Below are 72,089 nucleotides of genomic sequence, written 5' to 3' on the forward strand. Positions count from 1 at the left end.
ACCTATCACAGCGACCACATTTGTTTTATTTTGACTTTTCTGGCAGTAAATCTCCTGCCTCTTTTCTTCTCCTCAAACATTGTTTCAGTTTGAGGAGAAGAAGAGACTCGGGAGAATTGCTGCCAGAAGAATACAGTGAAAAAAAATACAGTTACACTAAAACATTCTCTGTATAGATAGATTTCTATCTATCTATACAATCTATCTATCCATCTATCTTTTTTTCTATCTATCTACCTTTCTTTCTTTTATTCTATTAGAATAGGCAGGTAGGGAGTATATAATTATATATATATCCACATATATATAATATATATAGCAATAGCGGTTTATTTTTTTGTTAGCGGTAGTGTAGATATATATAGCAGTTAGTTTGTGTGTTTTATAAAAAAAAAAAAAAAAATAATAATTTGTTTAGTTAGTGTTAGTGTTAGTTACGTTATGGCGAGGAAGTTGTTTAGCGCCGAGGAGGCATACGCCATGCTGTGGTCTGAGTCGGAGACCGCATCAGAGATGGCGTCCGAGATGGAACCTGTTTTAGGTAGTGACGATGACAGTGTCACTTCAGGTTCATCTTCAGGGGACGTTGTCCCTGATGCAGTCGAAACTGCAGAACATGAAAGCGCAGGGCCAAGTAGCGCTGTAGCACGGGTCCCTCCAGTCCAGGCTCTTGTATGGGCACCTGCCCCATCTTTTGGGCCTAGAATCCACGGATTTACGGCCACTCCTGGCATAACCGTGGACAATACAAATTTTGTCCAAATGGATTACTTCCATTTATTTATAACGGACGACATCCTAAATCAGATTGTCCACGAAACAAATTTATATGCCACGCAATATATAAGGCAGAAACCTTCATCCACCCATGCCAGAGATTGGACGCCCACCAATTTGCAGGAATTAAAAAAAAATTTGGGGCTCACCCTAAATATGGGTATTGTCAAAAAGCCCTCCATTAGGTCTTACTGGTCAACAAGACCCGCCCAAGCCACCCCAGTATATTCTGCAGTAATGCCCAGGTCTCGTTATGAGACAATAATGAGGTTCCTCCACTTCAATGACAACGCACAGGCCCCCCCAAGTACCGATGCAAACCGGGATCGGTTGTTCAAAATAAGACCGCTAATAAATTCCCTGAATAATTTATTTCTGCAACTCTACACCCCTGAGCAGAATGTAAGTGTGGACGAATCCCTCCTCAACTTCCATGGAAGACTTAGCTTTCGCCAATATCTACCTTCCAAAAGGGCAAGATATGGCGTTAAGCTCTACAAATTGTGTGAAAGCGGGTCAGGATATACCACCGCCTTCAGGATTTATGAAGGGCGGGACCGCACAATAAATGTTCCTGGATGCCCCCCTGATCTTTCCACCAGCAGTAAGATTGTGTGGGAGATAATGCAGCCTCTGCTTCACAAGGGGTACCACCTGTACTGTGATGATTTTTATTCGAGTGTGCCCCTGTTTAGGCATTTGCATGCTGCAAGGACTGGGGCATGTGGTACCATGCGCAAAAACCGAATTGGTTTTCCACAGCAATTAGTGGGGAAGCGCATGGTAAAGGGGGACTCCTGTGCTTATGCATCTGAAGAATTGCTGGCGGTCAAGTTCAGGGATCGCAAAGATGTGTATGTGCTAAGCACGATTCATACTGCAGGAACAGTGGCAGTGAGGGAAAGAGGGGCAACATCGGACAAGCACAAACCAGTGAGCGTGTCCGAATATAACAAGTACATGGGGGGGGTGGATTTAAGCGACCAGGTTTTACAGCCCTATTTAGTAAAACGCAAAACTAAAACCTGGTACAAAAAAGTGGCCATTTATTTGTTACAGGTGGCCATCCACAACTCATTTGTGCTCTACAAAAAAAACAGAGGAAGAGACACATACCTGGATTTCCAGGAGAAAATTATTGAAGGCCTCATTTTTGATGTTCAGGACACCCGAGAATGCCCCCAGTCTGAGGATGTCACGCGACTGACTGAAAGACACTTCATCAGTCGGATTCCCCCAACAGCAACCAGAAGCAACCCCCAGAAAAAGTGCCGCGTCTGCAGAAAAGACGGGCACCGCAAAGATTCCCGATATTTCTGTCCCTCATGTCCCTCGCAACCAGGCCTGTGCATTGAGCCATGTTTTAAAAAATACCACACTGTTCTGAATTATTAGATTTTAGTTAATTTGTTGAAAATATATTTGCCCTACATTACGTTTTTATTTTTCCCCTGATTTTACTCCAAGGGTGAGGAAGGGAATGGGTGGGGGGTGGATGTCATGTTTGATGTTTTCTAAAGTTCATCTGCTGGAGAGCTCCATTTGCATTAACCTGAAATTTCTTATTTTAGAAAACCCCAAAAAATAAATTCCCATTATACCCCTAGATGAATATTTTGGGATTTCTGCTTCAAGAGCAGATATTTTGGAAGTGTTATAGAAACTCTGTTGAGTTTTGTAAAACCAGCTTTGAAAAAAAGCGATTTGTGAAATAATCTTCTTCTATCCTCCGCCCTCCTACATCTCTATGTGATAAATAAGGCCACATATTTGGTATCCCCGTGCACGGGAGAAGTGGCAGAATGTGAACGGAGATTAATTTTGACCGTGGTCTAAGCCGTGTGTGAAAAATGCTGGTATAAACTGACGCATTTGCTAAAAAATTGCTAATTTTATTTTGATCCATCTTATTCAAGAAACTTTCAGAAGAAAACTGGACTGTCTAAAAATATGATAAACCCCTTGAAGGAAACCTTGTGGGGTCTACTTGTGTGAATGAAGTCGTTTATGGGGTGTTTCTAATGTTTCAGCAGCATTACGCCCCCCAGAAAACAGTATGCGGCTATAAAATCAAGTGCAGAATTCCTGGACCGAAAAGGCCAAAAAGCCTCCTTTTATGCCAAGCCCTGGCACATGCCCGTGAATAAAGCACACATATTTGGTATCCCCATGCAAGGGAGAAGTGGAAGAATGTGAAATGCGATGAATTTTGTCCGTGGTCCATTTTGTGTGTGAAAAAGCTAGCATAAACTGACGCATTTGTTAAAAAAAAAAGGTAATTTTATTTTGTTCCATCTTATTCAAGAAACTTTCAGAAGAAAACTGGACTGTCTAAAAATATGATAAACCCCTTGAAGGAAACCTTGTGGGGTCTACTTGTGTGAATGAAGTAATTTATGGGGTGTTTCTAATGTTTCAGCAGCATTAGGCCCCCCAGAAAACAGTATGCGGCTCTAAAATCAAATGCAAAATTCCTGGACCGAAAAGGCCAAAAAGCCTCCTTTTATGCCAAGCCCTGGCACATGCCCGCACAGCGAATAAGGCACACATATTTGGTATCCCCATGCACGGGAGAAGTGGAAGAACGTGAAAGGAGATGAATTTTGGCCGTGGTCTATACCGTGTGTGAAAAATACTAGCCTAAACTGACGCATTTGCTAAAAAAGTGCTGATTTTATTTTGTTCCATCTTATTCAAGAAACTTTCAGAAGAAAACTGGACTTGCTAAAAATATGATAAACCCCTTGAAGGAAACCTTGTGGGGTCTACTTGTGCGAATGAAGTCATTTATGGGGTGTTTCTAATGTTTCAGCAGCATTAGGCCCCCCAGAAAACAGTATGCGGCTATAAAATCAAGTGCAGAATTCCTGGACCGAAAAGGCCAAAAAGCCTCCTTTTATGCCAAGCCCTGGCACATGCCCGTGAATAAAGCACACATATTTGGTATCCCCATGCAAGGGAGAAGTGGAAGAATGTGAAATGCGATGAATTTTGTCCGTGGTCCATTTTGTGTGTGAAAAAGCTAGCATAAACTGACGCATTTGTTAAAAAAAAAAGGTAATTTTATTTTGTTCCATCTTATTCAAGAAACTTTCAGAAGAAAACTGGACTGTCTAAAAATATGATAAACCCCTTGAAGGAAACCTTGTGGGGTCTACTTGTGTGAATGAAGTAATTTATGGGGTGTTTCTAATGTTTCAGCAGCATTAGGCCCCCCAGAAAACAGTATGCGGCTCTAAAATCAAATGCAAAATTCCTGGACCGAAAAGGCCAAAAAGCCTCCTTTTATGCCAAGCCCTGGCACATGCCCGCACAGCGAATAAGGCACACATATTTGGTATCCCCATGCACGGGAGAAGTGGAAGAACGTGAAAGGAGATGAATTTTGGCCGTGGTCTATACCGTGTGTGAAAAATACTAGCCTAAACTGACGCATTTGCTAAAAAAGTGCTGATTTTATTTTGTTCCATCTTATTCAAGAAACTTTCAGAAGAAAACTGGACTTGCTAAAAATATGATAAACCCCTTGAAGGAAACCTTGTGGGGTCTACTTGTGCGAATGAAGTCATTTATGGGGTGTTTCTAATGTTTCAGCAGCATTAGGCCCCCCAGAAAACAGTATGCGGCTCTAAAATCAAATGCAAAATTCCTGGACCGAAAAGGCCAAAAAGCCTCCTTTTATGCCAAGCCCTGGCACATGCCCGCACAGCGAATAAGGCACACATATTTGGTATCCCCATGCACGGGAGAAGTGGAAGAACGTGAAAGGAGATGAATTTTGGCCGTGGTCTATACCGTGTGTGAAAAATACTAGCCTAAACTGACGCATTTGCTAAAAAAGTGCTGATTTTATTTTGTTCCATCTTATTCAAGAAACTTTCAGAAGAAAACTGGACTTGCTAAAAATATGATAAACCCCTTGAAGGAAACCTTGTGGGGTCTACTTGTGTGAATGAAGTCATTTATGGGGTGTTTCTAATGTTTCAGCAGCATTAGGCCCCCCAGAAAACAGTATACGGCTCTAAAATCAAATGCAAAATTCCTGGACCGAAAAGGCCAAAAAGCCTCCTTTTATGCCAAGCCCTGGCACATGCCCGCACAGTGAATAAGGCTCACATATTTGGTATCCCCATGCACGGGAGAAGTGGAAGAATGTGAAAGGAGATTAATTTTGGCCGTGGTTCATACCGTGTGTGAAAAATGCTAGCATAAACCGACGCAATTGTTAAATTCTTGCATTTTTTTCCAATTTTGCCCACTTTAGAGAAAAAAAAAAAAATGATATATACTGACAAATGCCACTAAAACAAAGCCCTATCTGTCCTTTAAAAAGAGTGTAAAATTCAAAGATGAACTTTATTCACCTGCTGAGTTATAGTCATCTAAAGAAGCGCATAGCAAAATTGTGAAATTTGCTCTGGTCATTTAGCTGTAAAACAGCCTAGTCCTTAACCGGTTAAGACGTTTTTTGTTGAGGCTGGGTTCACACACCCTATTTACAGACGTAATTCGGGCATCTTAGCCTCGATTTACGTCCGAAAATACGGCTCCAAAGCGTCGGCAAACATCTGCCCATTCATTTGAAAGGGTTTTACGATGTTCTGTGCCGACGGTCATTTTTTTTACGCGCCGCTGTCAAAAGACGGCGCGTAAAAAAGACACCCGCGTCAAAGAAGTGCATGTCACTTCTTGGGATGTAATTGGAGCCGTTTTCCATTGACTCCATGGACAAACAGCTCCAATTAAGTCCGTAATGGACGCTGCGAAAAACGCCTGCACTTGCCATTACGTCTGAAATTCAGGAGCGGTTTTCTCCTGAAAACAGCTCCGTAATTTCAGCCGTAACGGAGGCTGCCGTGTGAACATACCCTTAGAAGCAAGCAATAAAAGTTCCTACTGAATGACAAAAAGCAGAGATCTTGAAAACTGTGAGGAATTAATACAGAAAGTATATTGGAAAATAGTATTACTTTTAGTTATACAAAACATAACATTAATTTGCTGAAAGTGGACAATCCCTTTAACTTATATATTTTTTAACGTTACTTTAAGTTTAAAAAAAAGGGAAAATAACTGTCAATAACCTAATGGTGCCCTCACTAAGTAGTGACAGACAGGCTGTTTTCAGCGCTCCGTCACTTATGTCTGATAGTTAAAGAGGGTCTGTCACCAGATTTTGCAACCCCTATCTGCTATTGCAGCAGATCGGCGCTGAAATGTAGATTACATTAACGTTTTTATTTTTTAAAAACAAGCATTTTTGGCCAAGTTATGACCATTTTTATATTTATGTAAATGAGGCTTTCTAAAGTACAACTGGGCGTGTTTAAAGTAAAAGTCCAACTGGGCGTGTATTATGTGCGTACATCGGGGCGTTTTTACTACTTTTACTAGCTGGGCGATCTGATGAGAAGTATCATCCACTTCTCTTCACAACGCCCAGCTTCTGGCAGTGCAGACACAGCCGTGTTCTCGAGAGATCACGCTGTGACGTCACTCACTTCCTGCCCCAGGTCCTGCATCGTGTCGGCCACATCGGCACCAGAGGCTACAGTTGATTCTGCAGCAGCATCAGCGTTTGCAGGTAAGTAGCTACATCGACTTACCTGCAAACGCTGATGCTGCTGCAGAATCAACTGTAGCCTCTGGTGCCGATGTGTCCTCGCTCGTCCGACACGAATTAGGACCTGGGGCAGGAAGTGAGTGACATCACAGCGTGATCTCTCGAGAACACGCTGTGTGTCTGTGCACTGCCAGAAGCTGGGCGTTAACGAACAGAAGTGGATGATGCTGATTCGTCAGCATCACACACTCCCATTCCCAACGCCCAGCTAGTAAAAGAAGTAAAAACGCCCCGATGTACGCACATAATACACGCCCAGTTGTACTTTTACTTTAAACACGCCCAGTTGGACTTTAGAAAGCCTCATTTGCATAAATATAAAAATGGTCATAACTTGGCCAAAAATGCTCTTTTTTTAAAAATAAAAACGTTACTGTAATCTACATTGCAGCGCCTATCTGCTGCAATAGCAGATAGGGGTTGCAAAATCTGGTGACAGAGCCTCTTTAAGTGATTTTGGAGAACGTACATATTACACGTATTGCTTGCATCGCGCTGGAAGGAGTCCGGCGTATTCATGAGCCCCCGCCGATGATTAACAGCTTTCTCCCTACGCACAGTAAGGCTATGTTCACCCAGGTTGGATATGCTGCGTAAAAGAACGCAGCGTATCCGCCCTGTGTACCGCAGGGAATTCCGGCCAAAAAACCGCACCAAATTGTGGTGCAGTTTTCAGGCCGGAATGTGCTCTGCAGAAAACTACACAGAAAAAAAAGGATACTTACCATGGCGACGCGTCCCTCCGACGTCCTGACGAGAGACGCTCTGCAGCCCTGGGAAGACGTTTCATCCCATGAGACCGCAGCATCCTGTGATTGGCTGCAGCGGTCACATGGGATGAAAGAAACGTCATCCCAGGAGGCCGGTCTGGAGGAAGAAACACAGAATTCTGGATAATTCTAAGATTTTTTTTTATGAGTTGCGTTTTATGCAGCGGAATTGCTGCGATTACACTGCAAAAAAACGCAGCATTTGCAATTTGTTGCGGGATTTACCTCCCCATTGAATTAAATGGGGAAATCCTGCAAGCATTTACGCAAATACAATTGACATGCTGTGGATTAAAAAATTGCACGTCAATTTCCAAGCGTTTTTTCTGCTTATCATTTACGCAGCGTGTGGATGAGATTTGTTCAAATCTCATCCACTCTGCTGCTATTGTATTATGCTGCGGATTTTCCGCAACTAAATACGTCGCGAAAAATTAGCAGTATATACGCTACATGTGAACTGACCCTACTAGGGAGAAAGCTGTCAATAGGTATTTTATACATAATTCACACAATCAGGAAACTACCCATGCGGAATAATTAACACGCTACAGACTTTTAATATCAGCAGCATGTTTATTATTGCTGCGGATTCTGCGTTGAGTGGATAAGCTCCATTGAATTACAATGGGGCTAACCTGCTTGCTGCTAGTTGCAGATTCTGAGTATATTCAGACTGTGCGGTCAAATCGCAGTTAATTACCGGTAAATGTCCAGTTTAAATGCCTTTTTGTAAAGGGTGCCTGTACACATAGCGGTTTTTGCACGAACTGTCGCGATGCGGTTTTCGGCTGATACCGCTACATGTACGGGAAGCCAACCTTATCACACGACCACGTTTACCACCTCCGCAGCGCCCCTCCCCCGTATACACGACGTGGGCTCTTTGATTGTTCAACCGGTTCGCACCAGCTTTTAGCGGATTGACGTCAATGAAGCACGACTCCGCTGTAACGCCCCTTTCTTGGTAGTGAGCTTCGCAGTGATTGGTCAGTCAGCCGGACGCGTCACAATCGATATATAATGCAGGCTTTGTGACGCAGGCAGCCCGGCGTAGCCGAGAGTCGTGCGTGAGCCGCGTCCCATGCTGTTTACTGGTCACGGAGGAGAAGTCTGTGAGAGGAGGTCGGGGCCGCATCCAGCCCGTCACAGGAGCTTACAACACCGCGCCCTAGTTACGGGAGACAGCAGACTGCTGTATGCTCCATCATCACCCGCCCCACGTCTCCTCCACCGATTCTTCCTAGGGACCGGCTGTATGATTAAGATACTATCTTCAATGAGTAAGCATAGCCCTGTAAGTATCGGGAGATGGTCATGGGGAGCATCTCCGCTCCTCTTATACGTATCTGGTTGTCGCTGTGTTCCGGGGGGTTGTCCCCCGCTTTATGTCGTTGCCTCCTAGTTTCATTGTGCTCCGTCTCCATTGCTGGTTGTAAATCCTCCTATGCTCTAGCACATATGGCTGGCTGTCTCCTCCACCCAGGATGGCCGCCATATCTGGAGTGCACTCCAGCCGTTTTTGCTGCTGTTTTCTTGTATTGTCACCCGTTTAATGCCTACGGTTTCCGCACGTAATACAGAATGTGATTATAATCCAGATTGTAGGCAGTGTAATCTGACACTTGTTTTATGTACGTGAATCTATTACACGACCTGTCTGATGGATAATAAATGACGGCTGCTATGGGCCAAGTAGTAGGACATGTCAGGACTTGTCTGACCGATCACGTATGCCGCTACACGGATTGCTGATCTGTTACTAGGTGGTGGTGGAGCTGTTCAGCAGTGGATTATAGGGTCCGGTCAGTTGGTGAATTACTTCAGTATTGTATAGCAGATTAGACCGTGTAAATCTTAGATCTCTTTGTGATCCAGTGCGAAGTAGTGTCTGACAGGACTGCAACACCGATCATCCTGCTGAACAACCCAAAATGCTGCCTAACAATTCAAGTCCCATCTCTTCTCCCCTTGCGCGTGTCTGTCTTGGATTTATTTTTTCATTGCGATTTGAGGTGAGGGTCAACGCATTTCTGTGGCTTTAACAGTTGTCTTTACAGTTTATATAAACCGCTAACCCTTAGGCTACGTAATAACTTGGCGTATGTTTACCTTTAAAATCCATTTTCAGTTGGCGCATAGTGTGAAACCGCATCACAAGTTCAGTAGCTTTGTAAATTGCATTACATATCTTGCATTAATCCTGGTTTATACCAGCCTGTGATATACTCCAGAGCTGCATTCACAATGCTGAGGCTTTAGTGCTGAAATCTCCCAGCATACTTTGCTGGCTCAGTATCTGTAAAAAGTCTGCTTTGTTTATCATTCTGACTGTGTATACGCGCCTCTCCATAGTAAAAGCATGTTTACACGGGCCAAGTATATCTTCAACTAAAGTGGTTATCCAGGCTCTGAAGATGTCTTCTTGGTGGCTACAAATGACACTAATTAAAGGGGACCAAAAATTGCATTGCATTAATATTTTTATGTAAAAAAATCACAAATACTTTAATTAAAAATTCGGTACTAGATGGTGCCGTTCAGTCCCGGTGAACTGTCCCCGGGCATCCTGGAGCTTTTCTAAGGATGACTCGCTGACACGGCCCCACGTCACTGAGGGCTTGCGTCCTGTGCTGTTTGTGTCGGCGTGTTATCAATGGCATGACCGCAAGGGGCTGTCTCACTGCCTATTGCTGGAGTCCCCGAGCAGAGCATCAGCTAGCGCTTTGCTCGGGACACCAGAACTGCTGCTGACATTTGGTTAGTGACTTCAGGGGTTTCCTATAGCTGGAGTTCCCGAGCAAAGCATCAGCTGTTACTATTACGCTGGGTTCACACGACCTATTTTCAGACGTAAATGAGGCGTATTATGCCTCGTTTTACGTCTGAAAATACGGCTCCAATACGTCGGCAAACATCTGCCCATTCATTTCAATGCGTTTGCCGACGTACTGTGCAGACGACCTGTTATTTACGCATCGTCGTTTGACAGCTGTCAAACGATGCCGCGTAAAATGACTGCCTCGTCAAAGAAGTGCAGGACACTTTGGACGTAATTTGAGCCGTTTTTCATTGAATTCAATGAAGAGCAGCTCAAGATTACGGGTGTCAATGATGTCCCACAAAATGCGAGGCGGAGCATTTGTCTGAAACGACACAGCTGTTTTCTCCTGAAAACAGTCTGTAATTTCAGACGTAAAAGCCAGTTATCGTGTGCACATACCCTTACTGTCCCATAGTAAAAAATTAGAAAAATATCCACGGCACTCACCATTCAGTAGAGTTTTCATTTAATGTTGTGACAGGCACACAAAGGCAGTATAGATGTGGCGCACGCTTTGTCAAGGCCTCCGGAGGCCTTGACAAAGTGTGGGTACACACAAGATGGCCATAGGCTTGTGCTCCGCATCTATACTGCCTTTGTTTGCCTGCCACAACATTAAATTAAAATTCTACTGAATGGTGAGTGCTGTGGATTTTTTCTACTCTTTGCTATTATACCTGTGCTTGTCTAATCACATTGAACATTTGCGCATTTGTCACTGTCCATATATGGGCAGTACAGGATTCCCTCAGCAGAGTATCAGCTGATACCCTGCCTGTGGTCCTCCCCGGACAGTGACGTCGGCAGCAGTATGTTAGTCCCCGGGCAGATCATCAGTTGATGCTCGGCTTGGGGACACTACTACTACTACCACCGACGTCACTGTCCGACTTCAGGGGTTTCCTATGGCTGGAGACCCCCGAGCAGAGTATCCGCTGATGCTCTGCCTGCGGACTCCAATGCTGATGCTAACGTCATTGTCCATATACATTCAGTATACAAAGAGCGCTTGACAAAAGCTGCATGGAGCAGCTGAAACGTTGCAATCTTTTTTCACTGATGGGTGTAGGGATGCATCGGAACTTCGATACTGTGCATCCCCGAACGGTTCGATACCGTTTAGTGTATTTCGATACTAAGCTGTGCGTAAGTATAGTAACACATGAATGTATGAGAGCGGGGCAGCGGCTGTGTAATATAGCCATTGCCCCGCTCCTGAGTCCTGACAAGTGCGTGCCGTCAGGATGATGCGATGCGGCCAGCACCGCACTATTGAGCGTCGGCACTGAAGACCGAACATGGCGGGCGCACTCCAAAACATCCCCATGTTCTGTCTTCAGTTCCTGAACCGCCGCTCATTAGAGCAGCGCTGGCCGGATCACCTCACGCTGACCGCGCACACTTACTGTCAGGAGCGGGGCAATGGCTTTATTACACAGCCGCAGCCCCGCTCTATAACGGTGGAGATCAGAGAAACCTCATTCCAACGCTATTCCCCTGAATGCTGCGATCAAAGCTGACTGCAGCATTCAGGAGAAAATTAGATGGGGGGGGGGTGCCCCTGGATCGCGTCACAGGGAATTCCGGTGACTCGATCGATAGCCATACCATATATGGCCAGACAGCCCACGGTCTATTGAAGGACCCCATGGCTGTCTTACCTCAGTATGCCCTAACAGGAAATATGGTATGTCCTAACAACTGCCTGTGTACTATACGTACACAGGCTAATGTACTGGCATATATCTGATTTATGCCAGTACATTAAAGTTTAAAAACAAAGTAATAATAAATACACACTATAAACATTAAAATAAGTCTCAATACATAAAACCTGCACATATATGATATTGGCGCGGCCGTAATAACCTGCACAACAATTATTTTTTTCGTCATTTATAGTGTACGCTGTAAAAAAAACAAAACCTTTTCACTTATTAACCCCTTCCCACTTTAGCCACTTTTGACCTTCCTGACCGAGCCTCATTTTTCAAATCTGACATGTGTCACTTTATGTGGTAATAACTCCGGAATGCTTTCACCTATCCAAGCGATTCTGAGATTGTTTTCTCGTGACACATTGGACTTTAAGTTACTGGCAAAATTTGCTCGATATGTTCAGTATTTAATTGTGAAAAACACCAAAATTTAGCGGAAAATTAGCATTTTTCTCAATTTAAATGTATCTGCTTGTAAGACAGGCAGTTATACCACACAAAATTGTTGCTAATTAACATCCCCCATATGTCTACTTTAGATTGGCATCGTTTTTTGAACATCCTTTTTATTTTTCTATGACCTCACAAGGCTTAGAACTTTAGCAGCAATTTCTCACATTTTCAAGAAAATTTCAAAAGGCCATTTTTACAGGGGCCAGTTCAGTTGTGAAGTGGTTTTGAGGGCCTTATATATATTAGAAACCCCCAAAAAGTCACCCCATTTTAAAAACTTCACCCCTCAAAGTATTCAAAACAGCATTTAGAAAATGTCTTAACCCTTTACACATGTCACAGGAATTAAAGCAAAGTAGAGGTGAAATTTACAAATTTCATATTTTTTTGCAGAAATAAATTTTTAGTACATTTTTCTTTATAACACAGAAGGTTTTACCAGAGAAATACAACTCAATATTTGTTGCCCAGTTTCTGCAGTTTTAGGAAATATCCCACATGTGGCCGTAGCGTGCTACTGGAATGAAGCACCTGCCTCAGAAGAAAAGGAACACCTAGTGGATTTTGGGGCCTTATTTTTGTTAGAATAAATTTTAGGCACCATGTCAGGTTTGAAGGGCTCTTGCGGTGCCAAAACAGTGAAAATCCCCCAAAAGTGACCCCATCTGGGAAACTAGACACCTCAAGGAAATTATCTAGTGGTACAGTGAGCATTTTGACCGCACAGGTTTTTTACAGAAATTATTGGAAGTAGGCCGTGAAAATTAATTTTTTTTTTTATTTTTTTTTTCTCATTTCCACAAGGACTAAAGGAGAAAAAGCACCGTAAAATTTGTAAAGCAATTTCTCCCGAGTAAAACAATACCCCACATGTGGTAATAAACGGTTGTTTGGAGACACGGCAGGGCTGAGAAGGGAAAGATACAATACTTTTATTGTTTTCAAACTTTTATTATTTGCACTTTTTTTTACACTTTTTTTTTATACTTTTCTTACACTTTTTCTCAAGTCCCACTAGGGGACTTGAAGGTCCAACGGTCAGATTTTTTTTTTTCTAATACATTGCACTACCTATGTAGTGCAATGTATTAGATCTGTCAGTCATTCACTGACAGCAAGCCGATTAGGCTTCACCTCCCGGCGGGGCCTAAATCGGCTTCCGTAATAGCAGAGCAGGAGACCATTGTGTCTCCTTTTGCCATAACAGCAGTCGCCAGTCCTGATTGCCTGTCAGGGCTGGCGATCTGCTAGTAACCGCTACGATGCAGCAATCGCTTTCGATTGCTGCATCGAAGGGGTTAATGGCAGGGATCGGAGCTAGCTCTGGTTCCTGCCGTTACAGGTGGATGTCAGCTGTACAGTACAGCTGACTTCCACCTCTGATGACGCCGGATCAGCTCCTGACCCGGCGCCATCTTGCCGGCAGCTACGGAAGCCGATCAGGCTCTGCCGCCGGGCGGATCTTGACCGGCTTCGGTGCTAGGCAGACCGGGAGGCCAGTATTAGGCCTCCGGTTGCCATTGCAGCCACCGGAACCCCAGCAATTTCATTACTGGGGTTCCGATGAGCTGCAAACACCTTAAGTGCAGCGATCGCGTTTGAGCGCTGCACTTAAGGGGTTAATGGCGGGGATCGAAGCTAATTTCGGTCCCCGCCGTTATAGCCGGATGTCAGCTGTAAGATACAGCTGAGATCCGGTGATGATGGCACCGGCTCAGCTTCTGAGCCGGTCCCAAACATTCGGCATACATGTACGGCAAGATGCGGGAAGTCAATGCTTTCCATGACGTACATGTACGGCAAATGTCGGGAAGGGGTTAAAGAAGCTCGGTCACCACATAAGTGCCCTAGCTTCTACATAAGGAGATGGGCGCTGTAATGTAGATGACAGCAGTGCCTTTTATTTAGAAAACAATCTATTTTTACCACTTAATGAGCGATACTCAGCTTTATGCTAATTTTCTTAATGCCCAAGTGGGCGTGTTTTTACTTTAGACCAAGTGGGCGTTGTACGGAGGAGTGTATGACGCTGACCAATCGGTGTCATGCACTTCTCTACATTTATTTATACTGCACTAGCGATATAGCTATATCGTTATGAGCAGCTACATATACACACACTATAACGTTACTGCAGTGTCCTGATAATGAATAGACATTACCTCCAGCCAGGACGTCATGTGTATTCAGAATCCTGACACGTCTGAATCTTTTCTGTGAGATTTCCAGCAAGGCAAACGTAATCTCGCTAGATTACGATGTAAACGAGATTACATTTGCCTTGTTGGAAATCTCACAGAAAAATTCAGACGTGTCAGGATTCTGAATACACATGACGTCCTGGCTGGAGGTAATGTATATTCATTATCAGGACACTTCAGTAACGTTAGTGTGTGTATATGTGGCTGCTCATAACGATATAACTATATCGCTAGTGCAGTGTTAATGAATGGAGAGAAGTGCATGATGCTGATTGGTCAGCGTCATACACTCCCCTGTACAACGCCCACTTGGTCTAACATAAAAACACGCCCACTTGGGCATTAAGAAACTCATTAGCATAAAGCTAAAAATCGCTCAAAGTGGTAAAAATAGATTGTTTTTCTAAATAAAAAGCATTACTGTCACCTACATTATAGCGCCGATCTCCTTATATAGGAGACAGGGCACTTATAATGTGGTGACAGAGCCTCATTAATGTAAGGCACGAGGTGTGATGAATTAAACCTCCATGTGCCTCACATTAATAGTAATTAACCCCGTCATGTACCTTATATATTAACACATTATGATTGAGAAGCATAATGGGGTTTATTGCTATTAATGTGAGGCACATTTCATCATAAAACCTCACGCCTCATCACAAAATGGAAGATCTTTTTTTATTACTGTTGGCAAAGTATCGTTTTGGTATCGAAATCGCAATACTACATGAAGTATCGGTATCGAAGTCCAAATTCTGCTATCGTGACATCCCTAGATGGGTGAATAAATCTACTTTGATACAACTTTTGGAGTGCTGCCTTTACTTCCTATTTCACATACAGTCAGTGATGTCGGCAGCAGCACGTGAATCCCCAGGCAGAGCATCAGCTGATGCTCTGCTTGGGGACTTCCAATACTGCTGCTGACGTCACTGCCCATATATGGAGTGATGTCAGCAGCAGTACTGGAGTCCCCGAGCAGCATCAGCTGATGCTCGGCTCGGGAACTCCAGCTATATGAAACCGCTCAAGTCGGGAGCAGTCTTGGAGTACAGAGCAAGGTGCTAGCTGATTCTCTGATCCGGGACTCCAGCAATAGGCAGTGTGACAGCTCCTTGCGAACATGCCATTGATAACATGCCGAAATGAACAGCACAGGAAGAAAGCTCTGTCACGTGGGGCCGTATCGGCGCATCATCCTTCGAAAAGCTCGAGGATTTCTGGGAACAGTTCACCGGGATTGAACATCACCATTTAGTACTGAATTTTTTTTATCGAAGTATATTAGTGACTTCTTTATACACAAAAATATTAATGCGATGCATATTTTGATCCCATGGCTAACCCCTTTAACAAAACAAGCAGTACTCTCCTGGTGGTTTGCATGCAGGTAGGATGTGGCTGCTGCACCCAATCACAGGTTTCAGCGGTGACTAAACCTATGCCAGGCATACAACACATGACCACTGAGCCCTCTGTATGCTTTGTAAGATTAAACAAAAGAAACTTGAGCGTTAACTTAACTGCTTTCACAATGAGAAATTACCCACGAAGCTAATACGGGGGGATAATACTTCCAAGACTCTTGAGGGCTAATTGGTTACTTGCCATTGAACCTTTTGCCAAGCAGAATGTTTTAGGCCCTGTTCACACGACTGTTTTTTGTGGGGTTTTTTTTGGCTGGCAGAAACATCTGCCTCAAATTCCTTCAGGAACTTTGGGCCAGATTTTTGACCTACCTGCAAATTCTTGCTGCAATCTTCACTTTCTCTGACTTCCATTTCAATGGGATGTCAGGCGAAACCGTGGCAAGAAAGAGCGTGCCGCATTTTTTTAAACTGCGAATGGCTATAAACCGACACAGGAAAAAACTCCTCCGCCTCCCATTGAAATCAATGGGTGGCAGTTTCTTGCCGTGGACTCCAACGCGGTTTCCTCGTCAAAACTGTGTGAACAGGGCCTTAAATGGACACTCTGGCCAAATCTAATATTTCCCATGTGTACCATTATGGTATTCCATATGTCAGTGTCTCACCTGTTATGTTTCTTGCTGCTTCTATCTCTATATATCACACTGGGATGGTTGCGTAGCAGAAGTGTGAATCAGGCTCGGTGACTCTTTCTCTACTTGATCCTATGGAGATCTTTGTCACCCATCACGGGCTTCAGCAGTTCCTGTACCGCACTAGTTTTGTACAGGGACAGGACAGAATCTTCTATCACCAGCTACCACTGATACTTAGACAGGTTCCTGTCACACGGGTATAATGTAGAAGAATATAGTGCAGCCTCCCTGTCTGTATACTTATGGTTTCTGAGCTTATTTAGGAGAATATAGAGAATGATGATCACAATGTCGTCTCCCCCCCCCCCCCCCAGCATGCAGAAATGGTATGGTCTTCAGCTGGTCATGTGGTGCTGTGCTGAAGCATCATGGGATTGATGGCAAAGCAGAAAGAGAGGCTGTTTAGATGGTTCAAAGTCGACTGCTATTGATTCCGTCAAGAACAATGGAACCCTGTCACAACGGTGACAAACAGAAACCATTAGCAACGTTTCCATCACCATTGAGATCAATGGTGAGTGAAATGGAAGCTACGTTTTTAGCTCCGTTGTGCTGTTCTCCCGACGGAAACCTCAGACGGAACCCCTCAACAGAAGGGCAGCGCTGATGTGAACAGGCCCTTACTACCAAGGTAGCCTGATCTGATGTCTGTAGGAACGTTCTCTTCACTAGGGGGTACACTTTTTTCTTTTTTAACAGTCACCTGTAACAAAAGACTATCCCAGAGCCGTTTGCAGAGGTCTAGTCTACCAGGATAACTTGTAGACTTAGGCCTCATACACACGACCGTATTATTTCCCACCTGTAAATACGGGTCCGGTGTCACACGTATTCGACCCGTTTTGCACCAGTATTTACGGACCCGTGCCCGTAAATATGGGTCCGGTGTCACCCGTATTCCACCCGTATTTACGGGCACGTTTTTGGCTGCAAAATAGCACTAATCGGCAGCCCCTTCTGTCTATCCGTGCAGGATAGAGAGCAGGGACAGCCCTTTCTGTAATAAAAGTTAAAGAAATTTATACTTACCCGGCCGTTGCCTTGGTGACGCGTCCCTCTCTTCACATCCAGCCCGACCTCCCTGGATGACGCGGCAGTCCATGTGATTGACCTGTGATTGGCTGCAGCGGTCACATGGGCAGAAACGTCATCCAGGGATGTCGGGCCGGATGTCGAGAGGGACGCGTCACCAATGCAACGGCCGGGAGACCGGACTGGAGGAAGCAGGAAGTTCTCGGTAAGTATGAACGTCTTTTTTTTATTTCATTTTTTACAGGTTGCTCTATATTCTGATTGGAATTCTCTGTCCAGGGTGCTGAAAGAGTTACTGCCGATCAGTTAACTCTTTCAGCACCCTGGACAGTGACTATTTACTGACGTCGCCTAGCAACGCTGCCGTAATGCCGGGTGCACACACGTCACCCGTCATTACGGGAGCTCCATAGACTTCTATGGTCTGTCCGTGCCGTTATTACGGCCTGAAATAGGACATGTTCTATCTTTTTAAACGGCACGGGCACCTTCCCGTAAGAAAACGGGAAGGTACCCGTGGCCAGTAGAAGTCTATGAGCCCGTTATTACGGGTCGTAATTACGACCCGTAATAACGGGAGTTTTTGGGAGTTTTTACGGTCGTGTGCATGAGGCCTTAATACAACGTTCAGAGCGTTCCAGGAAAAAGCCAATTTCTTTCTATTAAGTATTTAACTTAAAGGCTTTGTAAACCTTTGAATGGGTTTTTTTGTTTTTTTTAAATAAAGGTTAGTCAGTCTGATTTAGTGTAACTTTCTTAATAGTTTTTATTAAATATTTTTATTTTGAGATACGGCTTCTCTGTAATCTCTATACCGAGTAGCTGTATTGTTAGCTAAATCCTGCCCAGGTACGTGGAACTGACGGGCTCAGTGAAAGCGGGTCCTGTGCTTCATTCTGGATCCACCTGTTATCTAAGTTCATAACTTAGATGTGCTAGATTACCGGTGGACCCTGCGCGTCAGGCACGCAGAACCCGCTGGCACTAAATCAGTCAGGTCCGCGGGACAGTCTGATTCGGGTCATACCGAAAGATACAGATGCTCTGTATAGAAAGTACAGAGCAGCTGTATCTCAAAGTAAAAATATTTAGTTTTATGAAGTTGCACTAATCACACTGACCTTTTTTTATTTAAAAGGTTTTTATTCCATTGTTTACATAGTATTTAACTTTGTATCTTGCTATACATTACCTTGGGGACGTCACAAAATTCAATCCTGCTGACAGACATAATCAGTCCCATTTATTAGTCTGAATAAGAAGAAAATGTAAAAATCTCAATTTGTTTCTTTCTTTAGCCATTTGTTATAAGCCCAATGCTAGGTGCATCTTGCATTATTGAGGCTTAGGTGCCATTTCTGATCCGAGACAGAGTATTGATAGGTCAAGCGGGAGTCTGAGTAGGTTAATAAGGCAGTGACTTGTGTCTGAAGCGCAAAAACCAATAACGGGATCATTAGTCCAGATTATCATGAGGGGCCATCAAAATGTAACTTTTCGACTTTTTTGACAACGTAGCTAAGAAGACAGATGCTAACGCAGGCAAGACTGCATTGCTAACCACCCTGCTATTGTACCATCTAGGTAGTATTTTTAACCAAAAAAATCCCATTGGTATTCATCCAGTGAAACACATCTAGGTAGTATTTGCTGCATTTGCAGTGCTGTATAAACTGCCATAATCACTTCTGGCTGGCGTTTGCCGGTCTCCCTTAAAAGTATCTCTACTCACTGGGAGCTTTATTAATCGTGTCCAAAATGGTGCAGATATTGGCAAATTTATTAGAATTCTGTATAGTATAATAGGTTTGGCCCAACTTGTCAGGCCTCCTGCACCCGACTGATTGGCCCACAAAGTACAGATCCTAGTGAAATCAAATAGTCACCAGGGTTTAGTTTTCTAAGCCAGCTGTAAAAAAAACAAAACACGTTGCATTTGTCGGTTTTCCATTAAATCGTGACTAGTTTATATGGCGAAACTCCGCAAAAATGGACAGTGATAGCTTTTGTTCTATAAATTGTGGAATGGAACACCGGAGCTGCAAAAAATACTGCATGGCTCCATGGAAATTAATGGCTCATTATGCTATTCGTAAAAAATGCAGATTGCAGTGTCATCTTTATGCCACCTATTAGCTGGCGTACATGTATCTGCATAAATTCTACATATATTTAGTGCATTATAAGACTTCTCTTAGCAGGTATTCTCTGACCCTTTTTAAAACTGCCAAAAATGACCCTCTCCCTTGATACACACCATGTGCTCCATTTTCGGATTCAGTTTCCCCCTGAATAATAATGATTGAGGAGAAAAACCCTAGAGACCGCAATCTTTAATAAAGGACCAAGGTCTGTTGGACCCCATGTAGTTTTTATCAATGACACTGTCATTATCAAAGCAACTTCTCCAGAGTGCGGATATACCCCATATTTGGTCATAAACTACTGTATGAATACACATCAGGGCTCAGAAGGGAAGGAGTGCCATTTGGATTTTGGCAAGCAGATTTTGCTGGATTGGTTTTTCTGCACCATGTCTCTTTTGCAAAGCACCTTAGGTACCAGTACAGTGGAAACTCCCCAAAAGTGACTCCATTCGGCAAACTACACCCATTGAGGAATTCCTCTAGGGGTGTAGTGAGCATTTTGACCACACAGGTTTTTGCTGAATTTATTAGAATTGGGATGTGAAAATAAAACAAATTAACTTTTTTTTTTTTTGTGAAAATATGTAGTTCTAGCCCAAAATTTATAATTTTCAGACTATAGGAGAAAAGCACCTCAACGTTCGTAAAGCATTCTCTACAGAGTAAGGCAATACCCCACACTTGGTCATAAACTATTTGGACACACAGCAAGGCTCTAAAGGGAAGGAGCGCCATTTAGTATTTGGAGTGGAGATTTTACAAGGTTCGTTTTTTGACACCATGTTGCATTGAGCTATAGTACCAGTACAGTGGTACCCCTGAAAAATTACCCCATTTTGGAAACCAGATTCCTCAAAGAATTTATCTAGGGGTGTAGTGAGCATTTTGACCCCACAAGTGTTTTGCAAAAGTGAGTAAACAATAGATGTTGCAAATTGAAAATTGCCGTTTTCCACAGATATGCCATTTCAGTGCCCAATGTGTTGTGCCCAGCTTGTACCACCATGGACACACCCCATAAATTAAGTGGGTTCTCCAGAATACAGTAATACCCCATATGTGGTCATAAATTGCTGTTTGGGCACACTGCCACGCTCAGTTGGACCACCATTTGGCTTTTGAAGCGCAGATTTTGCTTGGTCTTTTACTGGTATTTCATCTTATAATGTGGGGGTATATGTAAGCTGGGCGGAGTGCATCAGGGTATATGTAAGCTGGGCGGAGTGCATCAGGGTATATGTAAGCTGGGCGGAGTGCATCAGGGTGTATGTAAGCTGGGCGGAGTGCATCAGGGTGTATGTAAGCTGGGCGGAGTGCATCAGGGTATATGTAAGCTGGGCGGAGTGCATCAGGGTATATGTAAGCTGGGCGGAGTGCATCAGGGTATATGTAAGCTGGGCGGAGTGCATCAGGGTATATGTAAGCTGGGCGGAGTGCATCAGGGTATATGTAAGCTGGGCGGAGTGCATCAGGGTATATGTAAGCTGGGCGGAGTGCATCAGGGTATATGTAAGCTGGGCGGAGTGCATCAGGGTATATGTAAGCTGGGCGGAGTGCATCAGGGTATATGTAAGCTGGGCGGAGTGCATCAGGGTATATGTAAGCTGGGCGGAGTGCATCAGGGTATATGTAAGCTGGGCGGAGTGCATCAGGGTATATGTAAGCTGGGCGGAGTGCATCAGGGTATATGTAAGCTGGGCGGAGTGCATCAGGGTATATGTAAGCTGGGCGGAGTGCATCAGGGTATATGTAAGCTGGGCGGAGTGCATCAGGGTATATGTAAGCTGGGCGGAGTGCATCAGGGTATATGTAAGCTGGGCGGAGTGCATCAGGGTATATGTAAGCTGGGCGGAGTGCATCAGGGTATATGTAAGCTGGGCGGAGTGCATGAGGGTATATGTAAGCTGGGCGGATTGCATGAGGGTATATGTAAGCTGGGCGGAGTGCATGAGGGTATATGTAAGCTGGGCGGAGTACATCAGGTCATAATATGATGATGTAATAATGGGGTGAATGAATAATCCATGGATTGGTGTGGTACGCTTTGAACCAATCCTTTATGCACAGGCCGGGTTTATTGGGTATTATACAAAATATCTGCGCTCCAGTATTGCCTAATCTTTTACTTCTTCACTAGACAAGCACAAGGCCCTAAAGTTTCCTCATCTCTGCTACATCTGATTGGTCAGCGTCATACACTTCTCATTGTTACAGTGTGATTGTGCAGTGGAAGAAGCCGGGCTGGAACGATGAGAAGTGTATGACGCTGATTAGTCACTGATTTGTCAGCGTCATACACTTCTCTGTACAACACCCAGTTGGTAAAAATTAAAAACACGCCCAGTTTTCCATTGAGAAACTAATTAGCATAAATCTAAACTAGCTCAAAAATGATCGTTTTTCAAAATATAATTACACTTATAATCTGGTGACAGAGCCTTTTTAATCCCACCTCCTAAGAAAGTACCGTATTTTTCAGACTATAAAACGCACCCAGGTTTTAAACAGAAAATAGAAAAAAATATTTGACTGTTTTTACAAAGAAAAAAACTTGGTTAAAAAAATAATTTTATTCGGTTTCACCACATTCTGAAAGCCATAACTTTTTATATTTTTTTTTCATCGTGTGAGGGCTTAATTTTTGTGTGACGAGCTGTAGTTTTTTGGTACATACGATTTTGTTTATCACTATTTTCTTTTTAGCGATCTGGTGACCAAAAAACGATAGAGGTGTTAAATAATTTTTTACGCCGTTCACCGTGCAATACTATATTGTAATAGCTCTGACTTTTACGGACGCAGCGATACCAATTTTTAATGTTTACATTGTGCTTGGTGAAAAATGGGAATTTTTTTTTTTTTACTTTTTAATATTTTTTTTACACTCCTGAAGATGTCTAACTTGCCAGTTACAACTTCTTAGTGGTTAAAGCACCATTGACGTTCCGCTATATAATAGCGGGCGCCGATCGTTGCTATGGCAACCGGAGGCCTAACAATGGCCTCTGGCTTTGCCATCTATGGAAGCCTAGTGGGTCCTGACAGTCAGGACCCACTATGCTTGCTGTCAGCGAGTAGCTGACAGCTCTAATACACTGCACTAACGTTTGTGTGGGACTTGCAGCACAGCAAGCGTAATCATGCGAGATCTCGCTGTAAATGACAGTACAGCATTACCGAAGTGTCGGGATTGTGAATAGACATCCCGTCCTGGTTGGACGCCATGTCTATTTTCTTTACATTATCTGATGCAGTAGACTGAGTAGAGGACAGACTAAACCCTCATGCACACTTTCTTCACCGTTTTATCAGCCGTATTTGACGGATCAGTGTCCCATTTTTTTATCTGTGTGCACTGTTTCCGAGTACCGAGCATGGTACTGTCCAGGGTGCTGAAAGAGCATGGTTGTTCAGCGCTAGTCAATGTACAGGGTGCTGAAAGTTAATGGGCTACACTGATCGGCGGTAACTCTTTCAGCACCCTGGACAGTGACTAGCGCTGAAGAATGACCATGCTCGGCGCTCGCGAAATACAATTCTAATAAAATAAAAAAATCAGTTCATACTTACCCAGAACTCCCTGCTTTTTCCTCCTGTCCGGCCTCCTGGGATGACGTTTCATCCAGTGTGACCGCTGCAGCCAATCACAGGCTGTAGTGGTGGTCACATGGGATAAAAGTCATAACAGAAGGCCAGACTTGATGTCAGAAGGCCGCCTTCCTGGGATGACTTCATCCCATGTGACCGCCTCTGCAGCCAATCACAGGCTGCAGCGGCCACATGGACTGCCGCGTCATACAGGAAGGTCGGACTGGAGGAAGGACTCAAAGACAACGACCAGGGTATGTATGAACTGCTTTTATTATTTTTTTTCTTCAGCCTCTCCTCTGTGCTGGATAGAGAGAAGTGGCTGCCGATTAGTGTAATATCTCTAATGTACTTCTGCCTGCCTGGCCGTTGCTAGGCAACGGCTCAGTCGCACACGGATGCCTTTCGTGTGCCTTCAGTTTTTTGGACGGCCCCATTGATTTGCATGGGCCTCATGGTCACGGATTCTCAGACCAAACTAGGACATGCTCTACTTTTGTCGGAATGGGGCAACGGGACCGTAAAAAAAAACAAAAAAAAAAAAACTGAAGTGGGCATGACCCCATTGAAATGAATGGGTCAGGGTGCTAGTCGTCAGAAAAACGGCTAGCACCCTGAAGGAAAAGACTGAAGTGGACATGAAGCTTTCAAAAATGTCCCCTACACGTCTGATGATCCATAATATTTCAGAACCAGCACCTATCCGTTCCTATTAATCCGGTTAATTCTTAATCGGGTATTCCCAACTGGAACACATATGGGATATTCCTGTGATATGCCCAAAATATCTAATAGGTATCGGTCATAGAGCCTGACCTGCAGCAGCCAGGCAGAGAATGGAGAGGTGGCAGTGCCCATGCAAGTGTCTAAGCTGCTTCTGTAACTCCCAAAGAAATGAATGGACTATCCCAAGGATATGCTATAAACGTTTGAGTTGGGGATACCCCTTTAGAGAAATGTAATTGTACAAGTTCTGTACTGTGAGCGCTATAATTTATTTTCTTTTTTTTCCTTTTTAACAGCAGTTCTGTGGTGTTCTTGGTCACACATTTATGGAGTTTCTGAAGGGCAGTGGAGACTACTGCCAGGCACAGCATGACCTTTATGCAGACAAGTGAACTGTAGAAGAAATTCATTACTACTCCACTAAGAAACCCCCCTAAGAGCAGTCAATCTGGACAAGTGTTGGATTGAATTTGGCAGCGCACGTTAAGGGGCTGATACCTGGATGGGGTAGACACCAGTGCACTGCTTGTCTTTTTGCCTCCGTATTCCTGGATTTAAGACTTTTTACTTCTCGTAAGGAGGCCCATTTCCCATTCATTGCTTCCATCCAAACAAGCACTGAGGAATTTATGTGGAGTAGAGTGAAGCTCACTTCAGTTTCTAAACATAGTTTCCTTTGTGATTAACTTTTACGTTCACTATCGTTTTGTTTTTTTTCAAATCGCTTGTTTGTCTAAATTTGAGAAATGGCCCGAATGAACCGCCCTGCTCCAGTAGAGATAACCTACAAAAACATGAGATTTCTCATCACCCACAACCCCACCAATGCAACCTTAAACAAATTCATAGAGGTAAGTGTGTGCATTAAATGATCATATTGCTGTTATGGTGTCTCAATCGCATCGCGTTTTTTGGCCTTCATTGTGAAAATCTCCTTTTCTATAAGTTTAAACGCGACAGATGCCGAAAAATGGCATCTGTCACCCAGAGGCTAATATGGAATTGATTTAAAGGCTTATGGGCACCTTTTTGTAAGCTTTTAATTTTTTCTTTAGCAACTGGTGTGAAACACGTGGTCCGCAAAAACGGACCAAAATAGGACATGCCGTGAGTTTCACGCAATGGACACTGCGTAAAAAAAACAGACGTGTGAATGCTGTCGGTTTTTTTTCTAATGGATGGCACACTGACATGAAATACGCTCGTCTGAATAAGGCCTTCGAGAAACACAGGACCCGCATTCAGCCGAGCGTTCAGTTCACTGATGGAAATGGCTGATGGTGATTGATAGCACTTTTATGTATAGAGGGTACACAGCAGCTGCATCTGAAACTATCAAACACTTTTTTTTATTAGTCAATTTACATCACCTGAAACATACATTTTAATTTAAAAAAACAACTTATCCATAGCCTTTAATGTATACTTTGAGATTCCCATGTTTAAAAAAAAATAAAATTGCAGGATCCCGTTGTATGAAATATTTGTAGTATGGAATAGCATTGAATACTACGCTAACTATATGAACGTATTACAGAGCCCAAAAGGATGTGTTGCGTATATATATCGGGAGCTTTTCTGGGACATAACACAAACGTGATGTGAACAGAGCCGAACAACTTGTCTGTCCTGATGTTCATTTATTGCTCTAATTATGTTTAAAGCCATGTAATGGGTAGTTTTTTCTGCTTTGAACAAGTAGCATTCTCTTCCTGGTGTAACTGGAGATGATTATCAAAGTTTTGTTTTTTTTCGTTCTGAGACCATGCAAACACTGGGACCTGACTTTAATGAAGTGAAATTACTCGAGAGCATTTAATCTAATCGTAACAGGGCCAGATCTTTGGAGTGCCTGTAGTCTGCATGGAATTCCTGGGTATTTTTAATTTTTTTTTAAGGTTTTTACACTGACAATATACCAAATGGATTATCTGCTTTTAGGGATTCCTTGACATGTTATGCCATTCCCATGATTTGTATTGGCTCCTCCTTCCAGTGTTTTTACAAGCTTTTCTTTTATATTTGGCATTAAGAATGAGTTCACTTGAACCTATATTCTAGAGGCTTCAATGGCGGGCACCTAGATTAATGAATGGGATGGGAGATGTCCCTTGCAATGGAAAAATAAGTTGGGTCCCATGCACCCAATCGGGCCCATAATCCCGTTCCAGCCGTCCACATTTGCGGGCTGTGCTCTCTTTATAAAGCATGGGAGCACAGGCCGTAAAATAAAAACAATAGGACATGTCCTATTTTTTTTTTTTTTTTACAGAATGTCTCTACGGCATAAACACCTTCCTGTAAATATACGGGAAGGTGTTATTGGGCCATAGAAATCAATGCGTCTTTAATTACGGACAAATTCTACGGCTGTGTGCATGGGACCTTTAGAGGTGATCTTATTATGTATAAGTATGTATTGTCAATGCAAAGAATGGGCACGTGATTTATTTGTTTCGAGAACTGTGCAAAGAACCAAGGAACATTCACTGCTTATGGTGGAAAGGTGATTCAGACATTAACATAGGAAAGGGTTCTTGAAGAGTAAAACAAAAGGAATAATTTTTATTTTACCTTTTTGGTTTCTAGGAACTTAAAAAATATGGTGTAACTACAATTGTAAGAGTCTGTGAAGCTACCTATGACACTGCCCTAGTGGAAAAAGAAGGCATTCAAGTTTTGGTAAGTATAAACTTGGTAACCGTTGCCTGAATTTGAATGGCAAATTATCCCCTTATATGTAGGATACATGTGAGAAAATGCCATTCGCTAAGGCCCTATTCAGACTACCGGGATTGTCGACAGTGTTTTTTATTTTTTTAATAGCCGTCACACGGCTGCATTAAAATTAATGCATTTGTATGCGGCTAATTACATTGCCATTCTTAACGGACTGTGTGAACAGCCCTGGGAAAAAAATAAAGCCTGTCCTATTTTTGCCTGTTTCCCAGATCCTCAATAGACAAGTCTGAGGGATCCGTGAAAACGGGTGCAAATCGGCTGTGAAACGCGGCCATCTGGATAAACCCTAAGTCTTATTGCAAACCACAGCTGATTTCTAGAATGGAGCTATGAAGCTCCTATTTCTATTAACAAAATCTTGACATAAAGCAAACTACTATTTAAATGGCTTTCTTTTTTTCTTCGAGCCCTTTAGCCCAGCTCAAATACTGCGGTTACTGGTTAAAACTGTTCTATAGAGCTTGTTCTGATAAGCAGTGGTGTGGATATTATGACCTATCAGAAAATGATTCTAATTAGATTCCCCCATTTCAGTCACTCAAATGGAACCTAAAAAAATAAATAACTTTATGCAGTGACTTAAATTTGTAAGTTAACTAATTTCCTAATAAATGAACACTTAATAAAGTATAGTGGCCCATGTTTTTTACATCATACAGGACTGGCCTTTTGATGATGGTGCCCCACCTTCTAGTCAGATCGTAGATGACTGGTTGAACCTTCTGAAAACGAAATTCCGTGAAGAACCTGGCTGCTGTATTGCAGTCCATTGCGTGGCTGGACTGGGAAGGTATGTGGTGTTGCGAACTGGAATGTTGATAAAAAAAATAATGTATTAAAATCCAGCTTCATGGTTTTTAAAACACATGGACGTGCCAAGAACTCTTCAGCTTATTAGTGGAAACTTTCTACTGAACAAATGAATGTCTCTCAACTGGCAGTATTGAGTTTAAGCCTGATATGGAGGCAGTGGTGTTGCAGTGGAGAACCACAGCAAAATCCCATTTCCTGCATGTTTTTGGGTACTCTTATCTAGAAACTATTTTAACCCCTTAAAGACACTGCCAATAATTAATTTGGTTTTTTCCTCCCCATCTTCCAAAAGGCAGGACTTCAAAGGAGTACAAAGACGGTAGATCTTCATTGGGCCCCCAGGCTGCCATGAGTACCATCGGCACTCCGTAATTGCGTCGGAGGGGGTTGATGGCACGTCTGAGGTGGCCGTCTCCCCCATTATAACAATTTAAATGCCGCAGTTGGGATTGATCTTTGATTCTGCCTGTTGCAGTGAGGTGTTGGCTGTATTACGCAGCAGTCATCCGCTAAGTATGGAGCGAGCTCAGCCTGTGAGCCTGCTCCATACTTCCCCCTCAACAGCTGCTGCGTACAAGTACTGCACACCGATAAGCTGCTCGAGCTGCCTCCAGGCACCAGATGTCCATGCTGGAAGTAGATGGCTCCGGTCACTAATAGCAACCGACCTGCAGCTCTGCTCTTGTTCAAGTGAATAGGAGCAGAGTTGCTGCTCTGCAACATGGCCGCTATGCAGTAGTCTAAGCAGTCTGCTGCCGGATCTGAATACTGCATAACATCCGGCGTCCGGAGGCAACTGATTGATGCAGGGTCCAGGTGTCGGACCCCGACCGATCATTTGATGACAGATGATCATAGACTGGTGACCTATCCTGCGGCTAGGTAATCCATTGTCAATGCATGGGCAGCCCCTTTAACACTAAAATACCAGCCTGCGTGAACATGGCATAACAGGTTTTATAGCATTAATCATGCACCGCTTATAAATGAAACTGATGCAATGTAAAATGTATCTTCTCTTCCAGAGCTCCAGTACTTGTTGCCCTTGCTTTAATTGAATGTGGGATGAAATATGAAGATGCAGTTCAATTTATAAGGCAGTAAGTAAGCATTTTTATATTTTCTTACTAATCGAGTACTATCCAAACCTGCTTATTTAGGCAGATTACTTGGGTAGGATTTCCTAGTACGCTATTTTTGAAACTGAATGCTACTAATTTGCCTTTGTGATCAAAATGAGTCAAAATTCTACTGTAAGACATACAAAAAAATTAATGCATGGTATTCATCGTAGTAGGAGTTATTTAACATTACTAAATGGACAGCTTTGGATTTTTTTTTAAAAGGGAGCAAAGAGGGGGTATGGCTTAGCACTGCATGAGAGGACGTATCCATTGAGTTCTCCGCTGGGATCTCTTAAATCCAAAAGCATCTGTAGCTAATTACGTTAGCGACGTGTTAGGATTGTGAATAGACATCACCTCCTGGTTGGTAGTGATGTCCATTAACTCTCAGTAACGTTAATGTATGTGGCTGCACATCGTGATCTAGCAAGATCACTGTGCTGTGTAAATGAATGGAGAGGCGTGCATGAGGCTGATTGGTCAGCGTCATACACTCCTCTGTACAACGCCCACTTGGTCAAAAAGTAAAAACATGCCCAGTTGTCCATTAAGAAAGTAATTCGCATAAAGCTAAAATAGTTCATAACTCCATCAAAAATGATCGTTTTTCTTAAAGGAACAGTGTCATCGCAAATAATTTTTTTATATGTTAAAAATGTTAGTGCTTTAATAAAAACGTTTATATTCATTTGTGTGTTTTACTGTTTCTTATTTTTACACTTTTTCTTCCCTATGGGGGCTGCCATTTTTTGTTCCATTTCTGTGTGTGTCGATTAACGACACACACAGACATGGAATACGGCAGCCACAGTCCCATAGGGACTGCGAACGGCTCCCGTCCCATTGACTGCCGTGTACGGCGTCTGTGTGGGAACTGCGCATGCGCCGCTCCCACACAGTCCTATTCGAAATTGGCGCCGTCCGGCGCCATTTTCCTGTGGACCGGAAGTCGCGGCCGGACAGTAATATTACTACTTCCGGTCGCGGCTTCCGGACTTGTGCACATGGAACAGCGGCAGCAAACGGAGCGGACGGGCCGGAGGGAGCCGCGGCGGCAGGAGCAGGTAAGAGATTTCAATGTATGTTAGTGTTTGTGTGTGTGTTTACTACTGTATGTAAACCTACTACACTGTGGGTTACCTCAAAAAATGGCGACACACAGTGTAGGAGGTTAAACCTTTCAAACCCCTCGTTTATCCCGGCACTAGCCAGGATAAAGGAGGGGGGGATGCTGAGAGCTCACTAGAGCGAGGGCTTTTAACCCAATGTTGCAATTTTGGGAACAGCCCCATCTAGTGACCAAAAATGGGTAGTATTATAAATTAGAAATAATTTATAATATTTCCTGGCTCGTGCCAAAAAAAAAAAAAAAATTTGAACAATGTTTAATCACCCACACACTAAATGTTTAATTTTTAAAAAAAAAACATGTTTTTCTGGCAACACCATCCCTTTAAATAAAAAACACTGCTGTAATCTACATTACAGTGCCGATCACATCATGTACAAGATATGGCACTTATAATGTGGTGACAGAGCCACTTTAAACACCATAAACAGGGGCATAGTCCCACCTCTGACATAAACAAGATATAGTTACATAGTTAGTACGGTTGAAAAAAGACATGTCCATAAAGTTCAACCAAGGGATGGTAAAAGGGAAGGCAATAAGGAGTATTTCCACAGATTTAACTGCAACAACTTTTGAGTATTCCATCAGCACTATCTAGGGGCCATGCTCCAATTTTTCTAGTCTATCTTGTGGAAATGCACACCATAGATTGACAACACAAATTCCACGTGACAGAAATCGGACACTTCTACCTTCCCCTCAGATTCCCTATGGAATACATTTCTTAATCAATTGATTGTTTTAAGCATTCACACAATTCTCAACAAGCTATACAAAGAAACGGACCAAATGCCAAAAAGAAGAGATGGTTACAGAACTGAGCGCTTGTCCAGAATCTTTCTATTTGTTCCACAATCAATCTACACAACTAGATTGAAGTGTACATGTTCTGGATATCTGGTAACCAATTGATATAATAACCGCCTTGTTACAGATTGATTTACTATAACTTAAGAGTTAAATCAAACAAGTCTTAATATCGAATGTTCTACATGAATGTCCTCATGATTACTTACTTTCTACAAAAATCTAGATCCCACCCCACGGGGATCGTGACTTCTGCTATTAACTCAGACTGTGATTGCATTTATTTCCTCTTCGTCACAGCTGGCAGAAAAAAAAAAAAAAATGTATTGCTTACGAATATATACTCATGTATATGTTTATCTTTTGCAATACATTACATGTTATCCCAACCCTATTACTGTCTCTGCTAAAATCATACTTCACTTGTAAAACTGTTACATAGTTAGGTTAATCTCATATGATGTTAAAGGTATTAATATACCGAGGAAAAGATCCCACATTTTTCGTTTCCTGGAAAAAGTAAAAATTGTAGTGTTTATTCTGGAGACTTCCTTCCAAAAAAGCTATACACCACTTACAAAGATTAAAACACATACAAAATGTCAGAATTACTCTTCTCCAACGAAGAGATCAAAAGGTGTGGCCATAATTGATAAAATTACTCCCTTCGTTTTTAGACGGCCTTGCAGACACTGAGGGTAGAGTTATATTCCTGAAGGGAACAATCTATGGTAAACTATTTACATTTTCAAATCTTTCTGCTCCTAACATATCACGAGGGATTCTTTAACCAAATATTTTTAAAATTAGAAAACTTTGAAGGAGAGTTAATATTAGGGGGTGACTTTAATACACCCCTTCAACCCTCACTAGAAACCTCAAATGACTCAACAATCTTGCAACTCAAACTGATGAAAAAGCTACTTGCAGAAGCTCAACTGTTTGCCTAGAAAATTTGCAATCCGTCCAATAAAAACTACTTTCATTCATAAAAAAAATCTAGGACTGACTGTTTGTTCCACATTCATTAATCCGCACTATAGATAGAGCAACATATGGCTCCATCGCTATTTCGGTACTCAGTCGACTTGTACTTCTTGCACCCTAAAAAAAAAATATCAAGGTAAACAACAATTCAGCTGGAAACTTAATGATACCGTCTCACAAATTTAGGATTAGGCACATCTTTCTTGTATTAAAAATTATATCGAAGATAATTTTTCTGATTGTAATGCAAACATTTGGAAAGCACAAAGAGGTAGTGAGGGGGCACTTGATTGAATTGGGCTGTAGGGAAAAACAAAGCAATAGCAATTTTACTAGAACAAATTAAGAAATTGGAATTTCAGCACAAGAAATCAAAACTTTTTAATCTTCGACTTTAACTCAAATCCTACATACAAGCTGACAAATGTGGGAAAGATTAAACACTCACACTTATATACCCAAATAAAGCACACTAAAGGTAGAATTAGACTTGAAAACAAAGAAATTGCTTGTTTTCTGCTCCTTTTATACAGAACTATACAGTCTAAAAGACACCCCATGTTGATGGTGACAAAATACCTAATTAAGGAAGTCCTAGATAGACTAAATCTTCCCTAGATCGACGAAGAACAGAGCCTAACTACCCGAAAAGGGTGAAAGTAAAGAGGTTGAAGGATGTTATCAAGTCCAGCCCAAAAGGCCAAAGTCCAGGACGTGAAGGCTTCTCAATGTCCTACTATAAATCTTTTAGAGAAATATTAACAGCATTTTTTTACTCCATACTTCATTAGCATTGACTCATCCAATCACTTTCGAAAAGAATCCTTAACTGCACATCTGACCTTAAACCCTATAGGTCTGTAGTTTCCTCAAATAGTTGCTTCTATCTCTCTAATCAACACGGACATTAAGGTTATGCCAAGTCTAATTAATTTAGAACAAGTAGGGTTTACACCTGGGAGAGAAGCAAAAGACTACACAATTAGGGTATCAAGCGCCATACAATTAGCAAAAAATAAAAACCTCCCCTTTAGCTTTACTAGCCACCGACGCTGAAAAAGCGTTCGATAGTGGATTGGTCATTCCTCAAGTTGACCGTACTAAAATTTGTCATACCTCTGTTATTCCTAGACAAAGTAATGGCTCTTTTTATAATACTTCCAAAGCTCAAATCAAAATAAAGGGTGACCTCTCGCCCCTTTTTGAGATTCCAAACTGCACTAGACAGGGATTACCCTTATTCCCCATTTTATTTATCCATGGAAGTTTTAGCTCAGATCAGAAGGGAAAATAACCTAATAAAAGGTTTAAACTGTAACGGGTTGGAAAACAATATCGCTTCCTTCGCTGATATGTTGACTTCTCTCGGATCCTAAAAACTCACCCAAAGCATTACTACAGTATAATCCTTTATTTAGTATAATGTCTAATTTCAAAATTAATTTAACAATCGGAATTGTTAAATATAACTAAACCCAAGAAATTGGACCACTGTATCTAGTTTCCCCTTTTAAGAATGATTGCGCTAATATAACCTAAGGGCTAAAATTAATAACTCGTACAATAACCTATTCCACCTAAATTACAAGCAATTACTGAGAAAATTAGAATCCGATTTTAGAAAAGTGGGAAAAGTCTCAGAGCTCTTGGTTTGGAAGAAACCACTTAATAAAAATGGTATTACTGAATCTTGTATATGCTTCAGGTTTTACCAATAGATATCCCTAACATCTTCACAAACCTTTAAAAAATTGATATGGAAATCCAAAAGCTATAGAATTAAATACACCACGCTTCTAAAACACCAAATTTTAGTAGGCATAGGATTACCAGATTACAGAAACGTGACACATATGTAAACTCTTAGAATGGCAGCATACCCCAGGATGGAAACTTTGGGTAGATATTGAGCTGTCAAATGACCAAATTTTAATTTTTAATTTTTTTTATGGATAACCCCCCCCCCCCATAATAGGTTCAAATACTGACATCCTAAACCCGCTAACTAATTTATTTTAGATTTTGGCATAAATTAAATGAAAAACAAAATATTATCCTGTATATTTTTTCAACCTACCGTATCTTTTAATTCCTAACAATCTCAGGACATTTAAAAAGCATTTGGCTATACAGGCTGCTGAATACTTACACATACCGGTTAAAAAAAATGTTACCACACTGAGGAAATGATCTCACTCGATAGGACAAAAAATGTACTCCCTAAAATTAACATTGATAAACAAAAATACTCTGATTAAAGAGGCACTCAATCTTCGTACCTGACATTTTGGGTAATTGCACTAACTTTTATTGTGGACTCCTCTTCTAAACAAAAAAAAATACACATGAAAGCTATCACACACATTTGGTTCATGTGACCTCATTTCAACCCTTCTGGACAAAAAATATTATGCAAATTACTAAAGTATGAAACCACTCTAACCTTAGAATTAGTCCTACTAAATGTAGACCTCAATAAAAACTGGTCTTCATAAATGCAGCAAAAAATTATCGCGAGGAACTGGAGAGTCTGACACCTCATTGATTTTGGAATGGAGAAAGGAAGCTTGTTTAAATCAAATATTAGAATCAAGATGGTCAATAGACCAGAACATTGAAAAATATCACAATCTGGGATCCGTGGTTGAATCGACATGGCTCACAATAGTTAGACTCCTTTTAATGGAAAAAAATAAAAGATGTGGAGTGACTGACTCAGTCCAAAATTTGCATCTAACTGGTCATAAGTGATTCCTTGTGATTTAAGATTAGGCGATTTATAAAAGTCTTAAAAAAAAAAATCCTGTTCGTCTTGACAATATTATAATGGATGTAATAGCGGAGACAAATGTTAATGTTCCTATTTATTCCTTGTTTTTTTTCTAATCCATCTCTTCCCTAACCGAATTCCCCTTTATCTTATGTAACCTTCCCTCTTTCCTTTTGAAATTTACAAATAAAGAATTAAAAAAAAAAGAAAATGTAGATGTACTCTTTGAGCCCTTTTATTGTAATGTATTTGTACAACTGAGAAATTTGTGGGCTTGTGTATGTAATATATTCTCCCAATATGTCAATAATTTATGCTAAGACACTGTTAGGCTGAGTTCACATGTGGCAAATACACTGCGTAATAGCACGCAGCACATCCGCCCTGTCTCCTGCAGGGAGTTCGGGACGAAAATGCGCACCAAACTGGTGCAGTTTCTTGCCTGGAATGTCCGCTGCGAAAAACTGCAGCACTAAAGCCGGCTGGCCTCCTGGGTTGACGTCTCATCCCAGGAGACCGCTGCAGCGGCGGTCACATGGGATGAAGCATCATCCCAGGAGGCCGGCCCTCTGTCATCCAGGCCGGCCTCCTGGGATGACTTCATCCATGTGACCACAGCCTGTGACTGGCTACAGCATCGGTCACATGAGCTGAAGTCATCCCAGGAGGATGGAACACTGACTCCTAGGTGAGCTTTTTCTAAACCCCCCCCAGTTCTGTTTTTTGCAGCGGGATCGCTATGAATCCGCTGAAAAATCAACTGCTATTTGATGCAGGATCTACATCCCCATTGAATTCAATGGGGAAATCCCGCAACATATAAGCAGCATTTATGTAAAGACAATTGACATGCTGTGGAAATTCATTCCGCACCACAGGTCAATTTCTGAGCGGTATTTCCGCAATGAATTCCTTTGCGGAAAGTCCGCAGTATTTACGCAACGCGTGAACTGGACCCTTTTTTTTTTTTTTTTTTTTTTTTTAAATTAATGTGCCTAGTGGGTGTGGCGCAATTTTTGCTGACTCACTTTAAAACTATGACCCTATTGATAAATCTTATTCCCTTGGTTTTTGTTTTAACAGGAAGCGCCGTGGAGCTTTTAATAGCAAACAGTTGCTTTACCTGGAGAAGTATCGTCCAAAAATGCGGTTACGTTTTAAAGATCCCAATGGCCATCGTAACAACTGTTGCATTCAGTAGAAGCTCCCCTTCTAGCTGCAGAAGAGAATGAAAAATGCAGACGTGAACAGGATCCAATGCGAACACCTAGTTAATGTTTTATAGGTCAAGTGATGCTGTGAAAAATCTGTAGGTCACAGCCCTTCCAGTTAGAAACTGCTGATGTCACATAGATTAATAATGTAATTGAGCTTGAATTATTTGCTTATCTGTTGTGTTTTCTTTTAAAGTCCCTCCTTGATACTAGTCCAATTATACAGTAAAAAACTAATGGTTTACCTCCATTTTCCAAATCTTGTATCAAATAAATGAATGACTACACAATGCCAAACACTCAGCAAATTTTTTTTAAAAATGTGTTTGTTTTTTTTAAGTGCAATACCTGTTAGCAGTAGCGTTACTTTTCAATATAGTGCAACAGATATTGCCTAAATATTTGCTGGCTTTTCACTATGTTTACATCTTCTCTCACCCTTTCTGTAATCAAGGCTTGCACAGGCCTGTGGTATACAAGTTTTTTTTATTTTCATTTCAGAACATTGCCAATTATGCATTTAATAGGCTTTATGCCATATCATATCTTCCGTAAAAGCACACCAACCATATTGTAAAAGTCTCTAGACAAAGCCTTACTGTTTGAATTAATGTCTGCACCTTATGGTGCACCCTACATGGATGACCTTGGTGTAATTTTTTTATTTTATCTTTTTCCCCTAGTAAAATGTTGCCTTTTGTCTTGTGCAGGAAGTGTAGAATATGCCATTTTCTTCCCTAACTATTTTTAAACTAAATGTAGGCGCTTTAACGTAGCTCAATTCTTAAGGTTTCTGAAAGGTCCGTACGTTTGGACAATTTTCCAACAGTTGCTTTGTGACTTATTTTATTTCCCTTCCTGAGAGACTGCTTTTTCAAGAGCAGAGCTCAATGTCTGTAATATTTTGTATGCCTTTTGAGCTGTGTAACTTAATATTTGGATACTTGATTATTTTGTTTTATGTGATTGATAAAAAAATAATATGGTCTGTATCAATGTTAGCTAAACCATATATTTATGCTGTCTTTGGAATGTGTGGTGTTAGTACTGTGGGAGAATAAGTTACCAGTGTTTCACCAGCTTGTAAAATGTAGTATGAAAGCATAAGCCTCTAAATAAAGGATACAAAGTCTGATTCTTGGGCCTATTTAATGCATGGTCTATTTGTATGCATGGCAGATCTTTTTTTGAATGTTGATGTAAAAAATCTAGCTGGAAGTTCACCCACCCACAAGATGGCAGCTAGGAGGAGTTTGAAAGGGATGTTGGACCCCCACCAATCGAGCATTTATCACCTATCCGGTGGATATTACAAAAAAATAAGGCAGGAATACTCCATAAGAGTCCTCAAACACAAATGTCATCCTGCATAACCAACTAGTGAACACCAATGTGCCTTTTCGAAGCGGTCACTAACTGGCTTTATTCTGATGCATAGGCCTTTCTACGGCAATAAATCATAATGAATTTTTGCCACCGGGAGTAGTAAAAGCTCCATGCTCTCAGCTACAGAAGGTAGCGGATGGCTGGGAGCAGACTGGATCGGAATAAACATCGATCCCACCCATTTGACCATTAAGGGGGAGTTCACACTAGTTTTTTTACGTGGGCACCGCAAAACGTGCCGAAAATGCCTCCCATTGATTTCAATGGGAGGCGTCGGCGTCTTTTTCCCGCGAGCAGTAAAACTGCCTCGCGGGAAAAAGAAGCGACATGCCCTATCTTCGGGCGCTTCCGCCTCTGACCTCCCATTGACTTCAATGGGAGGCAGAGAAAGCGTATTTCGCGCTGTTTCATGCCCGCGGCGCTCAATGGCCGCGGGTGAAAAACGGCACGAAAATCGGCGTGCAGGGAGAGGAAAATCGGCCTCAAAGTTCCAAACTGAATTTTGAGGCAGATATTCCTCCCCCAAAATACTCCGTGTGAACATAGCCTAAGATGTACCAGTCAATAGCACCTGCCGCATCTCACTGGTTTGTAGAGGTAGGGGGCCCCTCTCTCTCCCACCGACACAGATTGTTTCTATGGCAGCCAAGGGCCTAACAAAGGCCCCCATGTCTGCCTCTGACAGGAATCTGTTAGGTCATGCCAGAGGCATGGCCTAACATTCATTCACTTATGTTACACTGACCAGCATAATACACTGCAATAAAAAAAAATGTAATCCACTTTTTCCCATTACAAAAAAGTTTTCAAAAAGTTAAATTACACATTTGGTATTGCCGCATCCGTAACAACCTCAACTATAAAATTATTATATTTAACCCGCATAGTGAGTGCCGTAACAAATAAAATAAAAAAACAATGCCAGAATTGCGGTTTTCTGTTCGTACTGCATTAAAAAAAAAAATTTGACCGTAACGGCAGAAAAATAAAGTTATGGCTCTTAAAATATGGCACCGCAAAAAAATATTTTTAACGTTTTTGTTTGTTTTTTACGGTGTAAAACATAACTATATAAATTTGGAATTGTCACAATTGTAACGACCCGCTAAATAAAGCTTGTTTTTACCACACTATAAATGGTGTAAATTTAGAATGCAAAAAAGTGGCAATTTCAGTTTATTTTTTTCCAACCCCCCGCCCTAAAAAAAAAGCTACGTTAATTACTAAATTACATATACCCCAAAATGGACCTATTTTAAAAAAAAGTTGTCCTGCAAAATAATAATGCCTTACACAGCTATGTCGACGTAAAAATAGAAGTTACAGCTCTGACTGAGACCATGGAAAAACTTAAAGGGAATGTGTCGCTAGAAAAAAATATATATTTTTTTAGTTAAAATGTTAGTATATAAATGATTACACATTGTTCTAATTTTTTTACAAGTCAGGAAATATTATAAATTAGATTCTAATTTATAACATTTCCATGTGCTGGTCACTAGAGGGAGCAATTCCCAAAATTGCAGCATTGGCATGTGGTAAAGCAACCTCATTGCTTTATGCTGCAAAATTGGAGAAGACACACTCGCTCTAGTGTCCTCAAACAATCCCCCCCCGCCTTCATCCTGGTTAGTGGCAGGAGAAAGGAGGGGGTTGAATGTTCAAACCTACACGGTGTACAGACCTTTTTGGAGCGACTGCAGTGTAGGAGGATTACATCCAGTGGTGATCACACAGTATAACACGAACATACACACACATCACATACACAAACATAACTTACCTGCTCCTGTCGCTGCCTCCGCTCCTAGTCCTTGCTTCTGAACATATGGATAGAAGCCGCGACCGGAAGTAGTCCTCTTACTGTCCAGCCGCGGCTTCCGGTCCACATGAAAATGGTGCCGGATGTCGCTCTGCCGAAGACCTTCCTTTTGGACTGTGGGAGTGGCGCATGCGTACGCTATAGTGAATGTAACGGCTCGCGTTTGCATTCTCTATGGGGGATGTATGTGCCGTATTCCATCTCTCGTAAATAGACACATCGAGATGAAAAAAAAAAAATGACAGCCCCCATAGAGAAGAAAAAGTAAAAGGAAAAAAGTACAACACACAAACACAAATAAATAAAATTTATTTTAATGACATACTAAAAGCAATAACATAAAAAAAAAAAAAAAATTCGTGACACTTTCCGTTTAAGGGAGTGTGAAAGGGAATTATGGTCAGCTAAGCCACATTATTTCAGTATCTGATACTTAATAGCCCTTCCTAGAGTGATGTCTCAAGGAAAGGAACCTCTTTCAGTGGGTTCTCTGGAAGATATTGGATCCATTAGTCATCGTGACAGACGCCAGTCCGGCTAGTTTGGGGGGCAGATATGACAAACCGATGGGTTCATGGTACCTTTGTCCTTTGCCTCTAGAACTCCTCTTCCAACTTGAAGAAACTCACCGCAGTCCAAAGAGCCCTGGAAAGTTTTTTTTCTTCTTTAAGCAATCCCCAATGGTCACATTTAGCTCTTGTCTGACATGACTGGTCTCATACCCAAATCAACAGGGGGAATAAGATCCAATGCCTTCATAGCAAAAGCCCATCATATCTTTAGTCTAGCGAAACATCATGTTATTCTTTTTGACTGTCCATCTAAGAGGACACAAAAACAGACTTCCTAAGTTGCCACAGAATAGACCAGGGTGAATGGTCTTTGAATTAGGAGCTATGTCTCAATAAATAGAACTGTTTGCCCCCAGGCAGAACAGAAAATGAAATATGTTCCACTCCCTGAAAGACTCCTCTGGGGGTGGATGTTTACCAGTTCGAGTGGAATCAGAACCTAGTGCCTATGTCTGATCCTGAAAATATTAACGAAAAACAGCGTGGACAGAGCCAGAGTATTTCATATTGCCCTTTTTTTTTTTTTTGCCGAGAAGGGCCTTATTAACTTAGTTGAGGGTAAATTCTGCAGTGTTACACCGCTTGTGCTCAGGATCGCAACACCAGACAATTGCCATCACTTGGGCAAAGCACGCATCAACACTGACAGAAAACAAGACACAAGTAACTTACCAGTGGATGAGCAGAACCGAACACCGAAGGTAATAGAAGATGGAGACTAGGTATAAATGGAGTGGATCGCAGATGAAAAGCATGCAAGCAGTTAACAGAGAAATAGAGGACAAGAATTTACAGCACTTACTGACCCTATCTGAATACTATGCCACAGCAGGGTAAGCCAACAGATTGGCAGCAGTCCAAACGCACAACAAAAGCAAACAAACCAGTGGAACTACTGATACCAGGACACACATAAAACCACTATACACAAACTAAATCTCTCAAAGGACAACAGGTACCACAATACAAACACTAGACAATAACAACATTACAAAGAAGACTCTGGAAAGAGTTAGCACAGGCCAGAATCAGTATAACCAGCCCATGAGTAATCCAGGCCTGGAGTATACTAGTATATAGGCCCAAGAAAAGTACTCTGTCCTAATCAACCAGGCAAAACTAAATGATGACCAAATCCAGATTAAGACCAAAGGCATTGTCTAGCAACGCCCAAACAGAGATAACAGAAATAATTGATTAGCAGCAGTCCTGCTGGTAATCGTAACAAATAGGCCCATGGGTATTGCCAGAAATCCCAGATCTGTTAGCCCAATGTCCAGTCCTGTGTCCACAAGTAAAAAAAATTACATTTGGAACTTGAATGGAGATTGCTCTTAAACAAAGGTCTATCTGAAAAGGTCACAGAAACCCTTCTAAACGGTAGGAAGGGAATGACATCCAGAATCAATGCTAGAATATGATTAAGAAAAGATTTTCAAAGAGGGATGGACCCTTTTACGTCTTCTCAGGTGTTGGAGTTTTTACAGTGCTGATTTGAGAATAGCCTTAGTCTAAGCACCCTTGTTTTTTGCAGGAGGAAAATCTGCCTCAAAATTTTCGCTGCGTTTTTTACCCGCGGCCATTGAGCGTTGCGGGCAAAAAAACGCTGCAAAATATGCTTTCTCTGCCTCCCATTGTTGTCAATGGGAGGTCAGAGACGTAAACGCCCGAAGATAGGGCATGTCGCTTCTTTTTCCGATGAGACGGTCTTTCTGCTCGCATGGAAAAAAACGCCTCCGCCTCCCATTGAAATTAGTGGGAGGCATTTTCGGCCATTTTTTGACACGTTATCTGATGCGGTTTCCACGTCAAAAAAACGTGTAAAAAAACCTCTGTGTGAACTGGCCCTTAAAGAGGACTTCTTACCTCTTCTGATATTTCTGTTTTAGTAAATAATTGTATTCCCCATGAAATAATCCTGGAGCATCTTTTCTTAGAACTCTATGTTGTGCTGTATCTCTGTTATTCCTCCTAGAAATTTATGAATACATTTAGAGCTGGGTGTTACCAGTTAGCGGTGTAAAGCAAGCTATTTTCATGGCATTTCAATCAGTAGGGGAGTCTGTTCCTGTAGGTCTTAGGGCTCATTCCACCAGGGCCTTGGCCACATCTTGGGCTGAGAGGTAAGAAGCTTTGGTGGATACTATCTGTAAAGCAGTGACTTGGTCTTGTCCATCGACCTTCTTCCGCCACTATAGGTTGGACTTGTCTGTATCTGACTTCTTCTTTGGACAGGGTTTGCAGGCGGTGGTCCTACCCTAGGGATATCTCCTCTATTATCTCTCCTGGTGCTGTCATGGGTGAAGGGAAAGATTATAATTACACTCACCGGTAATTTGATTTTACAACGCCTATTACAGCACCCTTTATTCCCTCCCAACCTTTTATTCTCGATGGTGATAGTTGTTGGCACATAAAACCACTAAGTCAGTGTGGGATATTCTACCTTTTTGTACCTGCATTTTTGCTGTCATGGGTTCCAGAAAATCAAATTACTGGGGAGTGTGATTATAATTTTTTCCACGAACCCCCCCAAAAAAACATTAAAAAAAGTTACACAATATATTTTAAGCCCCCCAAAATGGTGCCATTTATTAATACAACTTGTCCCGCAAAAAAACAAACAAACAAACAAGCTCTCATACAGCTATGTCGACAGAAAAATAAAAAGAGTTATGGCTCTCGTAATGCAACGATGAAAAAATTTAAATAGTCGGTGGTGCCTTAAGGCCACAACTGTCTGCACCCTTAACCCTTTCACGACTGATGACGAAAATGAACGTCATGGTCGGCTGCTAGATTGCGCACCATGACGTTCATTTTCATCAGTATTTCAAACTGTCACTCTGTGTAAACACAGAGTGACAAGCCCGCGCTGACAGCTGACACATCAGCCTTGCCGGTCAGCGGACCATCGCCGCTGCTTTCGGGAATTAACCCCTTAAGTGCAGCGACGGATTGCCGTCGCCGCATTTAAGTGATTTGAAACACATCGGCAGCCCCCACGACGTGATTGTGGAGGCTGCCGATGCTTGTTGTGGCAGTCGGAGGCTAGACAATAGCCTCCGGGTTGCCATGTACGGAAGCCTCGGAGGAACAGCCTCCGGACGGTCCTCCTCGGCTTCCTGTCAGAGTGACAGTTACGTCACAATGACAGTTAGAGTACATTATACTATGTGTGTAGTGTAATGTAATCTATCAGCGATCAAAGCTGCAAGTCTAAATGTCCCCAAGTGGGACAAGTAAAAAAAGTAAAAACAAGTAATAAATGTTTTTTAAAAAAAAGTGTAAAAATGAGTTATAAATTCTATAAACACAAAATGCTTTTTTTCCCTATAATAAGACTTTTATTATAGAAAAAAAACCGAACACGTTAAAAAAGTACACATATTTGGTATCACCGCGTTCGTAACGACCCCAACTATAAAACTATAATGTTATTTTTCCCGCACGATGAACACCCCAAAAAAAATCAATACAAAACTACGACAGAATCGCAATTTATTTGGTCACCACCCCTCCCAAAATAAAGAATAAAAAGTGATCAAAAAGTCGCATGTACCCAAAAATAGTACCAATAAAAACTGCAATCCGTCGCGCAAAAAACAAGCCCTTACACAGCTTTTTTGACTAAAAAATAAAAAAATGATGGCTCTCAGAATATGGTGACAGAATTTTTTTTTTTTTAATAAATAAGTGATTTTATTGTGCAAACGCTAAAAAAAGGAAAAAAAACTATATTCATATGGTATCGCCGTAACCGTACCAACTTGCAGAATAAAGTTAAAATGTCATTTATAGCGTACGGTGAACGCCGGAAAAAAAACCTAAAAAACGTTGTCAGAACTCCTGGTTTTTGGTCACCCGGCTTGCAAAAAAATTGAATAAAAAGTGATCAAAAAATCGCATGTACCCCAAAATGGTACAAATGAAAACTACAGATTGTCTCACAAAAAATAAGCCCTCACACAGCTCCGGTGGTGGAAAAAGAAAAAAGTTCTGGCTTTCAGAATATGGCGATGCAAAATGTACAGTGTTCCAAAAGCGGATAAGATCGGGCGCCATTTATCAGTACGACACCTGCCACATATCTATGAATTATTATTTATATACCCCATTATTGTACCCTCTTATTGTGCCCTGATGTTCTCCGCACAGATTACATATGCCCCCACATTATAAACTGAAATAGCAGCAAAACCCCAAACAGAACTATTACCAAGCAAAATCTACGCTCCAAAAGCCAAATTGCATCTCTCCCTTCTGAGCCCTGCAGCGTGCCCAAACAGCAGTTTGCGCCCACATATATGGCATCGCCATACCCAGCAGAACCCGCTCAACGTTTTATGAGGTATTTGTCTTCTGTGGCACGAACTGGACACAACATATTATGCACTAAAATGGCATATCAGTGGAAAATTGCAATTTTCACTTTGAACCATCCGCTGTGCATTAACCTCTTTGCGCACTATGACTTAATTGCCCGTCATGGTGCGGGGGTTGATGTATGGAGTCGGCTCACATGCTGAGCCAGCTCCATACGCTGCGGGTGTCAGCTGTGTATTACAGATGACACCCGGGACTAACGGACAGGTACAGCGATCGCTCTGTTACGGAAGCCTGTAAGAATAACAATATACTGCAATATATTAGTATTGCAGTGTATTGTACCAGCGATCCAATGATCGCTGGATCAAGTCCCCTAAGGGGATTAATAAAATGTGTAGAAGAATAAGGGTATGTGCACACGAGAAGTGGCTTTTACGTCTGAAAAGACAGACTGTTTTCAGGAGAAAACAGCTGCGTCGTTTCAGACGTAAAAGCTCCCCCTCGCATTATGCGAGGCGTCTTTGACGCTCGTAAATCTTGAGCTGCTCTTCATTGACTTCAATGAAGAACGGCTCAAATTACGTAGCAAAGAAGTGTCCTGCACTTCTTTGCCGAGGCGGTCAATTTACGCGTCGTCGTTTGACAGCTGTCAAACGACGACGCGTAAATTACAGGTCATCTGCACAGTACGTCGGCAAACCCATTCAAATGAATGGGCAGATGTTTGCCGACGTATTGGAGCCATATTTTCAGACGTAAAACGAGGCATTATACGCCTCGTTTACGTCTGAAAATAGGTCGTGTGAACCCAGCCTTAAAGTTATTGGTAGTGAGAATTTTTTTTAAAGTTAAAAAAAAAACACCTTTTTCCATTTTTCTTCTAAAGTAATGTAAAAAAATGAACAAAATTAGTATCGCTACGTCCGTAAAAGTCAGAACTATTACAATATACCAGTATTTAATTTGCACGATGAACACCTTAAAAAAATGTAATAATTGAAACCGCCAAAATCGCAGTTTTTTTTTTTTTTGTCACCTTAGCTCAAAAAAAATATGTAATACAATGTTTTAATCGTTTTTTATGTACCAAAAAATGGTACCAATAAAAACTACAGCTCCTCCCACAAGAAATAAGCCCTCACACCACTCTATTGATAAAAAGTCATGGCTCTTGGAAGGCAGGGAGTGAAAATCTAAGATAAGAAAGCAAAAAATGGATCAGTCCTGAAAGTGTTAATTCATTTCTAATAAAAAAACGTATGACCACATGTGGGGTATTTCCGTACACGGGATAAATTGCTTTATAAAAAATTGTTGTTTTTTTCTTCCTTTATCCCTTGCGAAAATGAGAAAATTCAACATTTTAGTGGGAAAAAGTTTGATATTAATTTTCGCGCCCTAATTCTAATAAACTCTGCAAAAGACCCATGGGGTCTAAATGGCCACTATACCCATGAAAAATTCCTTGAAGGTTTTTCCAAAATGGGGTCACTTTTGGTGGGTTTCCACTGTTATGGTCCCTCCAGTGCATTGCAAATGTGACATTGCACCGAAAACCATTCCAGCAAAATCAGAAATCCAAAATCCAAATGGCGCTCCTTCCCTTCTGAGCCCGCTGTGGGTCCAAACAGCAGTTTATTACCACATATGGGGTATTGTTGTAATCGGACAACATTGCTTTACAAATGTTGGGGTGCATTTTCTTCGTTATTCCTTGGAAATATTAAAAATTTCTATGTTGTTTCAGAAAAAAAATAGATTTGAATTTTTACAAACTAATTCCAATATATTTAGTGAAAAACCTCTCTGGTAAAAATGCTAACTATACCCCTAGATAAATACCTTAAGGGGTCTAGTTTTCTACATGGGGTCGTTTATGGGGAGTTTCTATCGTTCTGGCAGCTCAAAGCTTCTCCAAATGTACAGTGGGGCCTAAAACATTTTCAAGCAAAATATGAGTCCTGAAAGCCTCAGGGTGCTCCCTTCCTTTGGGGCCCTGCCGTGTGTCCACACAACGCATTAGGGCCACAATGTGGGTATTTTTGAAAGCAGGAGAAACAGGGTGAAAGATTTTGTGGTGTGTTTCTTCATTTTCATGTTTGCTTTACAAAGAAATCGGTCTTCAAACTGATACTTTTATGAATAAAGTGAAATTATTCATTTTTCACCTCTATGTATTAAATTTAGCAAAAAACTGTGGGGTCAAAATACTTACTATACCCCTAAATAAATACCTTAAGGGGTCTAGTTTTCTAAATGGGGTCGTTTATGGGGAGTTTGTATCGTTCTGGCAGCTCAAAGCCTCTCCAAATGTACAGTGGGGCCTAAACCATTTTCAAGCAAATTATGAGTCCTGAAAGCCTCCGGGTGATCCCTTTCTTTTGGGCCCTGCCGTGTGTCCAGGCAATGCATTAGGGCCACAATGTGGGTATTTTTGAAAACAGGAGAAACAGGGTGATAGATTTTGTGGTGTGTTTCTACATTTTCATGTTCGCTTTACAAAGAAATCGGTCTTCAAACTGATACTTTTATGAAAAAAGTGAAATTATTATGTTTTCACCTCTATGTATTAAATTTAGCAAAAAACTGTGGGGTCAAAATACTTACTATACCCCTAGATAAATACCTTAAGGGGTCTAGTTTTCTAAATGGGGTCATTTGTGGGGGTTTCCATCATTCTGAGACCTATGAGCCTCTGAAAACGTGGCTTGGTGCAGGGAAACAAAATGTACTTCAAAATGTATACAATTATTATTCAATTTGTAAGTCCTCTAAATTGCTGAAAAATTATTTCATTTTTTCAAAAATGCTGCCAAAATTAAAGAGTAAAGAGATGGAAATACATATTTAATTAAAAAAAATTGTACAGTATGTGTGTACATATGTGACATATTGCTGTTAAAAATAGGGAAAAATGTTAATTTTTACAAAATTTCTTCCATTTTTCTATTTTTTTATTAATTTCCACAAATTGTATCAGTCTACTTTTACCACTAAAATAAAGTACAACATGTGACGAAAAAACAATGTCAGAATTACTTGGATATTCAAAACTTTCACAGAGTTATTCTCTGATAAATTCAGACATACCAGATTTGACAAATCTGGCTTGGTCATTAAGGTCCAAACAGGCCCGGTCATTAAGGGGTTAAAGAGACTCTGTCACAACATTATAAGTGCCCTATCTCCTACATCTATTTTTACCACGGTAGGAGCGATTTTAGCTTTATGCTAATTAGTTTCTTAATGGCCAACTGGGTGTGTTTTTACTTTAGACCAAGTGGGCGTTGTACAGAGGAGTGTATGACGCTGACCAATCAACTGACCAATCAGTGACCAATCAGCGTCATGCACTTCTCCCCATTCATTTAGTCAGCGCATAGTGACACTGAGTTATTCACAATGTGCTGTCTTATACTGACATATTAACATTACTGAAGTGTTTAGACAGTGAATAGACATTCCTTCCAGCCAGGACGGGATGTCTATTCACAATCCCGGCACTTCATTAACGTTTCTGTGGTACTTACAGCAGAGCAAAGCGTAATCTCGCTGTAACCTGTCATTTACAGCGTGATCTCGCGACAATACGCTTTCTCTTGTCTTAGTACCTCAGAAACGTTAACGAAGTGCCGGGATTGTGAATAGAAATCCCGTCCTGGCTGGAAGGAATCTCTATTCACTGTCTAAACACTTCAGTAACGTAAATATGTCAGTATAAGACAGCACATAGTGAACAACACAGTGTCTCTATGCGCTGACTAAATGAATGGGGAGAAGTGCATGACGCTGATTGGTCACTGATTGGTCAGCGTCATACACTCCTCTGTACAACGTCCACTTGGTCTAAAGTAAAAACACGCCCACTTGGGCATTAAGAAACTAATTAGCATAAAGCGAAAATCGCTCCTAACGTGGTAAAAATAGATCGTTTTTCTAAATAAAAAACACTGCTGTCACCTACTTTATCGGCCCATCTCCTTATTTAGAAGATAGGGCACTTATAATGTGGTGACAGAGCCTCTTTAAGGGGATAAAAAGTAAGACATGAACTGGCATGCAAGCTCAAGAACCAAAGCAGAACATTCTGGGAAAAAAAAACATGCATTTCTACCATTGTTTTTTGGGATATCCACACTACTCTTTTCAAAACTATGGACCTCGTGCATAAAAAAAAACTCTAAGAAAAGGTTTCAGTGTTGTACATAGCATCCGATCGCTTACATTTTCAATTCAAACCTTGTTTCTCAGTAAAATGAAAACTGATCTCTGGTTTCCATTGGCAACACACACACGCTTTGATAAAACAGTTTTTAAATGTGGCGGAGCTTGGCTCTTGAAGAGAATGGCTGCTTAAGTTCCTAGCTCCCGTGTCCTTGCAGCTCAAAGCGGCTCACAACGGCTGAAATCTGCTCAAAAACCATTTGAAGTGACTGCTCCTAATAATCTTCCTTGGAGGAAGCTACCCTGTGATCGGATTATCTCTCCAAGTCCCCTGCAGCCTTACTCCAGCACGTCGCCCCCGAGCGGGCCTGACTCTATCTGGTGACATCTGCCTATTGGAGGATTTTAAGGTTATCAGCGCACCTCCGGGGCATCATTACCCCTCTACAGGGATATCGCAAGCCGCATTTAGCCTCCTGGAGCACTCCCGGTCATTGCGGCCTACAGGCTGATGGCATCCCCGGCCACAAGTAGAACGGCGGTTCTGGACAGGACTTCCGGTTCTCGCAAGTCGCCTGACTCTGACGTCGCTCGGCCACGGAGGGCTCCCGCAACTGCATTTACTCACGAGGTAAGAGTCAGATCACTCTTCATTCCTGCTACTTTGCCAAGAGAACGGACTTTGGAACACTTCATCTGCAGATGGGTACGGATCCCACTTGGGGTCAGGTAGTGGATACCTCTGTTCCCTAAAGTAACAGACCTTCATTTCATATATGGTCTGTTGTGCTGGCTGGCATTATACTAATATTCAGCCAGCTTATAGTCACCTGAGCACGCAGGCTCCATCTACATAAAGTACTTACATTGAAATTCATTCTCCTACATTATGGTTGGAAAAAAGGGGCAAATCCACAGGCCCCAGAAAGCTGACAGCCTACTTCAATACTATGGACTCCTCTCCTGACGACCCTGAGGGTGGGATAGCGGAAGGCCTGGAAGTGCCAGCCCTAGCATCAGCTTCACCACACACACAGGAGAAGTCTTGTCTCCATCACACTCATTTGGAGAATCCTCATCCCCGCAGGCTACTATTGATGGCTGCAAACGCACTTCGCACACTTCTCCCACTGCTTCCCCAGCGAGTAAGGGTCTGGCTACTAAGAGACTCATTACCTCTCTCTCAGATGATGTTTTGAACGCCTCGACGGATCTGGACAACTATAATTTGGAATGCTATCCATCCTCCTATAAGAGAAAGGTACTCTAAAGAATATGTTGGTCATCCTTCAAAATAACATCTCTAAATGTGTCCCTACATTGGCCATTAATCTCCAAACTAATATTGATGCCATTGGGACTAGAACAGTCCATTTAGAACACGATGGCAGAATTTTCTTCCGCCCACAATGAACTTGTGGATGCACACAATGCATTGGAGGATGAGGTGCAGTGGCTGAAATCTAAAGTTGCTGACTCTTTGGACAGATCTAGACGGAATAACATAAATTTTAGAGGCCTTATAGTCACTTATATGTCACTACATTTGAAATTGAGGAATACCTTAAACTTATGTTCAAATAGCTTTTCCCATCCTTGTCTGAATTAGACCTCACACTTGACTGAGCCCATCGGATTGCCAAGCCTAAATCTGCTCCGGATAAAGTTCCTAGAGACATTCTTGTGAGAATCCACTTCTACTTAGTGAAAGAGAGATTGATGTTCGAGGCTCATAGAAGAGGCAAATTACCGGAACCCTATGGCGCTGGGGCACAATATCCTGACCTCTCGGCGGCTACACTGCAGGTATGCCGCGAATTGTTACCAATCACGCAGGCACTGCGTGACGCCCATTTAAAGTATAAGTGGGGATTTCCAGTGAAGCTTTTAATTTAGAAAAATGGCATTATGACAGTGCTACATTCTGCAGAAGACGGCTTTGCCTTTGCTTGACAAATGGAAGATCCCCCTGCAGCCCTCACCACGTTCCAGCGCCAAGTCTCCTAATTCTTCTAGTGCAAGATTGGGCTTCTGCGAGCTCCTCATGAGGAAAGACCTGAACGTTTGATCTTCTCAGCAGATTCCTGTAAGATTTTATCCGCTGTTCTGTCGTTTTTATGTTCTTTTTGCGGATTATCTGAGCTCAGGCAATTTACACTTTCTAAATGGAGACATGCTGATGTATATGGATAATGGTTGTTCCGATCGCTCACCAAGCTGCTTCTCGGTTGCTCTCATGGTGGTTAAGCTTTTATCTATTAATGTTCATGGTCTTAACAGCCCATTTAAGCGAAGTTTGTTGTGGAAGGACACAAACTTCGTAACTTAAAGTGTGATGTCTTCATCGCCGGATGTCAGCGGTATCTTACAGCTGACGTCCGGCTGTAATGGCGGGGACCAAAATTAGGTTCGATCCCCGGCATTAACCCCTTAAATGCAGCGCTCAAACGCGATAGCTGCATTTAAGGTGTTTGTAGCTCATCGGAACCCCAGCAATGAAATTGCCGGGGTTCTGGTGGCTGCAATGGCAACCGGAGGCCTAATACCTTCCGTAGCCGCCGGCAAGATGGCGCCGGCTCAGGAGCTGATCCGGCGTCATCAGCGGTTGAAGTCAGCTGTATGTTACAGCTGACATCCACCTGTAACGGCAGGAACCGGAGCTAGCTCCGATCCCTGCCATTAATCTCTTAGATGCAGTGATCGAAAGCAATCGCTGCATCTTAGCGGTTGCTAGCATATCGCCAGCCCTGACAAGCAATCAGGACTGGCGACTGCTGCTATGGCAACAGGAGACACAATGGCCTCCTGCTCAGCCATCAGGGCAGCCGACTGCCGGGAGGCGAAGCCTAATCGGTTTGCTGTCAGTGAATAACTGACAGATCTAATACATTGCACTACGTAGGTAGCGCAATGTGTTAGAAATGTGTCCAGGAGACACATTTTCAGATTGACGAAGGCTCCCTCCTGTTCTAATTAGGCTTTCCCACATATCTTCCTTTCGTCAACTAACGCAAATCAGAAAGGGGTACTTATTGCAATAAAACACACGGTGGCCTTTGAACTACAGACAATGATGTCAGACTCTTTGGGTCGTTTCCTAATTTTGCTATGCTCTATTAATAATGTATTATACACACTGGTGAATGTATATTTTCCCAATCGTAGACCAGGGAGATTTTTCTCTAAACTACTGGCCAAGTTGCAGATGGTGCAGAGAGGACGGCTTATTGTTGGTGGGGATTTTGGCTGTATCTCAGTTGGTGGGGATTTTAAAACCATTGGTAACACATTACGCTGTAATGGATTAAAATCCTGCAGTGCCCGCAAGGTCCCTCTGCTCAAGAAGGCACATGTACAGGCCCATCTGAAGTTTGCAAATGAACATCTGGATGATTCTGAGAGTGATTGGGAGAAGGTGCTGTGGTCAGATGAGACTAAAATTGAGCTCTTTGGCATTAACTCAACTCGCCGTGTTTGGAGGAAGAGAAATGCTGCCTATGACCCAAAGAACACTGTCCCCACTGTCAAGCATGGAGGTGGAAACATTATGTTTTGGGGGTGTTTCTCTGCTAAGGGCACAGGACTACTTCACCGCATCAATGGGAGAATGGATAGAGCCATGTACCGTCAAATTCTGAGTGACAACCTCCTTCCCTCCACCAGGACATTAAAAATGGCTCGTGGCTGGGTCTTCCAGCACGACAATGACCCGAAACATACAGCCAAGGCAACAAAGTAGTGGCTCAAACAGAAGCACATTAAGGTCATGGAGTGGCCTAGCCAGTCTCCAGACCTTTATCCCATCGAAAACTTATGGAGGGAGCTGTTGCCAAGCGACAGCCTCGAAATCTTAATGATTTACAGATGATCTGCAAAGAGGAGTGGGCCAAAATTCCATCTAACATGTGTGCAAACCTCATCATAAACTACAAAAAACGTCTGACTGCTGTGCTTGCCAACAAGGGTTTTGCCACCAAGTATTAAGTCTTGTTTGCCAAAGGGATCAAATACTTATTTCTCTGTGCACAATGCAAATAAATATATATAATTTTGACTATGTGATTTTCTGTTTTTTTTTAATATATATAATCTATCTCTCACTGGTAAAATTAACCTAGCCTAAAAATTCTAGACTGTTCATGTTTTTGACAGTGGGCAAAGCTACAAAATCAGCAAGGGATCAAATACTTATTTCCTTCACTGTATGTGTGTCTGCTTGGCCCCTCCCCCCGGTCCAGTCCGTCCCTGGCTGAAAATGTCGCCCCCCGTTTTCGGGTATGTGGTGCCGCCTGAGGCTGTTGGCTCACCTCGCCTCATGGCAGGTGCGGCACTGATCCCAAGCTCTGACTTTTATAAATTTTTATGTATTAGGCATGCGCTGTCATCCTTAGATGTCTCCAGCTCACTGTTAGCCCGACAGGCCTTGCTATATTTCAATAATAAACTCCCCAAAGCTAAAGGTATCTCCCTATTCTATAAATTATTCACTGCTTATGTTCCTGCAGTTAAACCATCATATATGGTCAAGTGGGAGTCGGAACTTAATGCTGAATTTTCCATCTTGTCCTGGTTTAATTCTCTGGCATATGTTAGAAAGGTTTCCAAAGGCTCTATTCACGGGAGATAATTTTTCGTTGGTATCTTACTCCCACACGTATCTCTAAAATTTCTTCCTCATCTTCAGATATTTATTGGAGAGGCTGTGGGATGACAGGAACTTATCAACATACATGGTGGGAATGTCCTGTAGTTCAAGGTCTCTGGTCGATAGCTTTTGGTATGGCTTCACAAGTTCCGAACCTACATATCCCTCTGAATTCGGGATGGCATTATGCTTTCTGTAAATTGAACATGTCCCATTTTACAGTAGGACTGTGTTATGTCACATCACTTTAGCCTCGAGACTGATGATAGCTTGAAAATGGAAATGTGCTGAAGTATTCTCAGAGGCAGAATTGATCAATCAAATTAATTTCTCATATCGTATGGAAGAATCTTGGGCCATCAGATCACACACTATAGATAAATTCATTCCTCGTTGGCGGCCGTGGACATCGTCCACACATTGCAGATGGACATGCCAGATCTCCTCCTCTCATCAACCGTCTCCTCACACATAGGTGTCTTTATATTGTATAAGATACTAAATCTGTTTATCTCTGAAATCTTGTATACAATTAATTTTATTTTTTTCTCTTCTTTGGCATGTACATTGCTGTACATTTTATATCTGCTCGTATCTTGTCTTGATGTAATCCTGTGTTATTTGTTTTCCAGTAATATTTTCTTGTGGACGTTTCATGTTGAAGCTTTCCCGAGTTGTTCTTCCTGTTCAACTTTATTTTCAACAAAATGTAATAAAATATTTTATTGGAAAAAATAAAAAAAATTTAAACATAAGACCCATTGGCACACATTTATCAATGTATTTGCGCCATTTTGGCAAATTTTACTTTAAATTAGTGTCTCATCTGCTGTGTGACATATTTATTAAGAAAAAAGTTTACCTTCTATAGTTAATCCAAGAAATATAAAGTGTTTATTTAATCTACATAGTGTACACAAATAACCTCCCAAAATAATAATAAAAAACACGGCATACATGCTTCAAGCACACATTTTGCTCTTAACCCCTTAAAGGGGTTGTCCACCTTCTGACAACAGATGACCTATCCACCGGATAGGTCAGCACTATATCATTGGTGCGGGTCTGACACCCGGACCCCACACCGATAAGCCGATAGGCCTTCGGGCACCGGATGTTATGGTACATAATGCTATGTAGGGAGCCGGAAGCAGTTGGCTCCGTACATAACATAGGCGCTTCAGAACTGCAGGTCTGCTCCTATTCACTTGAGCTGCAGTACTATTCCATGGTCGAAGCCAACTGCTTCCGGCATTTACGTCCAGTGCACTGAGGCACCGGACCAGCTGATCTGTTTGGGGCCCGGGTTTGGGACCCCCACAGATAATGTACTGATCCGTTGTCAGAGGGCGGAAAACCCCTTTAAGTATCAAGCCTTTTTTATCACCACATTCCAAGAGCCATAACTTTTTATTTTTCCATCAATGTAGCCGTATGAGGGCTTGTTTTTTGTGGGATGAGTTGTATTTTTCAATGACATCATTTTGCGGTACATATAATTTATTGATTAGCTTTCATTATTTTTTTTTGGAAGGGAATGCAAAAAAAAGCAATTCTTGCATTCTATTTTTGTGGGGGGGGGGGTGTTTCACCGTTTATAATGTTAACATTATTATTTAGATCAGTCTGAATGCGGAGATACCAAATATGTATAGCTGTTTCTATGTTTTAGTAATTTTGCACAAAAATACATGTTTTATGGAAAAAAGTAATTTTTGTGTCAAATACCTTAGATGCCGTGGCATTTAGGGGGTTAAACTGCCGGGATTGGAGTTATCGCCGATCCCAGCAGTTGCGGCAGGACCATGGTGTCTAACAGCTGTGCTCCTGTCTCTGATCTCATGGATATAGTGGCAGCATCCACAAGATCCCATTGGGCCAAAGACCGATCTATCATCCCAATGACCAATCTATCCATCACCGTGCGGAAACTAGCACCCGCTCCTGATGGATATATCCGTCATGGGTTGTTAAGGGGTTAATCATAGCATAGTGTTTACAATAGATTTTTTATTGGCACATCAAGTGGATCACTGTTTTAATATTTTTGTATTGCATCATATTTATGCAACACAGGCTTTTAATTAAATATACTGACCTCTGACCTTTATCACGATGACAGTGGGGTGAGCAGTGCATTGTGGTAGGGGAATACGGGTCAATTCCTCTTCAAAATCCCAAGTACAGTCAGCAAACACTATGCAATGATTAAAAGCACATGGTGCGTTCGAAACGTGTAAGACGTTTTCTCTTGTTAACCCTTTCAAATCTGACATGTGTTACTTTATGTGGTAATAACTTGGGAATACTTTTAACTATCTAAGCGATTCTGAGATTGTTTCCTCGTGACATATTTTACTTTACGTTAGTGAAAAAATGTGGTTGATAAATGTAATATTTATTTGTGAAAAATAGCAAAATTTTGTGAAAAATAGCTAAATTTTGTGAAAATTTGCAAAAGTTTGCATTTTTCGAAATGTAAATGTATCTTCTTGTAAAACAGATAGTAATACCACACAAACTACTTACTAGTTAACATTTCCCATATGTCTACTTTATGTTGGCATTGTTTTTTGAACGTCCTTTTATTTTTCAAGGATGTTAGAAGGCTTAGAACTTTAGCAGCAATTTCTCAAATTTTCAAGAAAATTTCAAAAGGCGATTTTTACAGGGGCCAGTTCAGTTCTGAAGTGGCTTTGAGGGCCTTATGTATTAGAAACCCCCATAATTCACCCCATTTTAAAAACTGCACCCATGAACATATTCAAAACAGCATTCGGAAAGTTTCTTAACCCTTTAGAGGTTTTACAGGAATTAATGCAAAGTAGAGGTGAAATTTATTGCTGAAATTCATTTGTAATACAATTTTTTTGTGTAACACAGAAGGTTTTACCAGAGAAATGCAACTCAATATTTATTGCCTAGATTCTGCAGTTTTTACAACCATCTCACATGTGGCCCTAGTGTGCAAATGGACTGAAATACCGGTCTCAAGAGCACAGGAGCACCTAGTGGATTTTGGGGCCTCCTTTCTTCTAAAGTATATTTTGGGCACCATGTCCAGTTTGAAGAGGTCTTGTGGTGCCAAAACAGTGGAAACCCCCCACAAGTGACCCCATTTTTGAAAATACACCCCTCAAGGAATTTTTCTGGAGGTATAGTGAGAATTTTGACCCCATAGGTTTTTTTCAGAATTTAGTGGAATTAGGCTGTAAAACAAATAGCAAATTTTTTTCCACTAAAATGTTGACATTTTCAGTTTCACAAAGGATAAAGGAGAAAAAGCATCCAACATTTGTAAAGCAATTTCTCCCGGTGACGGAAATACCCCACATGTGGTCATAAATAGTTTTTCATTCGAAATTTCAGGACTGATCCTTTTTTTGCTATTTTCAGTTTTGTTTTTCAACCCCCAACTGTCACGTTGGGTTGCAGCTGGCCAACAGGGCGCAGGTCACAGTCTATAGTTCGTATAGGGTACCTGCGGCAGCTCGGACAGTAGCAAGGCAGGCTCGGCTGGGACTAGGCAGCAAGCAGACGTCAGGCATGGTGTAGCAGGACAGGCGTGGTATGCAGCACAGCACGACTACAACTCAGCACGGCACTTGACCAGGATAGCACAGGATACAAGATACAGGTATGGGAAAAACTGGGAACTGGAAGACACTAGGAGACCATTTGCATAGATAAACTTTGGGTACGACAACAACGCTCCGGCACGGGAGGAAGGGGCTGGGCCCTTCTTATAGTCCAGGGTACTCAAAGGCTAATTATACATTAAAGTCCGGTGCGCGCGCGCTCTCGTGCCCGCTCTTAAAGGGGCAGCACGTACCGGACTTTAATGTATATTTAGCCCATGAGTACCCTGAACTATAAAAAGGGCCCAGCCATTTCCTCCCGTGCCTGAGCATTGTTGTCGTACCCTTAAGAACGGGTACGAGCGTGCGTGCGCACACTACGGGACCCGGCCGAGGTTAGAGCGGAAGTGAGCGCTGGCGTCTCCTGAGAAGGAGACTGGGGCCAGCGCTCGCAGACCCATGGCTGCGGCCGTCAGGAGGTGAGTGAACCTAACAGCCCGCGGCCATGGACATGACAGTATCCCCCCTCTTGCGCCCCCTCTTCTTGGGGCCAGAGCGAGAGAGAAACTTCTTCAGAAGGGTAGGAGCATTGAGGTTCTCCTCTGGCTCCCAGGACCTCTCTTCAGGACGAAAACCCCCTCCAAGCCACCAAATAAAAAGTCTTTCCTCTTACTTTTTTGGTGTCCAAGATCTCCTTAACCTCGAAGGTTTCTGAAGGGCCACCGGAGGCAACCGCAGGGCTAGGAGTCTTGGTAAAGCGGTTCAGAACCACCGGTTTCAGGAGGGAGACATGGAAGGAGTTGGGGATCTTGAGGGTAGGAGGCAGCCGAAGCTTGTAGGCGACAGGGTTGATAGAATCTCGAAGGGTCCGAGGAACCTGGGCGCAAATTTGTATGATGGCACCCTCAGTCGAATATTCCTGGAGGACAGCCAGAGCTTCGTGCCAGGAAGAAACTGATGAGGTTCTCTTCTTCTTGTGTCCGCCTTCCGTTTCGTGTGGTCGACCGCCAGCAGGATGGAGGATTGAGTCTGCTGCCAGATCTGCAGAAAGTCCCTAAAAGCAGTGTCAGCAGCTGGTACCTCGGACTTATCAGGCATCGGGAGAGGAATTAGTGGGTGTTGGCCATAGACAACAAAGAACAGTGTATTCCTTGTGGACTCGCGGGTGTGATTATTGAGAATTCAGCCCACGGGAGCAACTGCCCCCAGTCATCATGCTGCCTGGAGATGAAGTGGCATAGGTAATTCTCCAAGATCTAATTGATCCTCTCAACCCGTCCATTGGACTGAGGATGGTAGGCCGAGAAAAAGTCCAACTTTACACCTAGGAGTCCGCAGAGGGCTCTCCAGAACTTCGAGGTGAACTAAACCCTCAGATCAGACACAATATGCTGCGGCAACCCATGCAGGCGGAAGATGTGTTGGATGAAAAGCTTGGCCAGTTGAGGAGCAGAAGGAAGACCGGTCAGAGGAACGAAGTGGGCCATCTTCGAAAATAGATCCACCACGACCCAGACAGTACTGCATCCAGCAGAGAGAGGCAGATCAGTGATAAAGTCCATAGCTATATGCTGCCAAGGGAGCATCGGGCACAGGCAATGGCTGGAGCAGGCCAGCAGGTCTGGAGTGAGCGACCTTGTTAGCTGCACACACTGAGCAGGAAGAAACAAAGTCCATAATTAGAGATGAGCGAACTTATCAAAAGTTCGGTTCGGCTAGTTCGCCGAATTTCACAAAAAAGTTCGGTTCGGACCGAACTAGTTCTGACCGAACCTGTCACTTACGTGCGCCGAGCATGCTACTGTCCAGGGTGCTGATAGAGTTAATGGGCTGCACTAACTCTTTCAGCAACCTTCACAGTACATGCTCGGCGCGCGGAAAATACCATAAATGTAATAAAAAAATAAAAATTATACGTTCGTACTTACTTTCCTCCTGTCCGGCCTCCAGCGATGACGTTTCATCCCTTTCGCCGCTGCAGCCAATCACAGGCTGTAGTGGCGGTCACGCACGTCAGGATGACGCTTCATCCCACGTGACCGCCTCTGCAGCCAATCACAGGCTGCAGCGGCGACATGAATGAAACGTCATCGCTGGAGGCCGGACAGGAGGAAAGTAAGTATGAACGTATTATTATTTTTTTGGGGCATGTATGTATGTTGGCATGTATGTATGTATGTATGTATGTATGTATGTATGTATGTTGGCATGTATGTATGTTGGCATGTATGTATGTTGTCATGTATGTATGTATGTATATCTGTGCATGTATGTTGGCATGTATGTATATATGTGCATGTTTGTATGTATATTTGCATGTATATATTTGCATGTATGTATGTATGTTTGCATGTATGTATTTTTGCATGTATGTTGTCATGTATGTATGTATGTTGTCATGTATGTATATATGTGCATGTGTGTATGTATATTTGTATGTATGTATGTTTGCATGTATGTGTGTTTGCATGAATGTATGTTTGCATGTATGTATGCATGTTTGTATGTATATTTGCATGTGTGTATATATATATATATATGTATGTATGTTGTCATGTATGTATGTATGTTGTCATGTATGTATATATGTGCATGTATGTATATATGTGCATGTGTGTATGTATGTATATTTGCATGTATGTATGTTGTCATGTATGTATGTATATATGTGCATGTATGTTTGCATGTATGTTGGCATGTATGTATACATGTGCATGTTTGTATGTATATTTGCATGTATATATGTTTGCATGTGTGTATCTATGTTTGCATGTATGTATGTTTGCATGTATGTATGTATGTTTGCATGTATGTATGTATGTTGTCATGTATGTTTGTATGTATGTTGTCATGTATGTATGTATATATGTGCATGTATGTATGTTTGCATGTTTTTATTTTTGCATGTATGTTTGCATGTATGTTTATATATATGTGCATGTATGTAATTATGTTTGCATGTATTTATGTTTGCATGTATATTTGTGCATGCTTGTATATATGTATCTTTGCATGTTTGTTTGTTTGTATGTATGTATGTTTTCATGTGTGTGTGTATGCATGTATGTATGATAGTTTGCATGTATATATGTGTGTATGTTTGCATGTATGTATATTTGCATGTATATATGTGCATGCTTGTATATATGTATGTATGTTTGTATATATGTATGTATGTATATTTGTATATATGTATGTATGGCCATGTATGATACTGTCTGCTGGCGCCCTGTATCTAAGTCAACTTCACGGCAGGCTTCTATACATGGTATAACAGTCAGTATCACACATTAAACTGAATCTAAGCCTACGACATGTTTTATTTCATAATTATTTTTTTTTACAGGTTTGGTGTTTGGACTACGTCGGTTTCGAGGACTACTTAGATGACGTTTTTTTTTTCTACAATAAAATGGTTAATGAGGGTTGTGTTGGGGGTGCTTTATTTCAATAAAATATTTTATCTATATCTTTGTCTTTTTCTTTTCAAATTTTATTATTACCACTTTAGTAATGGCCGCTGTCTGAGTGACAACATCCATTACTAATGCGAGGCTTAGTGTTAGCCGGTGCAGAGGCTAACACTAACCACCATTATTACCCCGGTACCCAAAACCACCAGGGGTGCCGGGAAGAGCCAGGTACGATCCAGTACCCGACCATCTGTTGTGATGGTCGGGCCCTGGGGCGGCCGCAGGCTGGTATTATGAGGCTGGGAAGGGCCAAAAACAGTGGACCTTCCCACCCTTGTAATGCTAGGCTGCTGCTGCTGTGTTGTATCTGGCTGGTTATAAAAGTGGGGGGGACCCCACGTCATTTTTTTAAATTATTTATTTATTTACATTTTTTTTTTTAAAAAGACATGGGGTTCCACCCAATTTATCATAACCAGCCACATACAACACAGTGTTATTAGCCTGGGAATGGATAAAACCAGTGGCCCTTCCCACCCATGTAATGCCAGACTGCTGCGGCCTTGTATATGGCTGGTTATTAAAAATGTGGGGGACCCGTCTATTGCTAAATTTGTTAAATTCCAAAAAAAAAACGACGTGGGGGTCCCCCCCCATTTTTATAACCAGCCCGATACAACACAGCAGCAGCAGCCTAGCATTACAAGGGTGGGAAGGTCCACTGATTTGGGCCCTTCCCAGCCTCATAATACCAGCCTACGGCCGCCCCAGTACCCGACCATCACAACAGATGGTCGGGTACTGGATCGTACCAAGCTCTTCCCGGCACCCCTGGTGGTGGTGGGTACCGGGGTAATAATGGGTGGTTAGTGCTAGCCTCTGCACCGGCTAACACTAAGTACCGCCTTAATAATGAACGCTGTCAATCAGCCAACTGCCATTATCTAGGCACTAATAAAGTTTGAAAAAAAAAACACAAAGACAATTCTTTTTTATTGAAATAAGAAATCCCCAACAAAACCCTCGTTAACCATTTTATTAAAATTTGAAAAAACGCAGATCTACGCAGTAGTCCAACGAATCGAAGATGTAGTCCAATCGGTACATCAAAATCTGCAACAACATAAAAAAAAACAGTTATCAATGTGAACAATACCAATACTTCTACTCACCTACACACATATATACACGCACACACAAACAAACAACCATACACAGACACACACATATATACACAAACACAACAAGATATACACACACACATAAACAGACAAACACACACATATACACGAACTCACACATATACAAACAAAAACACACATATCCAAACACACGCACACACACAGTTATACACACATACACGAACACATATACACAAACACATATACAAACAAAAACACACATACCCAAACACACATATACACAAACACATATACACAAACACACACCCATATACACACATACAAAAACACACACAAACATCTACACACAAACATATACACAAATACACCCATATATACACAAACATATACACAAAACACATATACACAAACACACCCATATATACACAAACACACATATAAAAACAAAAACAGACAAAGTCACATACCCAAACACACATATATACACAAACACACACATACACAAACACGGTTTCTTTTAAATGCTGCTGGGGAACCCGCTCGATCCACTATATAAGGCTGCGCTACAGTGCAGCATTTAAAAGAAACAGGATCCTGACCTGTCCATAGAGTTTAAGGCAGCACAGAGTATTTCAGGAGATGAGCGTGCAGATTCAGTGCTGCTGCGAACTCTGCTCTTACCATTACGTAGCTCTCAGTCTGTTACCTCTCCTCCACTCCTGTCCTCCAGAACACCTTCACATGATTGGCAAGTCACCACGTAATGGTAAGAGCAGAGTTCACAGCAGCACAGAGTATTTCAGGAGATGAGCGTGCGGATCTTGTGCGGGGTGGTGACTTGCCAATCATGTGAAGGTGTTATTGAGGACAGGAGTGGAGGAGAGGTAACAGACTGAGCTACGTAATGGTAAGAGCAGAGTTCACAGCAGCACTGAATCTGCACGCTCCTCTCCTGAAATACTCTGTGCTGCTGTGAACTCTGTTCTTACCATTACGTAGCTCAGTCTGTTACATCTCCTCCACTCCTGTCCTCTATAACACGTTCACATGATTGGCAAGTCACCACCACGCACAAGATCCGCACGCTCATCTCCTGAAATACTCTGTGCTGCTGTGAACTCTGCTCTTACCATTACGTGGTGACTTGCCAATCATGTGAAGGTGTTCTTGAGGACAGGAGTGGAGGAGAGATAACAGACTGAGAGCTACGTAATGGTAAGAGCAGAGTTCACAACAGCACTGAATCTGCACGCTCATCTCCTGAAATACTCTGTGCTGCCTTAAACTCTGTGGACAGGTCAGGATCCTGTTTCTTTTAAATGCTGCACTGTAGCGTAGCCTTATATAGTGGATCGAGCGGGTTCCCTAGCAGCATTTAAAAGAAACAGGATCCTGACCTGTCCACAGAGTTTAAGGCAGCACAGAGTATTTCAGGAGATGAGCACGGGCAGCCGTTCGTTTTTCCGAGCCGTGCTCCCATCATGCACACGACCGTAAAAACACCTGTTATTGCGGGTCGTAATTACGACCCGCAATAACGGGCTCATAGACTTCTGTTACCCACGGGTACCTTTCCGTATTCTCACGGGAAGGTGCCCGTGCCGTTAAAAAAATAGAACATGTTCTATTTTTCTATTTTACGGGCCGTGCTGCTATAATTATAATGACAGCACGGTTCACAAAAGCGGCCGGCTGCCCGTGGCCGGCCGGCCGTGCTCGTAGTTACGAGTCGTAATTACGAGCACGGCCCGTAAAATAAAAAAATAGAACATGTTCTATCTTTTTAACGGCACGGGCACCTTCCCGTGAGAAAACGGGAAGGTACCCGTGGCTAACAGAAGTCTATGGGCCCGCTATTTCGGGTCGTAATTACAACCCGTGATAACGGGTGTTTTAATGGTCGTGTGCATGAGGCCCCGTAATGACGGGTGGCTACATGTGTGCACCCGTCATTACGGCAGCGTTGCTAGGCGACGTCAGTAAGGGTATGTGCACACACACTAATTACGTCCGTAATTGACGGACGTATTTCGGCCGCAAGTACCGGACCGAACACCCTGCAGGGAGCCGGGCTCCTAGCATCATATTTATGTACGATGCTAGGAGTCCCTGCCTCTCCGTGGAACTACTGTCCCGTACTGAAAACATGATTACAGTACGGGACAGTTGTCCTGCAGAGAGGCAGGGACTCCTAGCATCGTACATAACTATGATGCTAGGAGCCCGGCTCCCTGCACTGTGTTCGGTCCGGTACTTGCGGCCGAAATACGTCCGTCATTTACGGACGTAATTAGTGTGTGTGCACATACCCTAAATAGTCACTGTCCAGGGTGTTGAAAGAGTTAACTGATCGGCAGTAACTGTTTCAGTACCCTGGACAGTGACTACCGATCACAGTACCTGTAAAAAAAAAGACGTTCATACTTACCGAGAACTTTCTGTTTCCTCCAGTCCGGTCTCCTGGCCGTTGCCTTGGTGACGCGTCCCTCTCGACATCCGGCCCGACATTCCTTGATGACGATGCAGCCCATGTGAGCGCTGCAGCCAATCACAGGCTGCCGCGGGCTCTGCAGCCAATCACAGGCTGCAGAGGCCTCTGCAGCCAATCACAGGCTGCCGCGTCGGAAAAGGTCGGACTGGAGGAAGAAGAGGGACTCGTCACCAAGACAACGACCGGGTACGTATGAAATGCTTTTTATTTTATTTTTAATCAGCAGCCTCTTTTCTCTATCAGTGATTGATAGAGATAAGTGGCTGCCGATTTGTATAATGTTTTTGACCGGGTTCGGTCAAAACGGGTTCGGCCGAACCCGGTGAAGTTCGGATTCGCTGCGAACCGAACTTTACCGGAAGTTCGGACCGAAACCGGGTTCGGTTGTCCCGGTTCGCTCATCTCTATCCATAATGTCTTTGGGCAGGGTGGGCCACCACAAATGATGGGCAATCAGATCTTGGGTCTTACGGGTCCCCGCGTGATCTGCCAGTCTAGAGGAGTGTCCCCAGCGGAGGATTCTCCCTTAGTCAGCCAGGCGCACAAAAGTCCTCCATGGAGGAATGTACCCAACTTGCAGGGGGTTGACAGAGACAATGTAATCAATAATGTTCTGTGGAATTTCCATGGTGTCTTCTGTCTCGAAAGACCTGGACAAGGCATCGGCCCTCAAATTTTTGTTAGCCGGGCGATAATGGAGCTCAAACTGAAACCTGGTAAACTACAGCCACCACCTGGCCTAACGAGGATTCAGCCGTTGGGCCGTCCAGAGGTAGGTGAGATTCTTGTGGTCCATATAAATTAGGATGGGATGAGCTGTGCCCTCTAGTAGATGTCTCCACTCCCCCAGAGCCAATTTGATGGCCAATAACTCCCGATCCCCAATCGAGTAGTTGCGTTCTGCGGAAGAGAAGAGCTTAGAGAAATATCCACATACCATTGACTTGCCCTTGGAACCTCTCTGGAACAGAAGTGCACCAGCACCAACAGAGGAGGCGTCCACCTCCAACGAGAACTGTAGAGAAACATCTGGATGATGGATTATAGAGGCTGATGTGAAGGCATTCTTCAGGCTATTGAATGCGGACTCTGCGTCAGGAGTCCACACCTCGGCGTTCATGCCCTTCTTGGTGAGGTTAGAAATAGGAGATGTCAGTGAGGAGAAGTTTGGGCCTTGTGGGTGTGGCCATTCCAGGATGGACTTTACCTTTTCAGGATCCATCTTTAGACCTCGATTCGAGATGATGTGGCCCAGGAGGGGTAGAGCATCTCTCTCAAACACGCACTTCTCCAACTTAGCATACAGATGATTCTCCCTTAACTGCAGCAAAACTTGACGGACATGTCTCTGATGAGTCATAGGATCTGGAGAAAAAATCAAGATGTCATCAAGGTAGACTACTACACAAACATAGAGGAGGTCACGGAAGATGTCATTAACGAACTCCTGGAAGACCACGGGAGCATTACACAGGCCGAAGGGCATTACTAGATATTCATAGTGTCCATCACGGGTGTTAAATGCAGTCTTCCATTCGTCCGGATTAGGTTGTAAGCCCCACGCAGGTCTAGTTTGGAAAAAATCTTGGCACCACATATACAATCAAATAGTTCTGAGATCAATGGCAACGGATACTTCTTTTTCACCGTGATCTGGTTGAGACCCCGGTAGTCGATACAGGGAAGCATCCTTTTTCTTGACGAAGAAGAACCCGGCTCCTGCCAGGGAGGAAGACTTCTGTATGAAGCCACACTCCAAGTTCTCTTTAACATAGGCAGACATGGACAGAGTCTCTGGTAAGGAGAGAGGATATACCCTACAACGGGGAAGGTATGCACCAGGAATCAGCTCGATAGGACAGTCATACGCCCGGTGTGGGGGCCACGTCTCTGCCTCCTTCTTGCTGAAGACGTACAAAAATGCAGCATAATGACCAGGCAATCCTGCCAATGACTGAGGCAGAGGAGGCTGAGCCGAACAAATCTGTCTTAGGCAATGGTTGTGACACTCGGGACCCCACTGGAGAACCTCTCCAGAGTTCCAGTCCAGGACTGGGGCATGTAGTCGAAGCCAAGGCAGGCCCAGCAGCATGGGGTTAACGTCCTTGGACAAGACAAAGAACGATAGCAGCTCGGAGTGGAGAGCTCCCACTTGGAGCCTCAGCGGCTTGGTCACAGCTATAACTGGGTCTGGAAGGTAGTCCATTTACCGATGCAATCGTCAAATGGCCTCTCCAGAGGGGTACTGGGTAATTGAAGAAGATCCACCATGTCTCTACAAATGAAATTAGCAGCGGATCCAGAGTCCAGATACACAGAGACCCGATGCGTTTTCTCGCCGGACACTATGGTCACGGGTATAGACAATTTAGACGGAAGTCCTCTTTCACCCAAGGTTGTCTCTACTACCAACCCTAGGCTTTGGGGCTCTTAGGGACACAGACACACAAGATGGCCTCCGAGGCCGCAATATAGACAGAGTCCCGAAGTGCATCTGCGTTGTTTCTCCTGGGTAGATAGCTTACACTGGTCCATCCTCACAGACTCCTTAGGGGGATCGGCATCTGATGATAGCAGAGGTTGCTGCAAGGGTGGGACTGGACTAGGAAGGCCTCTCTCCCGACGAGTTTTTTGGAGCTGTTCTCGGATCATTATATCAATCCGGGCGGACAGAAGGATGAGGTCATCCAGGGTAGGCGGTAGATCTCGGGCGGCAAGTTCGTCCTTAATCTTAGGAGACAGTGCCTGCTCATTGTTCCACAACGGTTCTCCCGCCAGAGTGCGGAAGTGGATGGCGTACTCGCCCACGGAGGTGTCTCCTTGGCGTAGGTTTAGCAAGGAAGCCGCTGCAGAAGAGACTTGTCCAGGCTCCTTAAACACCATGCGAACAGTCCGGAAGAAGCCCTGGAAGATACAGGTCTCTGGTCCTTGTCTCTCCGAAATAGGATTCGCCCATGCAAGCGCCTTGCCAGTGAGGAGAGAGATGATGAAAGCGACGAAAATGCATTTGCATACAGACTGAAGTGGATCTGGCACTGGTTCAAAAATTCATGACAGGTACCTGCGTCTCCATCATAGCGGTCAGGAAGTGGCAAACAAAAACGGGGATCAACACTGCCAGGAGGTGTAGTCTGAGGATCAACACTGCCAGGAGGTATAGTAGGAGGAACGGCAGCTTGTGGCGTCATCTTGGTCTTGGATCGACCAGCGGGGCCCATGGCCTGAGCGTACTGTCACGTTGGATTCGTGGACCCACTGGGTTGTACAACCTTGACGGTATGGCAGCTGGCCAACAGGGCGCAGGTCACAGTCTATAGTTCGCATATGGTACCTGTGGCAGCTCGGACAGTAGCAAAGCAGGCTTTACGGGACTAGGCAGCAGGCAAACGTCAGGCGTGGTGTAGCAGGACAGGCGTGGTATTCAGCACAGCACAACTACAGCACAGCATGGCACTTGACCAGGATAGCACGGGATACAAGATACAGGTACGGGAAACACTGGGAACTGGAAGACACTAGCATAGACAAACTTTGGGTAATCGTCAGGCATGGGAGGAAGGGGCTGGGCCCTTCTTATAGTCCAGGGTACTCATGGGCTAATTATACATTAAAGTCCGGTGCGCAAGCTGTCCCTTTAAGAGCGGGCACGAGCGTGCGCGTGCACCCTATGGGACCCGGCCGAGGTGAGCGGAAGTGAGCGCTGGCATCTCCTGAGGAGGAGACTGGGGCCAGCGCTCGCAGACCCATGACTGTGGCCTTCAGGAGGAGAGTGAACCTGATGGCCCGCAGCTTTGGACATGACACCCACCTTCCAAGAGCCATAAGTTTTTTATTTCTCCCTCAATAGAGAGCTGCGAGGGCTTATTTTTTGCGAGGGGCATTTTAGATTCTATTGACACCATTTAAAGTACCATATAATGTACCGGGAAACTGAAAATAAAATTCTTTGCAGGCTTTTTTCTTTTTTATGTTGTCCACCGTGCGCTATAAATGTCATTTTTACTTTATTCTGCAGGTCGGTACGATTACGGCGATACCATATGTATATAGTTTTTTTATGTTTTGCAGCAATTGCACAATAAACTTTTTTATAAAATAATTAATTTTTTGTATCACAATATTTTGAAAGCCATAACGTTTTTCTTTTTTGATCAAAAAAGCTGTGTAAGGGCTAGTTCACAAAGCAAAATCTGCTCCAGGCGTTTTTTTGCACAGTGGTTTGACAATTTGACATTTTTTTTTCCTTCTCCCACTGATTGAAATGGGATTTTGGAGGCGGAAACTGCCTCAAGATAGGTCATGTCGCTTCTTTTTACCGTGCGGCGGTTCTTCCGCTCGCGGTGAAAAAAATGCCTCCGCCTACCATTGAAATCAATGGGAGGCATTTTCGGGCGTTTTTTGACGAGTTTTGCGGAGCGGTTTCCACGCCAAAATACTCGTCAAAAAACTCTGTGTGAACAGGGCATAAGGGCTTGTTTTCTGTGGGACGGGAATAGGGGGAAATGTGACCTTTTGATGACTTTTTATTCTATATTTTGGGAGGGGTGGTGACCAAAAAATAGTGATTCTGGTTCACAGTTCACAGTGTGGAAAAAATAATATTATAATTTTATAGCTGGTGTTATTACGAACGCGGTGATACCAAATATGTGTACTTTTTTTAAACGTTGTAATTTTTTTCCCTATAATAAAAGATTTAGGCCCCATGCACACGAACGTAAAAACGCCTGTAATCACGGGCCGTAATTACGGCCTGTAATTACGGGCCCATAGACTTATATTGGCCACGGGTACCTCCCCGTATGCTTACGGGAAGGTGCCCGTGCCGTTGAAAAATATAGAACATGTCCTATTTCAGGCCGTAATTACGGCACGGCAGGCCCATAGAAGTCTATGGGGCTCCCGTAATTATGGGTGACTATGTCTATGCACCCGTAATTACGGGAGCGTTGCTAGGCGACGTCAGTGGATAGTCACTGTCCAGGGTGCTGAAAGAGTTAAACGATTGGCAGTAACTCTTTCAGCACCCTGGACAGTGACTTCCGATCACAATATAGATCAACGTGTAGAAAAAATAGAAGTTCATACTTACCCAGAAGTCCCTGCTTCTTCCTCCAGTCCGGCCTCCCGGGATGACGTTTCAGCCCATGTGACGACTGCTGCAGCCAATCCCAGACTGCAGCGGTCACATGGACTGCCGCGTCATCCAGGGAGGTCGGGCTGGATGTCGAAAGAGGGACGTGTCACCAAGACAACGGCCGGGTAAGTATGAATTTCTTTTACTTTTACTACGGAAAGGGCGGCCCCTTCTCTTTATCCTGCACTGATAGAGAGAAGGGGCTGCCGATTAGTGCAGTGCAATTTTGCAACGAAAATGTGAGCGTAAATACGGGTGGAATACTGGTGACATCGGACCCGTATTTACGGGCACGGGTCTGTAAATACTGGTGCAATACGGGTCAAATACGTGTGACCAAAGACCCGTATTTACGCCAGTATTTACGGGAGGAAAAAAATACGTTCGTGTGCATGAGGCCTTATTATAGGAAAAAATACAGTTTTTGTTTCTTTAACTTATAAGGGTATGTTCACACGCAGTGAGCAAAAACGTCTGAAAATACGGAGCTGTTTTCAGGCGAAAACAGCTCCTGATTTTCATACGTTTTTTTAACAACTCGCGTTTCTCGCTGCGTTTTTTACGCCCGTTTTTGGAACTATTTTTAATTGACTCCATTGAAAAACGCCTCCAAAAACGTCCCAAGAAGTGTCCTGCACTTCTTTTGACGAGCCGTCATTTTACACGCCGTATTTTGACAGCGACGCGTAAAATAAAGGCTCGTGGGAACAGAACATCGTAATTCCCATTGAAAGCAATGGGCAGATGTTTGTAGGCGTATTAGGGGCGTTTTTTAAGGCGTAATTCGTGGCGTAAAATGCCCGAATTACGTCTGAAACCACTGCGTGTGAACATACCCTTACTCTTATTTTTACACTTTTATAAAACATTTTTATATTCTTGTTTTTACTTTTTTTTTGTCTCACTAGGGGACTTGAAGACCTGCAGCATTGATCGCTGCAATAATACATTACACTACCTAGGTGGGGTAATGTATTATAAGGGTATGTTCACACGGCGGGGGTCCGTAACGGCTGAAATTACGGGGATGTTTCAGCCTGAAAACATCCCCGTAATTTCAGCCGTACCGGCATGTGCAGGCGCTTGAACGCCGCGTCAATTACGGCCGTAATTAGCGCTGCTATTCATTGGAGTCAATGAATAGCGGCTCCAATTACGGCCAAAGAAGTGACAGGTCACTTCTTCTACGCGGGCGTCTATTTACGCGCCGTCATTTGACAGCGGCGCGTAAATATATGCCTCGTGTGAACAGACAAACGTCTGCCCATTGCTTTCAATGGGCAGATGTTTGTCAGCGCTATTGAGGCGCTATTTTCAGACGTAAATCTGGGCAAAAACGCCCGAATTACGTCCGTAAATAGGCCGTGTGAACATACCCTAACTGTCAGTGTGACGCTGACAGTCACTCTGACAGGAAGCCTATCAAGACCAGCCTCTGTCAGGTCCTCATAGGCTTTCATGCATGGCAGACCCAGAGGCCATTGTAACACCCGCGATTGATCCCCAGGAAAGTTTGATTGATCTCAGCGCCAGTTCGAGACACCCGATCGCTCTGTTAACACCGTGAATTCCCGTCGTACTGCACAGAGCCCAGCAAGCGCTGATTTGAATTTACAGTGAGTGGTCGGGAACCGGTTAAGGGGTTTACAGAGGGAGGGTGCTCCCTCTGTCACCCATCGACGGACCGCAAATGCGATCGCAGGCCCCTGATGGGGTGCAATGGAAGCTGGGGGCCTAACAAAGGCCCCCATGCCTACCCTGGCTATATGCCTATTAGGGTATGTTCACACACACTGTTTTCAGACGTAATTCGGGTGTTTTACGCCTCGAATTACGCCTGAAAAACGGCTCCATTATGCCTACAAACATCTGCCCATTGCTTTCAATGGGTTTTCCGATGTTCTGTTCCCACGAGGTGTAATTTTACGCGTCGCTGTCAAAAGACGGCACGTAAAAAGACGCCCGCATCAAAGAAGTGCATGTCACTTTTTGGGCCGTTTTTGGAGCCGTTTTTCATTGACTCTATTGAAAAACAGCTCCAATAACGTCCGTAAAATACGCTGCAAAAAACGCGAGTTGTTAAAAAACGTCTGAAAATCAGGAGCTGTTTTCAGGCGAAAACAGCTCCGCAATTTCAGACGTATTTTGCTACTGCGTGTGATCATACCCTTAGGCCGTGCCAGAGGATGGCCTATTAGATTGCCTGTCAGCTTCACACTGACAGAAATAATACTTTGGTATACTAAAGCAGTGAGTAGCTGACAGCTCTAATACACTGCACTACGCATCTAGTGCAGAGTATTAGGCTGGGTTCACACGACCTATTTTCAGGCGTAAACGAGGCGTATTATGCCTCGATTTACGCCTGAAAATACGGCTCCAATACGTCGGCAAACATCTGCCCATTCATTTGAATGGGTTTGCCGACGTACTGTGCCGACGACCAGTAATTTACACGTCGTCGTTTGACAGCTGTCAAACGACGACGCGTAAAATGACTGCCTCGTCAAAGAAGTGCAGGACACTTCTTTGGATGTAATTTGAGCCGTTTTTCATTGAATTCAATGAAGAACAGCTCTAAATTACGGCCGTCAATGATGCAAAATGCGAGGACGAGCAATTACGTCTGAAATTACGGAGCTGTTTTCTCCTGAAAACAGCTCCGTAATTTCAGACGTAAATGCAGTTTACATGTGCACATACCCTTAGAATAGCAATCAGGGCCTATTAGTAAAAAAGTAAAAAAAAAGTTGTGTAAAAATAAGAAAATAAAAGTTTTAAAAGTAAAAATCCATAACGGCCTGAACTACAAAATTATTTCGTTATTTATATAGCGCGGTGAACGCCATATAAGAAAATAACAATAAACCACACCAGAATTACAATTTTTTTATCACTTCACCTCCCTAAAAATGGTACTGATCGAAACTACAGTTCGTTACGCAAAAAAACAAGTCCTCGCATCGCTTTCTTGATGGAAAAATAAAAAAGTTCTGGCTCTTAGAATATGGCAACACAAAAAGAAAATGATTTTTTACAATAAGTATTTTATTGTGCAAATACCATAAGACATAAAAAAAAAACTATAAACATCTGATATCGCCGTAATCGTATCGCCCCGCAGAAATAAGTGAATATGTCATTTATAGCGCACGGTGAACGCTGTAAAAAAAGAAAGAAAAAAACTATAGTACAATTGCTGTTTTTTTAGTCACCACGCCACTTAAAAATATAATAAAAACTGATCAAAAAGTCGCATGAACCCCATGAAAACTACAATGAATTCCTCAAGGGGTCTAGTTTCCAAAATAGGGTCACTTTTGGGGGGTTTCCACTGTTTTGGTGCCACAGGACCTCTTCAAACCGGACATAGTGCCTAATAAAAAGGGGGCCTCAAAATCCACTAGGTGCTCCTTTGCTTCTGAGGCCGCTGCTTCAGTCCATTACCGCACTAGGGCCAGATGTGGGATATTTATCAAAATTGAAGAACCTGGGCAATAAATATTGAGTTGCGTTTCTCTGGTAAAACCTTCTGTTTTACAGAAAAAAATTGAATAAAAAGACAAATTGACAAAAAAAAGAAATATGTCAATTTCACCTCTACTTTGCTCTAAATTCTTGTGAAACACCTAAGTGTTAATAAACTTTCTAAATGCTGTTGTGAATACTTTGAGGGGTCTAGTTTCTAAAATGGGGTGTTTGATAGGGGTGTCTAATATTTAGACCCCTCAAAGCAACTTCAGAACTGAACTGGAACCTAAAAAAAATAAATTAGGCAATACTTCGCTTCTTACATTATACTGATAATGAGCAGTGCACACCTTGAGATGACCCCAGTTTTGACCATTTATATAAATGGAGACCCCTATTAGACCATTTCAGTGCCAGGTTTTC

The 72,089-nt window shown here is 42.8% G+C and overlaps 1 protein-coding gene across 3 annotated transcripts; it reads left to right on the forward strand.

Annotated features, from left to right (window-relative positions):
* The first annotated feature begins 8,201 nt into the window (after nucleotides 1–8,201).
* Nucleotides 8,202–36,651, forward strand: PTP4A1 (protein tyrosine phosphatase 4A1). 3 transcript variants are annotated; one of them, XM_075861987.1, is made up of 5 exons: nucleotides 8,202–8,467; nucleotides 26,517–26,609; nucleotides 27,329–27,459; nucleotides 28,508–28,582; nucleotides 35,386–36,651. In XM_075861987.1, exons 1-5 carry the CDS (start codon nucleotides 8,255–8,257, stop codon nucleotides 35,501–35,503), a joined length of 630 nt encoding a protein of 209 aa, XP_075718102.1. In that variant the 5' UTR covers nucleotides 8,202–8,254; the 3' UTR covers nucleotides 35,504–36,651. The 3 variants fall into 3 exon arrangements, with proteins under 3 accessions (XP_075718102.1, XP_075718103.1, XP_075718104.1); XM_075861988.1 differs by lacking the exon at nucleotides 8,202–8,467 and adding an exon at nucleotides 24,329–24,778; XM_075861989.1 differs by lacking the exon at nucleotides 8,202–8,467 and adding an exon at nucleotides 24,329–24,778 and having other exon boundaries at nucleotides 35,390–36,651.
* The last annotated feature ends 35,438 nt before the right edge of the window (nucleotides 36,652–72,089 follow it).

The sequence above is a fragment of the Rhinoderma darwinii genome, chromosome 4 (genome assembly GCF_050947455.1).
Source record: "Rhinoderma darwinii isolate aRhiDar2 chromosome 4, aRhiDar2.hap1, whole genome shotgun sequence".
NCBI classification, from domain to species: domain Eukaryota; kingdom Metazoa; phylum Chordata; class Amphibia; order Anura; family Rhinodermatidae; genus Rhinoderma; species Rhinoderma darwinii.

Excerpts from the sequence above, each read along its gene's own strand:
- PTP4A1 (XM_075861987.1), top strand. The coding sequence starts at position 8,255 with ATGCTGTTTACTGGTCACGGAGGAGAAGTCTGTGAGAGGAGGTCGGGG. Across the intron at positions 8,468-26,516 it reads CAATGAGTAAGCATAGCCCT|GAACTTAAAAAATATGGTGT; the intron begins GTAAGTATCGGG and ends TTTGGTTTCTAG. Across the intron at positions 26,610-27,328 it reads AAGAAGGCATTCAAGTTTTG|GACTGGCCTTTTGATGATGG; the intron begins GTAAGTATAAAC and ends TACATCATACAG.